Below are 72,089 nucleotides of genomic sequence, written 5' to 3'. Positions count from 1 at the left end.
TGCTGAGGAAAAGAACCTAGGGCTTCATGTATGCTAGTCAAGCACTCTACTACTAGGCCATATTCCCAGTCCCTCTCACTTTATTTTACATATCATTTTTTGAACTTAATGGGTATCCAAGATAGAAAATGGAAAACTAGATTCAGCTTCAGCAAAATGTTCCTAAGTAAGACAAAGATATATTGTAGATTTTGTGTCTTACAAAATCTTACATTCTAAGTTGAGTACAGATTTACTTCAGTTTGTCTATAGACTTGTTTATTTATTCATTTTACTGTGCCTAAATCAAACCCTGAGCCCTGTACCTGAGCCTCTCTACGCTCAAGGCTAGTATTCTAACACTTGAGCTACAGCACCACTTCTGGCTTTTTCTGCTTATATGGTCCTGAAAAAATCAAATCAAGGGCTTCGTGCATGCTAGGCAAGCAATCCACCACTGAGCCATATCCCAGTTCTTTTTCTAGGTTTTTGGATGTGAGGAAGAATTGGTCACATTGTTGAGTGAGTCAACTGAAGGTACTTGAAGTACTGTCCATATAGTTCTTGTTAGTGTACATTTCCAATAGAAATGCGGTAAACTTTAGAGTTGTGTGTTTTTCAAAAGAACATTAGTTAAATCCTATGACTGTTTCCTTGTGTTTGTTTTACTTGAAACAGGCTATATTTCATTCTGTCATCTTTCTACACATCAATCCTGTTTGGCTACATTAAACATTCTTAACTATACCATTTACCATACTATACCATAGTACATGTTGCTTTATTTTGGGGTCCCATGTCTGCCATCCATTTAGAACATTTCTCATCTTTCATATGAGAAGCAGTAGAGTCATTGAATATGCAGCTCTTGTTCCTCTTTATTCCAGTCTCCAGAACCATCATTCTTTTTGGCCTATGAGTTTGTTGATCCTGGAAAACTCAAGAATAGCCATTATGCCATGGCTCTTCCTTTCTAATTGCTATATTTTACTTAGGTGATTGTATTCAAGACTCATCCCCGCTGTAATGAGTAGTAATATTTTCTTTTCAATGCATTTATCTAATTTTTTATGTGTTCCTGTCTTTTCTTGGTGAGTGATTGTGAAGTGTTTCTCCAAATAGTTGTTATAGTCCTTGCTTTCCTTCTGTTGTATAGAAACCTAGAAAAAAAGGGCTGGGTCATATGTCAATGTGTTTCTATGTTTAATTCACTTTATGATTGTCTATACCATCTTTGATTGTTTTACATTCCTGGCAGATGCGCACCAAAGATCACACTATTTTCACATCCTTCCCAGAACTTACTAGATTTTAGGGGTTGTTGTGTTTTGTTTTTTTTAAGTATGAGCATATTGACATGTATAAAGTAGTTATTTCATTGTGATTTTGATAGTGAGAAGTTGTTGTGAAGTAATTTTCCAAGTACTTGCTTTATCCCCTGCTTTCACTGTTGTTGGGTACTAATCTTTTCTTTTTTTCATTTTCTGTCTTCTTTGTTGGCAGTCTTGGGGCTTGAACTGGTCGCCTGGCACTGTACCAGAACTGCTCTTGCTCAAGATGAGCACTGTACCATGGGGATCACAGTGCTACTCCAAGCCCATAGTCCTAGCCATGCAAAGTGTTTTAGTTTAGTATTCTTAGAAAAATGACAGTGTGTTCAAAGTTGTCTATTAATACAGGTGCATTCTTCTGCAAGTATCTTGATTCTATGTTTGTTACAATCTGTGGCATTCACAAATACACAAGGGTTCATGTATTACTTTCAATCACCTATTATGCATTAGCTCTTAACTCCGCTGGTAGTTTGACCATTATGTTAATAAAGAAGTATTTATGTATAGATATTTATGTATAGAAAAAAGGCCATCCTTACGCTGAAGCATGATGCTTCAGAAGAAGTGAAACCTGCAGAAAAATTGTTACGCTGATATGTAGTAAACTTTATCAAAATAACCTACACATACTATTCCAAGCGTCTACTTATACTTAATATTGTCATGTCAGATCAGTAGCACTTGAGAATTTTTATCCTGTTTCTTGTTCTAGCAAAGAGAAATGTTCTGATGTAATAGGGGCATTGTATATTTTTTTTTATTGCTTTCCTAGTTATCTAGTTAATATAGAGCCAATATTATTACCATGATAGTTCTTCTTTCTACTTTATAGATAATGGAGCAAGCTCCAAAATATTACTTAAGAAAAGCACACATATGGAAGAATAAAATTCCAGACTTGGTCTTCTCCTGACGCAGGACTAATTTCTTGATGAAAATGTGCCATTACAGAAGCCCGTGTCCTTTGAAGAAGTGGCTATGGATTTCAGCTGGTAGGAGTGGCAGGACCTGGACATTGCTCAGAGGACCCTGTATAGAGATGTAATGCTGGAGACCTATAGCAACTTGTTGTCCTTGGGCGAGTAAAAGACACATTAATTAATTTACAGGGTCAAGTGCTTTGTTTTTAGTAAATCTATGAGTATTTATCAAAGGTTCAATGCTCTTTAGGTATATAAGATTACAGAATATGGGAAGTAGTGCATCTTTCCAAGAAAATCCTTCCCTTGATTATATTACTCCAGAGGCAATTTTATTCCATTCTTCTCATAGTCAACTAGCACCAGTTAGGCAACAGTTCTGAGAAATGTTCTGTTACCAGGGGACTATCTTCTGAAACTTGTGGACATTGTGATAGAAGGATATATATTCTAGAGTAGAATGTATGGTAATACTCAGTTTAAGATCTAGAAATCAGTAATTGAAAGTGGGCATTTAAAATTCAAAGCTTTTACTGGGCACTCTACTTCACACTTGTCATCCTAGCTATGGAAATCTACGTCAGCCCAAGCAAAAGATTCCTCAGGAGACTCGTTTCTTCAATTAACCATAAACACCCAGTAGGCACACTGTCCTTGAATGGGGTAGAAGACTGGCCATTCCTTGAGTTCAAGGGGAAACACTGAGAAAAAAAATCCAAAGGTTGTATTTGTATACAAAGTCAACCATGGAGCTATTGAAAAATGAGAAACTAGAGTTTGGAGTAACCTGTATACCAGAATGTCTTGGATAATTGCAGCACCAATGTTCTAGCATAAACAATAGTTCTCCACTGTTTTTTTTTTTTTTTTTTTTTTTTTAACAGGGCACTGTGTTTCTAAGTCCAAGTTGATTATCAAGCTGGAGCAAGGTGCAGCACCATGGATGGGAGAAATCCCAGGCAAGAATTTCCCAGGTGAGTTAATGCATCCTACACAGTGCTGCTGGAGACAGAGCCCAGGTGGTAAGTTCTTGTTGAGCTGTACTGAGTAGTAATGTTCCCTGTTCCCCTGAGCTCTGTACTTCGCAGAAAACTAGGTTTCATTTCTGGGGTATCAGGTTATGCAGGTGTCAGGAAATAAGGAGGACAATAAGACTGCTGTCCTCTAAAGAGGAAAGTAGCTTATTCGTGGTTGTGGGACTTAGCTCCAAAGCTTTCAGTGTAGCAAGAAGGATTACCTGTGTGGTGATTAGGGATATCCTTTATCATAATTGGTTCTGAAGGTCAGGAGTGTCAGAAAAGGAATTTTGGTGAGACTTTCTTTAAGAAGTAGAGAAAGGGATTAAAAAATTCCCACATATGGCTATAGTAATTCTTAGAGAGAAGCTAGACCTGAAGAAATCTATGCATAAATCCTTACTCTTGGGAACTATTCTGCTTAGGTGAAAGGCATTGATTATATAAAACAGTTTTGTGATCTAAGAATTTAGAAAATATTGTTGTTCCTAACCTAATGGTTGAGGAGCCAGGCAGCCAAAATAGAAATTATTTCAAGAAACTAAGTGCAAACAGTGCAACTCTGATCCTGTAATAACACAAACATTTGTAAAAGTAACACAGGTAATGCTAAGGGTAGTTTGTATGTAATCACTTATATCTATTGCTGTGAAACAATAATTGTAAAAATTGAGTAAATATTTGTTCTAATACAAAGAGAAAAAGTGAAACAAGAAATACATTACTCTGAATTGTAACATATAAGGATGAGGTCCTAAATAAACCTTTGAGGACAAGTGCCTATATTACTTACGCATCAGTTCCTAGTATAGCTATTTTGAAATCTATAATAACTACATTGTCAAGAAATGTCATTATTTTTATATTTAGAAATGTTTGGATACCATTCATGTTTATTTATTTATTTTTTGATGAATCATTTTAGATGTCCTAGAAATGGATGACTTGATTATGAGTTGCCAGGAAATTCCAGAAGAAGGGCTGTGTGAAGTAGCAGTCACCAAAAGCAACCCTGTGCATGAGTGAGGTTAGTGAGAACTTTTCCTTTGAGCTCTAAACACTTGCCAGAGCTGAGTAGGAATAGTAGAGACTCCTTAGGAATGAGGACTGAGGCATCCATTACATGTCAGAATGTGATTCTCCATTGTGAGCCTGAAGAGATGCATGCTGGATCCAGGCCTGATGTCTCTCATGTATTTGAAAAATCCTGTAGCCATATGGAGCCTTTTAGTCCACATTCTGAGAGTCCCAATGAGGAGCAGTATTTCATGGATGGTGGAGAGAAGGGACAGTATTAAGTTCAGAGACCATAATCTTTAGAAATAATTGTGTTTGTATGGAAGCAAAAAGTTATGAATGCAACAAATATGGAAAGTCCTTCAAACACGAGTCAGCTCTGAAAACACATAATAGAATACACACAGGTGAAAACCTTATGAATGTAATAAATGTGGAAAATCCTTCAGGAAAATGTCATATCTTAGAAGCCATAATAGAATTCACTCAGGTGAGTGACCTAATGTATGTAACAAATGTGGAAAGTCATTCAAGTTGAGGACAAATTTAAATGTACATAATAGAATTCACACAGGTGAGAAACCATATGTATGTTACCAATGTGGGAAGTCCTTCAGCTGGAGAATGCAAGTAACCATCGATCAGATAAGTCATACGGGAGAGAAACCTTAAGAATGTAACACATAAGGGGGAATGAGGGACAAGGTAACAAACAGTACAAGAAATGTATCCAGTGCCTAATGTACGAAACTGTAACCTCTCTGTATTTAAGTTTGATTTTATATATATATATATATATATGAATGTAACACATGTGGGAAGTATTTTATAAAGAAATCACACGCTAGGGGTCATGAGAGAAGACACACAGGAGAGACACCTTATAAATGTAACACATGTGGAAACTCTTTTACCCAGAAGTAAAGTGTTAGTGCTCATGAGAGAACACATACAGGAGAGAAACCTTATAAATGTAACACATGTGGAAAGTCTTTCACCCGGAAAACAAACCTTAGTGTTCATGAGAGGACACATACAGGAGAGAAACCTTATAAATTTAACACATGTGGAAAGTCTTTTGCCGAGAAATCATCCCTTAGTGTTCATGAGATAACACATACAGGAGAGAAATCTTATGAATGTAACACATGTGGAAAGTCTTTTTCTGGGAAATCAATCATTAGTGCTCATGAGAGAACACATACAGGAGACAAACATTATAAATGTAACACATGTGGAAAGTCTTTTACCATGAAATCAATCATTAGTGCTCACAAGAGAAAGCATACAGGAGAGAAACCTTATAAATGTAGTACATGTGGAAAGTATTTTGCCCAGAAATCAAACGACATTGCTCATGAAAGAACACATACAGGAGAGAAACTTTCTAAATGTAACACATGTGGAAAGTCTTTTATCCAGAAATCAAGCGTTACTGTTACTGAGAGAACACATACAGGAGAGAATCATTAAAAATGTAACACATGTGGAAAGTCTTTTGCAAAGAAATTAAACCTAAGTGTTCATGAGTGAAACCGTACATGAGAGAATCCTTAAAAATATAACACAGTTGGAATGTCTTTCACCCAGAAGACATATCGTCATATTCATCAGTGAACACACAGAGAAGACAAACCTTATGAACATAACAAATGTAGAATGATTTTAACCCACAACTCATATCTAAGTATAGAGAAGAAAATTCAAACAAGTGAAAAACTTTATCAATGGAATCATTGTGGAAAATCACTCACCTGGAGGGCACAGCTTATTGTTCATGAGAAAACACACACATGAGAGGAACCTTATAGATGTAACACATGTGGACGGTTTTTCACGCAGAAAAACTATCTTCCTGTTCAGCAGCGAATAAACACATGAAAGAAACCTTATGAATGCAGTGAATTTGGAAAGTTCTTCAGAGACAGGTCATCCTTAAGGAAACATAACAGAAGTCACAAATGTGAGAAATCATATGAATTTAAACAATTGGGGAAGTCTTTCCCCTGGAAAGCACACTTATGCAAAAGAAGTTAGCAAGGAGTGTTAGAACTGTTTCAAGAAACACTTCATAATTACTCACCAACAAAAGAAAGGATCACATAAAGCAATAGATGAATGCATTGAAAGGACGAAAATATTACTACAGATTACAACAGAGATGAACCTTGAATACAACCAGCTACATAAAATATACCAATTAGAAAGGAACAGCCATGGCATGATGTGTCTTATTGAGTGTGCAATGATCAACAAACTCATACACATAAAGAATGATGGTTCTGGAGACTGGGGTAGAGGAGAGGCACAAGAGCTGCATGTTCAATGATTCTACTGCTTCACATATAGAAATGGAAGATGAGAAATGTTCTAGATTCATGGAAGAGATGGGAGCCCAAAATAAAGAAACATATACTATCAGTTTCTTCTGAATACAGAACATCTTTTGGTGGTGTATAATTTTTGAGACCCAATTTTTAAAATTGTAGCTTTTTTTTTTTGTGCCATCCTTGCGGTTTGAGCTCAGGGCCTCAGCACTGTGCCTGGCTTCTTTTTGCTCAAGGCTTGGACTCTACCACTTGAGCCACAGCACCACTTTTGCTTTTTCTATATATGTGTTGCTGAGGAATCAAACTCAGGACTTCATGCATCCTTGGCAAGCACTGTACAACTAGGCCACATTCCCTGCCCCTAAAACCACAGCTTTTACTGATTTGGACCACCTAAATTACCAATACAGTAGCCAGTGAAACTGGACTCTAACTCATACTGTCATTCTAGGTACTCTAGAGGCTGAGTTCTGAGGATTAAGGTTCAAAATCGGTCCATGCAGAAAGGTCAGACGTCGAGCTGTGGCCCAAGTCTTAAAGCACCAGATTTGCCTAGACAAAACAAAGAACAAGAGAAGAGCATGAGGATCTGAGTTCAAGTCCCAGTGCTGGAAATAAATTAATGAACAAATAACTAAAACCAAACCCAGAAGCCACTGTGTAAAGGGATCTGTAGCTTTGAGCACCCACACCACCTGCCATGTCCCCTTTTTACCGCCATCATGAAAATGGCAGTGTAGTTGATGTGCAGCATTCTGGTGCTGTTTTACAGAGGAGAGTGGGGACTCAGAGCAGTTCCCCCAAAAGGATGGAGGCAATGGAGAGTTTAGTGTACTGAAGGGCAGTCCTGTAAGTAGGCAAAAATTCAATAACTCACCAACTAAGTATTAATATATTTTAGTGTATAACATCAGAAAAGAATTTACCCCCAAGTGACAGTTGAAAATTTCCTTTCAGACAGATCAAGGAACTGATCCATGTTAGGGGCTGGTTAAGCCAGGGACTTTGCTTTACACTGCTATGAATGCAATAAGCTGCACTCCACAGGGTACCAAAATCCCTGTACCCTGTGCCCAGCTCTGGGTTTGTTACTCTGTTTTGTTTGGAGGAGGACAGGGAATGTTTTTCCTCACACCTTAAAGAACAAAATAGCAACCCCCACCGAATGGGTTTTTCCCCACTCATTTAAAAAATTACATATCTAATTCAAACTGGTGGCAACCCTCTATTGAGTTTATGAAGCAACTTTACAAGGACACCTGTATCTCCCTTTATGAAACAAAGCTCTGAAAGTTTACATGGACTGAATGTAAGTATAAGAAGCATCAAAGGATCCCCCAAATTCTGGGGTGTTCTCCAGATAGATGCCTTCAGTCCTGAATCTGACATGTGATCCCTGACTGAATCTGGCCCCTGCATCTCTTGCTGGTTCATCCACCTTGTGGAACAGACAGTGAAGTACTTGAGTGAACATCAGAGTAGACCTCAAAAGCCTGTTTGATGCACATGGGACCAAAGAGGAGTTGTCCTGGGTGGCATAGCTCATGTCTATTATCCTAGCTACACAGGGAGCTGAGATCTGAGAATCAAGGGTGTATGCCAGCCTGGACAGGAAAGTCTGTGAGACTCTCATCACCAATTAACCACCAATAAACTGGAAGTGGAGCTGTGGCTCTAGTACTAGAGCACTGAGCCTTGAGCACAAAAGCTCTGAGTTCAAGCCTCCAAGATTATTGAAGCTTCACCCCATAGGGGATGTTGAGAAATCTACAGTTATACTGACATTTGAATTTTTGTATTATGTGAATAAATGCAACTAGTTTAATCAGATATTACTCATTCTCTACAATGTAACCAGGGAACTTTAAAAAATCAGAAATGTTTGACTTTAAAGGGAGCTCTCCCTGCTCTGTTCAAACTCTCCAGCACACAGTGAGCCCACCGGTGCTAATTTACTCCACAGCTCTCTGCACCCAGTCAGTCCTTTGCTAGCTGTATACCAAGTAATCTGTTTCTATTGAGCATCATCATTATACATAAGTGTTGACACTTCATTTAAAATACTTCCAAATTTTCTCTGGCACTTAAAAGCATGGCCTGACAAATAGGAGCAAAAGTTAAAGCCTGCCCAGTCAAGTCAGTCCATGGTACTTGATAGGGGCTAGCAATAGTATATCAGCCCACCAACCTGTGCCCTTTCAGGAGGGAGCAGCCTTACCCCCACCTGTATCATTTAGGGACCTGCCAAATAAATGTGCCAATCCTAACTAAAATGATAGGTTGGTTCAAAGAGTTACTATGAGGCAGAGTGTAACTCCATTGGCCACCTGCCTGTGACCTGACATGACTATACAGTTTCTCCATAAGTGTTCCAACCTCATTGGCCACCTCCATGAGACCCGGCTAGACCATGTGGTATTTCCCTATATAACCCAACCTTGAGCCTGGCCCAGGTTGCTTCTCCCCAGCTCCTGAGTTTGGGCTGTGACCCTGGTTGGCTATTCTGCTTTATACTTCCCCAATAAACCCATCTTTGTACTTATGACTGTCTCTGAGTGTTGGATTGTTGGAGGGATGGATGATTCCCCCCATTTGGACCCCATTTCAATACCAAACACAAATTTGTCAAGGCTTAGCAATGGATACTACTGGAGTTGTATTTCTGTGTCAGGCACACTAATAAGATCATTGTTGGTGTTGAGAATATGGCCTACTTGCAGGGAACTTGAGGGAACCCTCATGGGTCCACTCCTCAGCCCCACATATAAAAAGCAGAAGTTGCCCGGTGGCTCAAGTGGTAGAGTGCCAGCCCTGAGCAAAAAGAAGCCAAGGGAAAAAAAGAGGCCAAGGACACTGCTCAGAGCCTGAGTTCAAGCCTCAGGACTGGAAATAAAATCACTGTTATGCCTTTTGAAATTTAGAAACAGAACATAATGAAACCCTGGTATACACTGCCTAGAATTACATGAAAAAGTCTATGGAACAATATTTTTGTTCCTTTCGAACTGCAGACCATCGTGTGTGTGTGTGTGTGTGTGTGTGTGTGTGTGTGTGTGTGTGTGTGTGTGTGATATTTGTATGCCCATTGGTTCTTTCTTTTTGTTACTATAAAGATGATATTCTGAAAATCTATGTAGAGATCCTGTGGCTCAATACAAGGAAATAATCACACTACAAATTACTAGGACAGGAAGGAGAGAAGAGGAGCCATAAAGAAAGCCATATCAAAAGGCAAAGAACTGAATTATGATGGGACCTGGCACTGTTCAACTTGGGAACTTGTCACCAGCTTCCAAGCCGCTGTCCCATAGAAAAGCAATGGAGGAAGAGAAGTCCTCAGCCTCCAGCAGTGTGACATTGGACAAAAAGGAACCTGAAGAGAGACAGCAGGCTTCCAAAAGCTGTGTAAGAAGTGGTATAAGACAGAGAAAAAGCAAGTCAGTTAAGATCCTGAAATCAATCGTCGTCTAGATCACACAGTGCCACAAGACATGACAATGGGTGGAATCGGTTGGGAACATGCACCTCGAAGTCCTGAACCTGTCCCACAGGCACAGTGAGCACCTTCAAAGACACCACCATCAAGCTTCCCCCAACATTGGGCCAGGCATGCCACAGATGCCTTGGAATATTCAAATAGATACAGCCATAAGAGAAAACTATGACACTTTCCACCTCAGAGCACATTTGGTGATCATTCCAATGCTGCAAAGAAGCACAGAAAGGAAAAGGTCCATCACAGGGATAGGTGGCAGCAATAATCTCCTTCCTGAGTTCCCATAAAGGCAAATTATGTGTGTGCATGCACGCATGAGTGCTAGGATAATTACCTAATTATTTTGAGCCATAATAAAATTCTACCATAATACCCAGTGTTCACCAGAATCAATTCCAGATAGGTTAAATAATCCGTTATGATAGTTGAAACAACAGTTGGGCCACTCATGGCTCATGCCTATCATCCAAGCCTCTCAGGAGACTGCAATCTGAGGATTCAAATTCAAAGCAAGCCCAGGGCAGGAAAGTCCAGGACACTTACTACCAATTAATCACACGCACAAAAAGCAGTGGGCTGGGAATGTGGCCTAGTGGTAGAGTGCTTTCTTAGCAAGCGTGAAGCCATGGGTTCTATTCGTCAGTACCACATAAACAGAAAAATCTGGATGGCTATGTAACTCAAATGGTAGCATGCTACACTTGAGCAAAAGAAGCTTAGGGACAGAGCCCAGACCCCGAGATCAAGCCCCAGGACTGGAACAAAAAAGCTTGCAGTGGAGCTGTGGCACAAGGGGTGGAGCACTAACCATGAATGACAAACGTAAGTGACAGCGTGCAGATCCTGAGTTTAAGCCCCAGATCTGATACAAAAATAAAAATAAAAGGTGAAAGTAGAAAAATGACAAATATCTAATGTTTAATGCCTTGATGAACTTGAAGACATGTTAGGGCTGAGGACTGTAGATCCATGGTAGAATATTTTGCCTAGCCATCGTGCCACTGTGGGTTTGATTTCCCGTACTGGAAAATAATAATAATAATAATAATAATAATAATAATAATAATAACTTGTCAAAAAAAGTCAATGAGGCCCCAACACTTCATGCTCTCGTCCCAGCTACTCAGGAGGCTGAGATCTGAAGGCCACGGTTCACAGCCAGCGCTGGCAGGAAACTGGGAGGCTCACCACCAAGTAACCACTGAAAAGTCAGAAGTGGAGCCACATCTGCTTGATAGCCAATAGGAAGTGACATCTGGGGATCGTAGCCAATCAGAAACGGAGAGCCTACATCAGCCAATCAGCACCGTCCATTCCTTGCTGTGTCTAGCATGCAGCCGTGGGCACGGAAGAGCCTGGGTCTGGGGAAGGTGGAGCTGAGTCTATTAGCTCCTCCCATCCATTCTTCCCGCCAATCAGTAGTGTGAATGCAGGTGGGGCATAGAAGCGGTCCTTCTTAGATAGTCACTTCCGGGCACCAGCCAATAGAAGCAGAAACTGATCAACCAATTAGCGCTGCTCATCTTCTCAAGTCTTTTTCAATACCTTGGAAAAGAATGGGGCAAACCCAAACGCAGAGGGGAGCGAGGCACGGGCGGAGACGAGGCGTGTAAGAATGGCTCCCACTTGCTTGTGCACTTCGACGCTGTGGGGACTGGTTTCTCCCCCTCCCTAGCCCAGACCTGTGGAACCGCCCACAGGAGGAGGCAGAGCCGCCCAAAGCCGGGTATCCTGAAGTGGACTTGCTGGAGTCTTTCCCACCGAGGATCTCGTGAGGGACTCTGGTCTTTCAACTGCTTGTTTCCAGCTTGGTGTCTCCCTCAGCCGCCTCATGTATTGGGCAACACCCTGGGTCGCTCTTTAGGCCTGGATCTTGGCCTTTATCCTCAAACTCTGCTCCGTGTGGCCTGGAGCCGAGGCCCACGGGTTCCCGGACCTGGGTGAACCGGGGTGCGGGGTGGGGATAAGAAACTCGGGGTGCTCCGGTGTGGACCCCGAGCCCTGGCCCGCTGTGTGACAGGGGTGGGATGAGATGGTAGGGTTTCTGGGGACTCCCAGCCCCCACCCCAGCTGTTCTCAGCCTCGGGAGGTTCACTCCAGCCTGCAAATGAGCCCCAGTGAAGACAGCCCCTGTTGGGTGCTGAGCAAAGTCCTTCCTTGGACAGGTCGGGTCGGCTTGGCCAAGATGGATGCATACCGCACCATCAGCCCCCAACCTCCCCTCGCTATTAAATAACAGGTTCGGGCCCTCTGGAAGGTTCCAGGAAGGGGGGAGTGATGTTTTTGTTTGTTTGTTTGTTTGTTTTGTTGCCAGTCCTGGTACTTGAACTCAGTGCCAGAGCACTGTCCCTGGCTTCTTTTTGCTCAAGGCTAGCACTCTAACACTTGAGCCACAACGCCACTTATGGATTTTTCTATCTATGTGGTGCTGAGGAATCGAACCCAGGGCTTCGTGTATACGAGGCAAACACTCCACCACTAGGCCACATTCCCAGCCCCGGGCTTCTAGTTAATTGCAGTCACCTGCTCTCTTACTGTTTTGCCTGTGAATGTGAAATTCATGTACTTGCCATTAGCTCTTACTTGGCTCCTGGGGTGGGTTTCAGATGCCTTTTTAAGTGAATTTAAAGAGACTCAACAGACAAAACAGAAAGAGAAACAGACAGCACTATTCTCTTAGAAAGCAAAGAAGACTATGCAGCCAGGAACAATATACATTGTTTAGAAAAGTTGCAAAGAAATGTAAGGAGGGGAAAAGAGAGGGCTAGGTGGGCTGGGAATTTGGCCTAGTGGTAGAGTGCTTGCCTAGCATGTATGAAGCCCTGGGTTCAATTCCTGAGTACCACACTTACAGGAAAAGCTGGAAGTGATGCTGTGGCTCAAAGTGATAAAGTGATATTCCTGGGAGAAAGAAGCTTAGGGACAGAGTTCAAGCTCCAGAAAATGGGAGAGCCAGCTGGGTGACTATTTTGGGGGAGCAGAAAGAGTTGTGGAGATAGACTATGGGAGGGTTCCTTGGATGGTGGGTGCTGACTGTAGAGTGTCCCTCTATAGATTCATTTTCTGTATTTGAGTTAATTTTACAGGTAAGAAGTTATAGTTGCTTTTTTGGTATGTGTGCACAGATGCCAGGACAGGGCTTGAACTTAGGGCATGGTGTGGGAGAATTAATTTCTCTGACCAAGTGGAAGACTTAGCCTCAGCACAGTTACTTCGATTCCTCGTTAGCATACTAATAGGCCCTTGGGGACATATTCCCAGTAAGAAGTTTCTTTGTGTCTGTGGGCCAAAGGGTGCCACTTCTTGTCAGGAGAATCTCCCCTTCCCCCATACAAAGTCTCCCTGAGGAGACTGGTTTGACCAGCTGCCTTTAGTGTTAGATTCTCAATATAGATAGGACAGCCTCTCCTTAGTAAATAGCAAAGTCCCTTTACTGTAATCAGGGCAGTCTCTTCTCAGTAAATAGCAAAGTCTCCTCCCAAGTAATCAGGGTAGTCTCTTCTCAGTAAATAGCAAAGTTTCCTCCCAAGTAATCAGGGAAGTCTCTTCATAGTAAACAGGAAGTCTCTTCTAGATGAATGGAGTCCTGGTCAAAGTCCTGAGCAAACAATAGCTAGGTAGGAAATGGCTCATCCTAGATAAGTAAACTCTATTTGAAGCAGCAAACTTTTGTAGTAGATAAACTTCTGTATTAGCTCACTACGCCTCACTTCTGGAATTTTGCTAGTTAATTGAACCTAAGAATCTTTCAGGAGCTTGGCGCTGGTGCCACTTGCCTACAATCCTAGCTACTCAGGAGAATGAAACCTGAGGATCATGGTTCAGAGCCAGTGAACCACTGAAAAGCAGAAGTAGAGGTGTGGCTCAAGTGGTAGAACGCTAGCCTTGAACACAAAAGCTCAGGGACAGCACACAGGACCTTAAGTTCAAGTCCAGACCAAAAGAAAAAATCTCCGGACTTTCTTGTGCAGGGTGGCTTGAAACTAGGAGCTTCAGATCTCAGCCTCCTGATTAGTTAAGAGTCACAGTTGTGAGACACTGGCACCTGGTTAGAAGTTTTTTTCCCTCTTTCTTCTTGCCTTGGGGAATAGAATTGAGCCCATAACCTTACACCTTTCTAGGCAAGCACTCTACTACTGAGCTACATCTGAAGCCCAAGGTCATATCGAAAGAAAATTGAATTATTTATGACTTGCCATTTCATTAGTCTTGTTTATTATATCATTACATATGGGCGGTATTAGCCATAATTATGTTCATTATTATCTATAATTATGAATGGGATTTATATGTGACTTATTTGCATATTGAGCTATTCACACATTTATTTGCATATTTGCATATACATCCACACATCATTCATCCAGGTTGTATCTCTCAGCGTCATTTCTGTTTTCTTTTTAGGAGCTAAAGATGCTTTCTTACTCTCTGTGAGGAGTTAACCCAGCAATGGAAAACTTCATTTTCTATGAGGAGATTGGCAGGGGAAATAAGACAATTGTCTATAAAGGGCGGCATGAGGGAACAATCTACGTTGTGGCCATCTTTTGTATGGAAAAGTGCAAAAGACCAGAAATTACCAACTGGGTAAGTCTGCTGTGTTTCCATCTGCCTTGTGAGAGGCAGAGCTCCGATCAGAAGAGTAACTAGAAAAATACTGAGTATGCTAGTGGTCACTTGTAATTGCAGCAGCAAGTTCAACAATATCTAGTTAGACCCCATCTCAATAAGCCAAAGACTAGGAATGTAGCTCAGTGGGAGAGCCCTTGGGCCATCATGCACACCATGGGTTTGGTACCCAAAAACACAAAACAAAATGAGAGAGAGAGAGAGAGCGAGAGAGAGAGAGAGAGAAACAAGTTAATAAATGAGGCCATTGGGACGTGCACTGTGGCTCACCTGTATAATCCTAGCTACTCAAGAGGCTGAGATCTGAGGATCACGGTTCAAAGCCCGCCAGGGCAAGAAAACCCTGGAGATTTTGTTATTGTTGTTGGTCATTGTTGGGATCCGGCCCTTAGGCCTGATGTCCCTCCCCCAAGCCCTGGGGAAATGCGGAAGCAGGCTGCCCTCGCTGGGTCCGCCCTTGCACCCAGCCCCCAACTCTCCAGCCAGCCCAGGCGTCTCCCAGCCTAGCCAGCCCGGCGCCTACCAACACCGCCCTGGCTCGGCGCTCTCCAGTAACAATAGCTCACAGGGATCAGGTGATACCTCTCAGCCTATCGGCATCCTGGCCAACCCCCTTCCCTCGAAATCATCTCCTGTTATCCTTGTCTCAATAAAGTTAGTTCCCTCTAAGAAGCTGATCCCGAGACATGCGTATGCCTGACTTTGTCTATTGGTAAGGAGGCGGGCACACATTCTCAGCCAGGCCACGCACGTGGCAGGCGGTGCTGGCTTCCCCACTCCACCCTAGCTTCATCTGTGGGCCGGGGGACTAGGGGAGAGGGCGTGAAAGGGAGTGTGGAAAGAAGAGTACCCGAGCCCAACAGGTCATGGGTCTTGAACTCAGGGTTTTGGGCTTTTCTTTCACTTTTTCACTCAAGGCTGGTGCTCATCACTTGAGCCCCACCTTCACTTCCAGATTTGTGCTGGTTAATGGGAGAGGAGATTCTCTTTCCATTTGTGTGCACAGGCTTCAAACTGGGATCATCCGAGCTCAGCCTCCTGAGTAGCCATAACTAACAGGTGTGATGTTTGTAAACATCATGCATTGTTAGCCTGTTTTCCTATGGCCAGCGTTCTCCACCCTGCTTTCTAATGTCTGGAAATCATTAAGAAATTCTCCTGATTACACAGTCAAGTAGGTTTTATTATCAAGAGTTCAAGAACTTTATTTCTTTTCTCTTCTCGGTAGGTCCATCTCACATATGAAATTAAGCACAAGAATATTGCGATATTATGAATGGTACGAGACCAGCAATAACCTGTGGCTCGTGGTAGAACTCTGCACAGGTGAGAGTGGGCGCCAGGTGTTGCGAAAATTGCTGAAATCGTATTCATATCACAATCTAGTGTATTCCTTGAACAGATCAGTGACTCTTGTGGTGTTCTTCATGTGTGAACAGATTAGGAAGAATGGGAGCCCAGCACAGGCCTGTAATCCCAGCTACTCAGGAGGCTGAGAGCTGAAGATTCTGGTTCAAAGCCTGCCTGGGCAGATAAATCTGAGAGACTCTTCCAATTAACTTACCAAAAGCTGGAAAGGGAGATGTGATGCAAGTGGTAGAGCTCCAGCCTTGAGAGAAAAAGCTAAGGGATTGCTCCCAGGTCCTAAGCTCAGTCCCAGTACAGGCACACGCACAGTCAGAAATCCATCTCATCTTTGATTAAGATCTTCACTGTTTTTGTAAGGAAACAATCATAATGACAGCTAATACTTAAATATTCATTGAAACTGTAATTAATTAAAGGACTATTGAGCCAGATGCCAGTGCTCACACCTCTAATCCCAGCATCTCAGGAGTCTGAGATCTGAGGATCGTGGTTTAAAGCCAGCCTGGGCAGAAAAGTCCATGAGACTCTTGATCACCAATAAAATACTCAGAAAAAGCCAAAAGTGGTGCTGTGGCTCACATGATAATGTGCTAGCCTTGAGCACAAAGAGGCCCAGGGACAGCGCCCAGGCCCTGGGTTCAAGCCCCAGGCCTGGCAAAAATAAAAAGGTCTGTTGATTCTAAGAACTTTAATATTAGTGAGGGAATAAGAGAGATTCAAACCCCACGTACCAGACTCAGAGTAGACTTATCAATAATTTCCATCTCACATCTTCAGTGTCTACCAAGATAGAGGATGGTTCCTACTTTCAAGTTCTTAGTTTTAACAAGTCCTTTCAAACTGGATTCTGGTTGGCTCACACTTGTAAATCCTAGCTACTCAGGAGGACATGTGAGGTTCGCAGTTCAGAGCTAACCTAGGGTAGAAAAGTCCAGTCAGTAAGACCTGCCATGAACCAGCCAAGAGCCGGAAGCATGTCTCAATGGGTAGAGCACCAGCCTTGAGCAGAACAGCTAAGCAAAGGTGTGAGGTCCTAAGCCAAATCTCAGTGCTGGGACATATTGCCCCCCGCCAAAAAAAATTATAAGACAGAGCGTCATCCACCCTAAATTTTTTTTCACCAATCTTGGGACTTGAACTCAGGGCCTGGGCACTGTCCTTATGCTGCTTTTGTTCAAGGCTAGCATTCTACCACTTGAGCCACAGCACCAATTCTGGCTTTTTCTGTGTATGTGATACTGAGCAATGGAACCCTGGGCTTCATACATGCTAGGCAAGCACTCTACCACTAAGCCACATTCCCAGCCCATACCCTTCATGTTTATAGTTTGTTACTATTATTATTATTGTGGAAAAGAGAATTGCACTTGAGAAAAGCTTGAAGACATTTGAGCTAGTAAATGTCACCACCTAGTGACCAGTGGCCAGTTCATGTCACAGTAGTTTCTTTGCACAGTTTGCTGGGAATCCAGTGGAGAAGATGGGTGTGTCAGTTGCCTCCTTGGCTTTTAGCTTGAAAGTTTTTATATTTTATCAGTAATACAGCGGTGGGGAGGGGAGCAGGGGCAAATGGGACTAGACACCAGTAGCTCATACCTGTGATCCTAGCTACTCAGGAGGTAGAGATCTGAGGATCATGGTTCAAAACCAGCCCTGGCAGGAAAGTCTTTAAGACTCTTTTCTCCAATAAACTTTGCCCCCCCCCCAAAAAAAAAGAAAGAAAGAAAATGAAAAAGGAAAGAAAAAGCTGGAAGCCGTGCACTGTGGCTCAAGTGGCAGAGGACCAGCCTTGAGGAAAATAAGAAGCACAGGGACAGCGCCCAGGTCCTGAGTTCAAACCCTAGAACCAGCAATAGTCAAAGCAGTAAGTTTACATACTTCTATGTATACACTGAATAATAATCAAGGACCATCAAATGTTGAGATAGTTTAACTTCTCAGGGGGCTTGAGAACTGAGAATTGAGAATCAAAGCCAGTCCAGGCAGATAAATCAGAGAGGCTCTCTCCCCTCACCCCCCACTGTGTCAGTCCTGGGGCTTGAACTCAGGGCCTGAGCGCTGCCCCTTAATTAGTTAATTTATTTTTTTCTGGCCAGGGTGCCTTTGAACTATGATCTTCAGATCTCAGCTTCCTTGAGTAGTTGGGATTACAGGTGTAAGCCATGGTACCCAGCTTCACTCTTTCATTAATATGGTTGTGGGTTATGGAGATGACTTTTACTCAACTCCTTGCAGGTGGCTCCTGAGAGACAGTTATTGCTTAGGATGAAAACCTTCTGGAAGATGTAGTCTGAGAATTTGGTGCTGACATGATTGCTGGATTACACCGTCTTCACACCCTGGGCTTTGTGTTTTGTGACATTTCTCCAGGCAAGGTAAGCCACTAATTTTCGTTTCCTAACTGCTTACCTCTCAGCTTACAGATTTTTTTCCCCTGCTCTGTTCTGGAGTGAACACAGGGTCTGGGCTCTGTCCCTGAGCTTTTGTGCTCAGTGCTGGTGCTCTACCACTTGAGCTATAGTGCCACTTTGAGCTAGTTCTTTGGAAAGAATAGTCTCATGGACTTTTCTGCCCAGGTTGGCTTTGAACCGTGATCCTCTATATCTCAGCCTCCTGAGTTGCTAGGATGATAGGTATGAGCCACCAGTGCCCGACTCTTTCTTATTTTTACTTTTTGTGTGTGTTCAGCTTTGTGATTTGCATCTATAACTAGAGAGGGAGTTTCAGTATTATGTGTGATTACCTTGGCTTCATCCTGTTTAGTAGCAGAACCATCATGACATGTTCTGAGATCCAAGATTTCAATTTTGGAAGAGCCTTCAGTTGACAAGCAACAGGTTCAAGGAGTGGCCAGCAAATGTTCCACTCTTTCAGTATACGTTAGCTTTTTAAAAATCATTTAAAATTTGTATTTTTTTCAGTTGTAGGCTTGAACTCAGGGCCTGGGTGCTGTCTTGAGCTCTTTTGCTGAAGGCTAGCCCTCAACCACTTGAGTCACAGCACCACTTCTGGTTTTCTGGTGGTTCATTGGACATAAGAGTCTCACAGACTTTCCTGCCCGGGCTGGCTTTGAACTATTATCTATAGATCTCAGCCTCCTGAGAAGCTAGGATGGCAGGAATGAGGCACTGGTGCCTGGCTTTCAATCTTTATTTTATAATGTTTATATTCTGCTCATGAAAATTGTTATTTTCCTTGTAAAGAAAATCCCATTGAATTGTGCCCTAAGTGTATCAGTGGGGGCCAATTAAATGAATCCATGTTTCTCCTCAGCTATGTCAAATGGAAAATCTGTAAGGGAGTCTATGATGGATGAAAGTCTCATCTTTGTTTCTTTGACAGTGCAGTATTTTGAATTCGGGGCCTGCATGTGCTAGGCAGGTGCTCTATCACTTGATCTAGGTCCCCACTCCTTTGTCTTTGATGTTTATTTTTCCTCTTGGCAGTAATTGGATTTGAACTCAAGTCCTGGTGCTTGCTCACCTGAGCCACACCTGTAGCCCTGTTGACTCTGATTTTAAGATTAGGGTGTGTCACCTTTTGCTTAGAAGTGGCCTGGGATCCTCCTGATGTTTTCTTCCTACCGTAACAGGCTTAGAATCCCATACTCAGCTTCTTCTGTTACCATGGAGTCTTGTAGACTTCTCTTCCTGGGTTGTCCTAGATTGTAATCCTTTTGTTTACATTCCTGTGTGCCTGAGATGATAAGCACCCGCCACAACACTCAGCTTTTCTTGGTTGAGATGGGATCCTGACAACCTTCTTTATCCCCAGCTGGCCTTGAACCAAAAGTCCTTTCAACCTCTCAGGACAGCTAAGATTAGAGGAGTGAGCCACTGTGCCCAGCTTGGATGTATTTCTGAGATGTGGAAAACTGGAAACTGTACTATAGAAGCCCATGGGATCATGAATGTATTCCCTTATTCCTTATTCTCACCAAGCGCAAATATGAAAGTTCCCTTTCAAGTGTTTTCTGAAGTAAAGCTGTACATATTTTTCATCTCTTATGAAGTACTTGATCTATTTTATTATGTTCCCCCTCCCTATGCAAACCTACTTGTAAAAAATAATAAAACTAGTATTTTAAGGTGTCTAGTTAAAATAGACATAGAAAATAAACTGAAATTTGTAAATAAAAGTTACAATAAAGGGGTGGGAATATGGCCTAGGGGCAAGAGTGCTTACCTGTGTACATGAAGCCCTGGGTTCGATTCCCCAGCACCACATACATAGAAAATGGCCAGAAATGACTCTGTGGCTCAAGTGGCCGAGTGCTAACCTTGGGCAAAAGAGAAGCCCGGTACAGTGCTCAGGCCCTGAGTCCAAGGCTCAGGACTGGCAAAAAATGAAGCAATCGTCTAAGAAAGTACGTGAGAAGAGAGAGATGGAAAAGAATGATACAGAAAAAGAAGGCCATGTAAAAGGAAGGAAAGCCCCAGCTGAGCATACTGACATGTACTCATATAGGGTAAAGTAAGAGGTAAATGCCCAAGCTTCAGAAAGAAATTGACAAAGAAAGGAAAGCCAAATTCTAGGGCAACAGATGAGTTTTTGGACCCACCAAGATCTAACAAAATATAAACCGTGGTTAAGAAAAAAAAAAAAAAAAGAGGAAGAAAGAAACCAAGAGAAACCCTCTAGTTCTGGGATGACATTAGGAACTAAGCACAAACTCACAGAGGAAAGGCCAGAAAAGAAGATGGAACAAGAAAGAATACAAAAGGCTGTGAGCAAGTTTGCAAGTGAAACTATAAGAACATTCTAATGGCAGCTACAGACAGATACTTGCCAGGCAGATAGCACAGATTAATGCAAAGTCTTACCTTGAGAAAGAAGATGATTAATACCTAACAATAGACACCCATGTGTGCTATCACAGAATACTGCCACACCTGCAACTTGCTTTGTAAAAACTACAGAGGAGCATATTAGCAGGTGTTAACAGTGCTTAGGAAGTCACTCATGTTTCTGTGTAGGTTTAAATCGAAAGTCAGTCCTTTCATCTTGAAGAATGATGTATATATCTCTCTATAACTATGATATCCATGGTGGTAAGGAAAAACATATGAATGTGCCAAACCGACAAGTACATGGGGACATTGGCTTGGCAAGAGAAAATAACTTTTCTAATGCTAATATATATATATATATATATATATACAATAAATTAGCCAGGGAAACCCTTAAAGTGACCCCAAAATCATAGTGTTATGTAAACAGAAATGAGCTAAAAGCATTTTTATTTTGATGAGAATCTAGATGCTTATTATGCCCTAATATTTTCTTGAATGTAATAATAATATTTGTGTTGGTCCTGGTACTTGAGCTCAGGGGCTAGGCACTGCCCCTAAGATTTTTTTGCACAAGACTGGTACTGGGCTTAGGCTAGAACTTTGGAAATCTGAATACCACTAAAACAACTCTTGTATATTTTCAAGTTCTCATCTGACCCCAAGAACCAGCAGTGGGGCTGTAAATCCTGAAGACCTTGCTCTGAACTCCCCTCAGAAGAGCCCTCCTTTAAACAAGGTGAGCAAGCACTCAGGAGTACTTGTCTAAGAAATAGGCAGCTGGGCGCTGTGGCTCACACCTGTAGTCCCAGCTATTCAGAAGACTTGACACCTCAGGATTAGGATTTGACCTGAGGCAGGAAACCCTGAGAGACTCTTATCTCAGGTGAACTACCAGGAAATTGGAAGTGGGACTGTGGCTCACGTGATAGAGCACTAGATCCAAAGAAGGTCAGGAACAGCCCCCAGGCCACGAGTTCAAGCCCCAGGACCAGCACAAATAAAAAATATGCACTGAGAAAAGAGTAATGGCCAGTCAATGAATGAAATAATGTTCATAGTTACAAAACTGAAAGTTGTTCTATGATCTTCATTGTTTTTCTTATTAGGATTGATAATTGTTATTATGTACTCATAGTTGATTTTAGTTTTGGTAAAATTTAACATTTTTTTCCTGGGTTTGTAAAGGTCATACAAGAAGGTTACCATGTAATATGTCTACCTCTGTCCAGTGTTTGTTGTTGTTTTTTTAATTGGCTGTGGGGCTCGAACTCAGAGTCTGGGTGCTGTCCCTGAGCTTGTTCTTCTTTGTTGTTTGTTTGTTTTTTTGATGTTAATAAAAATGTAAATGAGAAAAACAAAACAAAGAACAAAACACAAGGAAACTAGTTTTCCATATATGGGAACTGGGAGGAAGGTTAGCCTCTGAGGAAGCATTCCCTTGCTATTCTACAATGTCCCAGTCTCAGAAATACTCCCACCAAGGGAGGGAATGCCTTAATCTAAAAGGATAGGGAGATACAGGCAACACTTTGGCATTTGTAAACGTTTATTTTTGTTTGCTTTTTTGACAGTTATGGAGCTTGAACACAGGGCATGAGCACTGTCCCTGGCTTCTTTGCTCAAGGCTTTTGCTCTACCACTTGAGCCACAGCACTACTTCTGGCTTTTTCTATATATGTGGTGCTGAGGAATCAAACCCAAGGCTTCATGCATGCTAGGCAAGCACTCCCCCACTCATCCCCATTCCCAGCCCCCTGAGCTTCTTTTGCTCAAAGCTAGCTCTCTACCACTTGAACCCCAGTGCCACTTCTGGCTTGTTTTGCATGGTTTATGGGAGATAAAGAGTCTCACAGACTTTTCCTGCTCTGGCTGGCCTCAAGGTACACTCTAGATTTCAGTCTCCTGGGTGGCTAGGATGACAGGTGTGAGCACTGGTGGCTTAGATTGTGGTTGTGATGATAAAGAGTAGAGGAATCATGGGCTTTTTGCCCCTCTTTAAACCCTTTTCCTCTGCTTCCTTACTGTCCTATCCAAGAAGTTGCTGTGTCTGAAAGAGCAGGACAGGAATGAGTTTGTGCAGCAAGGCTGCTTGTAGATAGATTCCACCTAGAGGATCATGGTGGCCTCCCACACCAAGCTCAACCTCCTGTGCTGTTTGTGCGTGGTGGTGACTCAACAGGACATGGTCACACGCCTCCTCTACTCCCCCTTGGTAGGTCCTCAGCAGAACATTCTAGTGCCTTTTTTTGGTGCCAGTACTAGGGCTTGACCTCAGAGCCTCATGTCCTCCCTTGGCTTTCTTGGTCCTGGACTACTACCCGTTGAGCCTCATTTATGCTTCCAGCTTTTTTGTGGCTTAATGTGGGACAAGAGTCCCACATTGGATATATCTCCTTGAGCTGGCTTTGAACCAGGATCTTCTGATCTCAGCTTCTGGAGTAGCTGGGATTACAGGCGTGAGCCACTGGATTCTGCATTGATTTTTCTCCACATCCTGTGTGTGCTTTTTGTCTATTTTTAAATCCTTAGCTCCTTCCTGTGGGCAACAATTTACCGCTTGGATTGAGTTATTCACTTAGCTGTTCCTTTTTAGCTGGTGGTTCATGGACTGAATGTACAATGTTTAATTTTTATTCTAGTTCCACCTCCTCACCCAGCATTTAAGGATGGCTCCAAACTGGGATGTTTATGTACATTTAAAGTGTGGCTCACCATTTTAGGAAGTTACTGCAGCCTGTGTGATGCCACAAGTGCAGTCCTAAATGAGCACATACTGTGGAGCAATGATAACTCTGACTTGGGCCATTTCTAGAGACTGCTTGACTTCAAAAGTTAAGAGAGTCATTATCATGAATGTTCTAAATACAAGTCTGAGATTATGGGGAGTTGTAGAAACTTGAAGTATGCTTGTGCATTTGATGTGAAAAAGATCAGTCAGTCTATGTGCCAAAAGTGGGATTTGAACTTGGGACCTCTTGTCCACTCAAGTCTGGTACTGGACCATGTGAGCCACACCTCTACTTCTGGCTTTTTGCTGGTAATTTGGAGATGAGTCTCTCAGATGTGTCTTCCCTGGGGCTGGCTTCGAACCTTGGTCCTCACATCTCAGCCTCTTGAGGATGACAGACTCAGGAGGTTGAGATCTGAGCATCACAGATCTTAGCAAGCCTGTGCAGGAATTGGAGACTTGTCACCCCCCAAAAGCTAGAAATGCAGCTGTGGCTTAAGCAATCAAATGTTTAGCAAATGAAGTTCAAGGACAGTACCATACCCTGAATTCTAATTTCAGAACTAGCACACACACACACACACTAAGATGAATATATAAATTAGCTGTCAATGCTGACTTTAAATTACTATTTTATCATCAGTTTTATAATAAAAACTTAAAAAAAATAAATTACTATTTCATATTTATTGGAATATAATTCCATATCTGTTATCCAGCTATGGCCATGTCTACATTTGTACATGTTTATATACATTTTTATTCCAAAAATGTTACTTGTCAGATTTAATGGTATTCATCTGGGCAGGTTGCCTAAATTATTCAAGTACTTTTTTTAGAAAAGACAGTTTCTCATGATTTTAATCCTAGCTACTTGGTAGGCTGAGATCTGAGGATCATAGTTCAAAATCAGCCCAGGCTGAAAAGTGCCAGAGACACTAAGTAGTCCCAAAACCAAAAGTGACAGTGTAGGGATGGGAATATGGCCTAGTGGGAAGAGTGCTTGTCTCCTATACATGAAGCCTGGGTTCAATTCCACAGCACCACATATACAGCAAACAGCCAGAAGTGGAACTAGGGCTCAAGAAACAGAGTACTAGACTTGAACAAAAAGAAACCAGGGACAGTACTCTGGCCCTCAGTCCAAGCCACAGGACTGCCCCCCCCAAAAAAGTGACAGTGGGGGCCAAGGGGTAAAATAATAGCGTTGAGCATAAGAAAATAAGGGACAATACGCAGGCCCAGAGTTCAAACCTCAGGATTAGCAATACCTAAAACAAAACAATACAGAGTCTCCCTCCCTGATTCTCTCTCTCTCTTTCTCTCTCTCTCTCTCTTCCTCTTCCCTCCCTCTTTCTGTTTTCTTTTACATGTCTCCCCACAGACCCACATGAGAATAAACTCAGGAATGCTCACATCTCCAGGCAAGGTTCCCAAGCATCTCTCTTCATGTCACTACCCATGTATTCAGAAATATGGAAAACAGGAAGGAAATCAATTCCAGGAACCTCCTCCAGCAAGTAGGACAATAGGTGTTCACCAGGTGACCATCCAGGCCAAATCCATGCCCACCTTCTATATTCAGAGACTTACATTGCTGGCATTCACTGTGAAACCATCTTCTTTCCACATTCCCATCAACTAGAACTCTGTTCTTCCTTCCACATCCCAGCAAGTAGCTCCATAGTTCACCTGGAAATTTAAAAAAAAATCTTTGTTTCTTTTTCTCCCAAGCCCTACTCACCTCATCTATTTATTGGATTTAATTAGTGAGAGTAAGTTTCGAGTATCATGCAAACACACCCAAACCATTCCTGGGAATTAGGGAGAATGAAACCGTATCATTTGCAGTAAGGAGGCCAGCAGTAGAGCACAGTATGTGAAGGGACATGCACCACACAAAATGACAAACAGCATTCTCTTATATGTGGAACCTGAAATACTGGCTTTGGTATTAAAGTATGGGGAAAAGTGGGTGTCAACAAAGGAAGGTGATATTTGGTCCATGGGAGGCTCTATGCATTTGTGAAAATATCCCAGTAATTTCTGTTCAGTTGTACAATAAGCCTACAATGAAACAAAGGTGAAAACAGAGAAGCTTCTGGGAATTACAGTCCCAGTGTGGCTCAGTGTTGGATTGGTTTTGAAAGGCTTTAATGAAATCTAAAACACGAACCTACTTGGATTTCTGGCTTCTCCTAACTTCTCCAGCTAGGTTGTGCTGTGTGTTTCTTTTTTTGTCTTGAGACCTGGTGACTGAATCCATGACTCTGTGGTCCAGAGAGCTTCTCCAGCACTGAGACCCTTCAAGAACCATAAGCGCCAGGGATGCTGAGCACCAAGGCCTGTAGCATGGGGATTACAGTGGCCACCTGTGTGGAGGAAGATGGTGAGAGCAGCTTCATTTGCAAGAAGCCAAAGTAGAGGCAACACCAAAGTCCTACAATGGGCACGATGACAAACATACTGTCATGGGTCCTTGAAGAAAATTGTCTGTATGTAAGAAAATGGGATAAGGGAACACAGCCAGATGAGGGGAAGGGGGCTTAGAATAACAGAGAAAATATATGAACAAAGTGCATTATATGAATATATGAATGAACCCAGAATGAGGTCACTTTCTGAAAAAGCTAATGAAAAAATTAGCTGGGTGACAATATCTTATCTACGTAATCTTAGCTACACAAATGTAAGATTTTAAGGATCATGGTTTGAAGTTCAGGACACTCTGAACTCCACTAAAGTACCAAAAAGATAGAAGTAGATTTTGCTCAGGTGGTGAGATTGCTAGCCTTGAGCAAAAAAAAGGTCATGAAAATCATCCTGGCCATGAGTTCTAATTAAAGGATTTGTAAACAATAGAGAAAGCAAGCAAGGAAAGAAGAAAAATACAACCCACCCCCACACCCCTACATACAGAGATACATAAACAGAGAGAGAGAAAATTAAGAAAATAGGAAGACAGGCACGGAGGAAGAAAGAAAGGAAGGAAAAAAGGAAGGAAGGAAGGAAGGAAGAAAATGTACTAAAGGTTATTACTAAAGTGATTTAAAGAAGTGAAGTTATAAATGCCTGCAATAATAAGGATTAATATGCACTGATGAAAATGAAAGGAAAAAGTAAAAATGAGTTCTCTTGGATGGTCCAGGTCATGCAACAGTTTCTGGAGACAGGACCACAGAGGTGGAGACCAGATGAGCACTAGCTAGGCCTGGGGTGGTGGGAGGCTTGGGTAGGCAGTGGGTGTGGCTACGGGGGGCATATACCCCAGGTGTCTGCAGTACAGTCACCCTGGGGGCTGCTGGGGCTGCATGAATGTTCCCCTATTTTGCTTTGGCTTGGTTTACCACAAGCTGATTACGAATGAAAGCCGTGCACAAATGCATATGGAGATACATTGGGGTCTGAATGAACAGGAAGCCCTGGGAAGATCCTTATGAGTGGGGAGATGCTCTCTGAATGAGGAAATCTCTGGAGATCCCCTTAGTTCTCCTGAGAGGACTGTACTAAAAGCAGAGACTCTGTCTTGGTCACTGTCCCCATCCTCCTGCCTCAGCGTAGGCTCTCTCCACAGTGCTCTATCACTTCACCTCACTTACCAGATGCTTCTCCTTTCCTCTAAAAGGTGCCTCAGTTTCTAGCCTTGGTCTGTCCGCATCTCTTAGAGAAGAAAAGATCCAGGACTCTGTTCCTATATGTGACCTCCTCATGTCTTCAAAAGTGATAAAGATTTTCTGTTTGTGTTAAAAAGTCAAATAACCAAGCCCCCTGGGTGTGAGTGATAGAGTCAGGCTGGGATTGGGAGGGCCATGTGTGGAACTGTGTCCCCATTACACTTGGCACAAAGCTCTACACCATAGTGGAGCCTGACTGTGTGTGGTGTTGTGTGCAGCAAGAGAGCCTTCTTCCTGAGGAAGATGGTCAGCTTCACAGACCTGTGTGCCCAGAGGTCAGCAGCAGAGCCTTGCTCATCCACAGCATGGTGCACATGAGAACAGGCTGGAGGAAGAGGAAGCAGCACCTCTTCCTGTTCACTGATGTGATCCTCATGTCTAATACCAAGTACGTGTGGTTCACACACTCTCCTGCCCTCCACAATATGCCTTCCATTTGTTTCCGCAGGATTTTAGATCCCCTGTTTTGTTTTGTTTTGTTTTGTTTCTAAGTACACATGCAGCACCTGTATTGGCTCCTGCAGAGAGCATTGTCACGAGTGAATAATACCATGTGGTCTGCTGGCCCATCACTGTAATCCAAGCACAGAGTGTCTGAAGCACGTGTAGTCCCAGCACAGAGGGTCTGAGGCAGGATGATCCAGAGTTTGTGTCTCAGCTAGATTACATGCAAAGGCCCTGTCTACAAAAGCAAATAAAACAAGCAAAGTAATTACAATGATTGGTTTCATCTGAATTAAATATGACAAACTAGAGTGATTAGAGAGTAATGTGCTCATTTAACCTGAGCCAAAATTCCCAATCAGTAAGTAACAACCTAAGAAGCCTAAGGCAGTATTCTCACCCCCATAATACCAGCTACTCAGGAGGCTGAGACCTGAGGAATGTCAAAGACAGATTGTGCAGGAAGTCCATAAAACTTACCTTTAACTCCCATCCAAAAAGCTGGCAGTAGAGCTCTGAAACAAAGTACGAGTGATGGAGTTTAATTCTCTTTGAAGATATAAGAAATTCTTTAGGATAAAGCATATGCTCCCACTGCATATCCTGTCTGTGATCAAATGTGGGGAGAAAGTAGGAAATGGGAATGGGAATTCCAGAAAGTCCTTTGTTTTGATCTGGCCCCAGGAGAAATTCAAAGTCACTTTCTGGTTAAGACTAACAGATATCAGGTAGTTGTGAATCCACAAAGCTACATGCAAAATTTCCAGAAAAGATGGAAAGTATGAAGCAATTTCATCTAGAATTTACTATAAGACAAAAATGTTGTGATATGATTGCTTTCTTGGCTCCTCCCTCACCTTTGACCTTCATAATGACCTTCTATGTACACACTCCACCATGTCCAAATGGGTCAGTATTGCACTGACTGTTCCAGTGATTTTCAGTAGGTTTAGAGAAACTTCTTGGGGGAGGGTGGATGCTCAGACTGGGGAGGCCAGGTGTTACCTATGTACTGCATCCAGTAATTGAAATTAGTCAGCGAGTATTAGTGAACCCTGCAAGTATGCTTGACAATTTTGTTTTACACTCCCAATAATTCCCTGTGGAGATAGATTTTAATTCCATAAATATAATTAGGTCAGCAAACAGCAAAGGGCTTGAATTGCTCTGAAATGGGTTTTACTGATAAAGTACAGGTTAATTTTCTAGCACACATCTCTAAGCCTGCATGAAGATGGAGAATGGCCCCAGACAGGTTGAAACACATGGAAAGTGGTGTAATGTGTATAATCCATGGTCTCAAAATCACATCCCTCACTTTCACCTGTGTATACATTGGGTACATGTCAAGCATGCAGTTCATCTTTCCTCTCTTCAGAGACTGCACATGTCCTCAGAAGATTGAGACAAACAAGAAAAATAGTTCTCACATTGTCTCTATTTATTAATTCTCTGATGAATTCATCTTGGAAAAAATTATCAAAAATGATTGGGAAAGTGGACATGTGTGTCTGTCTCTGTAGGTCTTCTCTGTGGCAGATTTCATGGAATGTCCTGGGTTCTTATTGCTCTGTGGATACTCAGGATGCAAATTAAAGAAAGCTGATGCAACTCAGAGAGAAGAGTGTAGACATTCCCCCAAAACTCCTCTTTAAGGAAAACTTAAAATGTGGCTATTAGATCATTTTAAGCTCCATTATTTCTAAAGCTATTGCACTGTCCAGACTCCTTGTTGTGTGGTACATGGCTGTTATTACGTTTCTGCCACATGGCCTCAGTAAACAGGCATCGTGTGTATATGTATAAGGAGCTTAGGGGAGGTCTAAGGTGGGCTTCACTATCCTGGTGAAACACTTTTCAGGCCAGCACAGCATTGGAAAGGAGAAGAGCTGTTATTGATGGAAATAAAAACAAGCAGACATAGAATAAAGTGTGGTGTTTCATAAGATGATAAATATTGGATAGCTAAGTGCCCGCTGATTCCACTCATGGTGTTTTCACACACACACACACACACACACACACACACACACACACACACACACACGTCTCCACACTAAAATTCAAATATTAGTGCTTAAAGTGATCTAGTTTACAATACCCAGGTAATAGTTGTAAAAGCCTAATGCATGACTAAAGAAAATATATGCCAAATTGTGAGGAGTAATATGTACATGCTTTGATTTCCAATCTTTTTCGAGAAGGAGAATATAACAATACAAGGTGATGATGACAAACACAAATATCACAAACATTCAAATAGGATAAATATACTCTTATTCATGGTAATTTTATGTATGTATAAATTACCAGATTTTTAAAACTTGCAAGGTAGAAAATCTTATGTATGATATGTAAACGTTGGAGAAATTAATCATACAGTGAACTAGCAAAAGAGATACTGATTGGGAGTAACTTTGCTGTCTTAGCATTCATCATTAAAGACTTGGTGTGGTGTTGACTATTGATTGTAACAATGAAGAGGATGTTTCCCAGGAAATAACACAACACATTACAGTTCTGAAATTTCTATAAGGAAATGAAACAGCAATTTTCCCATGTTTTCATTTTTATTGCCAATTTTTATCCTTGCTTACTGAATTGAAAATATTCCATCCAAGTTTCCTCGTATGATTTAGTGTATATAATGCTATTTTTGTATTTGAACAGCACACCTTGCTCTGTCTGGTGTGATCACTGTGGACACTGAAGGCAGTGCAGGTGTGAGCTTGCCTATGCTGAGGTGGCTTGCTGCACACAGTAGAACATAAGTTTCTCCACGTCAATCCAATTTCTCTTCCATACTAAAGTCTAATTCACATCACAGTAAGATCACTGGTCAGAGCCAGAGTCCATCAAACCCCAGTTATGAGCAGGTTCTAATTCCACCCATACTCACATTGACACTAATGGACCGCCTATCTTTTTTTTTTTTTTTTTTACTTTATTGTCAAAGTGAAGTACAGATGGGTTACAGTTTCATATGTAAGGCAGTGAGTACATTTCTTATCCAACTTGTTACCTCCTCCCTCATTTTTCCCCGCTTCCCCCTCCTTCTTTCCCTCTCACCGCCCCCCATGAGTTGTACAGTTGTTTACATCTAATGGTTTTGTAAGTATTGCTTTTGGAATGGTTTGTCTTTTTATCCTTTGTTTCTCAATTTGGGTATTTCCTTTTCCTTCCCTAGTTCTACACGTATATATATCCAGGGTACTAAGATCTGATGCAGTGATAGTGGGGGTGAAACCACTGGAAGGGAATACAAAAGAAAAATAAGGGTACGGTTTCACATGGCATGTTAAAAATAATTACAACAATGATATAACACTTGTTTCCATAGTGTGGAGTTCATTTCATTTAGCATCATTTTATGTGTTCATACGAGTAGAGCTATTGGGCTATTGTGATCTTCTGCTATGACTAGCCTAAACATGTACTAATTATTCCCTATGAGGGAAACCACAGTTTCCATGTTTCTAGTCTTTAATCACCTCTTTATTTTTTTAACCCTCTTGTGCTTTATACCATGAAAGCAAACCTCTTTTGGTGCTTTAATATTATATAGATTTATTATATAAAACTATTTCCCTGGCAATAAAATGTTGGAAATGGGTTGTGCCAGATTAGATGGTGTTTTACTCCAAGAAGAAAGTTGTTTTTCAAGTCTAGGCCAATGGGCAATGAGAGCAAGTACCATACCAGGTCTCATCTCCCTCCTGAGGCCATGTAAAAAGAAGCTACAACTGTTGGAGCTATGGTATGGTCTTGCTTGGCACTGGCTTACACCTGACATTTTTTCAAGCATGGGAATCCTATCACCTTGATGAATAACCAATTATATCCCTGAAGAACAACTTTCCAAGGGACCTGTGTCAACCATGGATTTTACTTAGGAAGACAATGTCCATAGACTAAAAGGGGTTCTCTGTGATGTTCAAAAAAGTAGGGCTGCAACATTGCCAGAAGAGGCTTCCAAAAAAGGACAACACCTGAGTCACATGAAAACACCTTTGAGTCCCCCACAATCAGGTGGGTGATTGGACCTGGCATATGCTTATAGCCCATCTTCTGTATTATTGCTCCAAAGGTGCCTGCTTTATGATTCGAAAATTTCCCTGGAAGAAAGTTTGTGAAAACTTAATTTCATTTGCACTGAGATCTTTGCATGAAGATTTTGTCTGTTGAAATTTTGAAATTCCATGAAAACTGCAATACATGTGAAACTCCAGACCTAAAATTACTTAAAGAATTCTTTTTTTAAAAAAGTAAAATCAACAGTCCAGACAGAACTTCATGGCAGTGTTGAAGAAAGGTCAAAGATGGTTGACTAGGAGTTGAGGTGTGGCTCAGTTGATAGAATGCTAGCCAGTGAGTGAAAGTGTCGGGTACTGAATCTGATTCCCAGTCTCAGATCTAAAAGAGAAAAGAAACATGGTTGGCTGTTTCTTTTAGGTATTAATCTGTAATCTGTACCTCTGGGTCCTTGTCTGACTCTATCTTCCAATGCTTTTGCAAATAATCTTTATTTAAAAATACTTCATGTGGTTTATAACTTCCTCCCTGACTCATATTTTATATTATTTCCTGAAGCTATCTAAGACCCATTTACAAACACAAGGCAGGCTACAATTAGATGAAAAAGTACAAAAGGAAGGGGCAGAACTTGGAGGCTCAATTATTGCCATCATACTGGGCAGAACCGGGAAGAAAACCATCATGATCTTTTTTTTTTTTTTTTTCCAGTCCTGGGGCTTGAACTTCTCCCATCCTGCATTGGTCAGGGTTCTCCAGAAAACAGAACCAACAGTCTGTGTATCTGTAGGTACAGAAAGATTGTGTGCTCTCCTTACTTTTCCTGGGTTTTGTTCCTGCTGTTGGGTGAAAACTTGTTCGACCATTAAGGATTTGGCGAGGTCTTTCTTCAACAGCTTCCTTGTTAGGACTTCAGGTTCTGAGGAACTAAGACGAGGAGGTGGCTGGCTGTTGTTACAACTCTACGAGAGTGGCTCCTTGAACAGGGAGAAGGTCAATGCAAGAAACTCGTGGGGGAGAGGGCAGGAAGTTATTATTAAAATTCTCTCGCTCCACATCACATCTCTTGGCTCACGGCAAGCTGCAGATGTGTTCCACTCCTTGCAAACATTTATCCTTTTCATGGGAGGTCAGAGTACTAAGTAAATTGTCACTTAGAAATTATTATTTTTGGTGGCCTAAAATAAATTCAGTATATAAAGTCATCTTTCAGATAATACTTTCTCACCAAATTATATTATTTACAAGTTTTGCTTCTTTGAACTTCTTTTTATTTTTTCAAATTTTTATTATCAAACTGATGTACAGAGAGGTTAGAGTTTCATACATTAGGCATTGGATACATTTCTTGTACTGTTTGTTACCTTATCCCTCATAGCCCTCTCCCTGCTCCCTCTTTCCCTTTCCCCGCCTGAGGTGTTCAGTTCACTTACACCAAACAGTTTTGCAAGTATTGCTTTTGTAGTTGCGTGTCTTTTTTTACCCTGTTCTCTCAAGTTTGGTATTCCCTTTCAATTTCCTACTTCTAATACCAGTATTCACGGTTTCCAATATACTCAGATAAGATTACAGAGATAGTGTAGGTACAACCACAGGAAGGTGATACAAGAATATCATCAATAATAGAAGCTACAGATACAGATGTGACGTTGAAAGTAGTTACAACTGTGATATAACAATCGTTTCTATAACATAAAGTTCATTTCATTTAGCATCATCTTATGTGTTCATAAGGGTATAGCTATTGGGCTCTTGTGATGCTCTGCTATGACTTGCCTAAACCTGTACTAATTATTTCCAATAAGGGAGACCATAGAGTCCATGTTTCTTTGGGTCTGGCTCACTTCACTTAGTATAACTTTTTCCAAGTCCTTCCATTTCCTTACAAATGGAGCAATGTCATTCTTTCTGATAGAGGCATAAAATTCCATTGGGTACATGTAACACTTTCCTGATCCATTCGTCTACTGAGGGGCATCTGGGTTGGTTCCAGATTCTAGCTATGACAAATTGTGCTGCGATGAACATTGTTGTGCTGGTGGCATTACTGTGATTTTGTTTGTGGTCTTTTGGATAGATACCCAAAAGTGGGGCTGCTGGGTCACAGGGGAGTTCTACATTTAGCCTTCTGAGGAATCCCCATACTGCTTGCCAGAGTGGCTGAAACAGTTTACATTCCCACCAACAATGAAGTAGGGTTCCCTTTTGGCCACATCTCCTCCAACAATTGTTATTGTTAGTTTTCTTGATATATGATATTCTTCCTGGGGTGAGATGGAATTCAATGTTGTTTTGATTTGCATTTCTTTTATGGCCAGTGATGTAGAGCATTTTTTCTTATGTCTTTGGCCATCCTCATTTCCTCATCAAAGAAGTCTCTTTGTAAGTCTTTAGCCCACTTGTTGAGGGGGCTATTGGTTCTTTGTGGTTTTGTTTTGGAAGAAGGTAATTTTTTTACTTCTGCATATATTTTAGAGGTGAGGCCTTTGTCCGTTGAATGGCCGGTAAAAATCTTCTCCCAGTCTGTGGGCTTTCTGTTTATCTTGCGAGCTATGTCCTTTCCTGTGCAGAAGCTCTGCAGTTTGATGCAGCCCCATTTGTGCAACCTTTCTTTGATTTGTAGCCTTTCTGGGTCATTGTTAAGAAAGTTCCTTCCTATGCCAAGGAGCCCAAGTGTTTCTCCTACTCCTTCCTTTAGTGTTTTCAGGATGTCTGTTTTGATTTCAAGGTCTTTAATCCATTTGGAATTGATTTTGTTGCAGGGTGATATATAAGGATCTAGTTTTAGTTTGTTGCATGTGTTGAGCCAGTTTTGCCAGCACCATTTGTTAAAGAGGCTATCTTTCTTCCAAACTATTGTTTTAGCTCCTTTATCAAAGATTAAGTAGTCGTAGTTCTGTGGGTTTATTTCTGGGTCTTCAATTCTGTTCCATTGGTCTTCAGGCCTTTTCCGGTGCCAATACCAAGCTGTTTTTAGTATGATAGCTTTATAATACAGCTTGAAGTTGGGTATTGTAATTCCTCCAGCACTGTTCTTTCTGCTTAGGATTGTTTTTGCTATTCTAGGTCTTTTATTGTTCGATATGAATTTCTGGATTGCTTCCTCTATTTCATTAAAAAATTGTGTTGGGATATTAATGGGTATTGCATTGAATTTGTAGATAGCTTTTCGCAATATCGCCATTTTGATTATATTAATCCTCCCAATCCAGGAGCATGGGAGGTTTTTCCATTTTCTTAGCTCTGACGTAATTTCATTTTTCAAGCTTTTAAAATTATCCTCAATGAGGTCTTTCACTTCTTTGGTTAAGGTTGTTCCTAGGTATTTTATGTTTTGGGGGCTATTGCAAAAGGAGTTGCTTTCCTGATTTCAGCCTCAGTCTTTGGGTCGTTAGCATAGAGAAAGGCCGTTGAGTTTTAAGGGTTTATTTTATATCCTCTAACTTTGCCATAGTTTTGGATCAGTTCTAGTAGCTTGGGGGTAGAGTCTATGGGATTCTTTAGGTATAGGATCATGTTGTCTGCGAAGAGAGAAAGTTTAACTTCATCTTTTCCTATTTTTTATATTTTCTTCTTGCCTAATTGCTCTGGCTAGGAATTCTAGTACTATGTTGAAGAGCAGGGGAGAGAGTGGACATCCCTGTCTTGTTCCTGATTTTAAAGGGAATGGCTTTAGTTATTCCCCATTTAGAGTTATGCTTGCTGTTGGTTTGTCATAAACTGCCTTGATTATATTCAGGAATGTTCCCTGAATCCCAGTTTTTCCAGGGCTTTTAGCATAAATGGGTGCTAGATTTTATCGAACGCTTTTTCCACATCCAGAGATAAAACCATGTGGTTCTTTACCTTGCTCCGGTTGATGTGGTAGATTACATTAATTGACTTGCGTATATTAAACCAACTTTGCATCCCTGGGATGAATCCAGTTTGATCATGGTGTATGATTTTTTTTATGACCTGTTGAAGTCAATTGGCCAGAATTTTGTTGAGAATTTTTCCGTCTATGTTCATCAGGGAAATCGGTCTATAGTCCTCTTTCCGTGATGAGTCCCTGCCTGGTTTTGGGATGAGGGTTATACTGGCTTCATAGCATGAGTCTGGTAGTGAACATTCTCTTTCAATTTCATTGAAGAATTTGATAAATATTGGTGTGAGTTCTGTTTTGAAGGCCTTGTAGAATTCTGCAGTGAATCCGTCTGGACCTGGGCTTTTCTTGGATGGAGGATCATTTATTGCCGTTTCTATTTCAATACTGGATATACATCTGTTTAGAAGGTTTAAATCTTCATGGTTAAGTTTGGGGATATCAGTTTTTTCTAGGAAATCATCCATTTCTTCCAAGTTCTCGAATTTGTTGGCATAAAGGTTTGCAAAATAGTCCCCTATTATTTTCTGAATTTCGGTTATTTCTGTGGTGATGTTACCTGTTTATTGTCATATTTTGTTTATTTGAGTGTGCTGCCTTCATTTTTTGGTCAGGTTTGCCAGGGGTCTGTCTATCTTGTTGATTTTTTCAAAGAACCAAATCTTTGTTTTGTTGATTCTTTCGATTTTTTTTCGTCTCTAATTGATTTAATTCTGATTTGATTTTAATTATTTGGTTCCATCCATTGACTTGAGGTTTAACTTGTTCTCTCTTAAGGAAATTAAGGTGCTTCTTTAAATTATTGAGTTGCTGTTTCTCCAGTTTGTTGATGTATGCACTCATTGATGTAAATTTTCCTCTGAGTACTGCCTTTGCTGTGTCCCAAAGGAGCTGGTAATTTGTGTCCTCAACTTGGTTTAATTCCATAAACATTTGAATTTCCGTTTTACTTTCTTCAATGACCCACTGATGGTTCAGCAGTGTGTTGTTTAGTCTCCTTGAATTGTAGGATTTTCTGTGGTGGCTGTTTGAGTTGAGCTCTAATTTTATTCCATTGTGGTCTGAGAGAATGCAGGGAATGGTTTTGTTTTTTTTAACTTAATTTATTTAATAATTGACCACAATTTTTTTGACAAGGTGTTATGCAAAAAGGGTGCAGTTACATAGTAGGGCAGTGTGTACATTTCTTGTGATATCTTACGCCCCGTTTTTCTATCCCTTCTCTAGGTCAGGTAGATATATATACAATATACAATGTATCAAGAACATATACAGTAGCCACGTGGCCACCCCAAGAAAGTTCGCCTAGGGCTTTAAATGCAATGTCAATATTAGACCATATGTCGACAGTAGTCTTATATGGCAGGGAATGGTTTTGATACTTCTGAATTTGTACAACTTTTCTTTGTGCCCTAAGATGTGATCTATTTTGGAGAATTTTCCATGTGCTGTGGAGAAGAATTTGTATTGTGTTGTTGCTGGGTGGAATATTCTGTAGATGTCGGTTAAATCTAGTTGGTCTATGCAATTTTTTAGTTCTGTGGTTTCTTTGTTCAGTTTTTGGCGTGTTGATCTGTCCAGAGGTGATAGTGGAGTGTTAAAGTCCCCAACTATCAATGTGTTTGGGTCTATGAGTGTTTTTAAAGTCAGTAGTGTTTGTTTGATGAAGTTGGGTGCTCCTGCATTTGGTGTGTAGATATTTAGAATGGTTATTTCTTCCTGTAGGAGAGATCCTTTTACTAGTATGTAGTAACCTTCTTTGTCTCTTCTTACCTTTTTTAATTTGAAGTCAATTTTGTCTGATACTAGGATTGCAACTCCAGCCTGCTTATGGGGGCCATTTGCTTGATAGATTTGATTCCAGCCTTTCACTTTTAGAAGATGTTTACTTTTGCTGGATAGATGTGTCTCTTGGAGGCAGCAGAAAGATGAATCTTGATTTTTGATCCAGCTTATGAGCCTATGTCGTTTGATTGGAGAATTAAGTCCATTAATGTTGAGAGTTAGGATTGAGAGATGATCATTTGTTCCTTTCATTATCACTATCTTGTTTAAAGCTGTGTCTTCCCACTTCTTGATCTGATGTTTACTCTTTAGGGTTCATTTCTTTGTCTGTATTGGGATCTTGATTATTTTCCCTGTATAATACATCTTTGAGGATTTTCTGTAAAACTGATTTGGTGGAGATATATTGTTTCAGTTTTTCCTTACTGTGGAAGATTTTTATTTGACCTTCAGCTATGAAGGAGAGTTTGGCTGGGTACAGAATTCTTGGTTGGTAGTTATTTTTATTTAGTGTTTGGTATACTTCATTCCAGGCTCTCCTTTCTTTCATGGTCTCTGCTGAGAAGTCTGGGGTAATTCTGATTGCTTTTCCTTTATATGTGATTGTTTTCTTCTCCCTCCAGCTTTAAGGATTCTTTCCTTGTACTCTACTGATCCTGTTTTGATCACAATGTGTCGGTGGGATGTCCTATTCTGGTCTGGTCGGTTTTGGGTTCTAAATGCTTCTTGTATCTGTATAGGCCTTTCCTTCTGGATATTTGGGAAGTTATCAGCTAATATTCTATTAAATAGGTTGCCTATCCCATTAACCTCTTTCTCCAAGTTTTCCTCAATACCTATTATCCTTAAATTGGGCTTCCTGATCATGTCTTGAATCTCCTGTAGCGATCTGTTTTGTTGATTGGACTGGATTTGTATTGATTTTTTTATCTTTCTCCATAGAATCTAAGGAATCTTCAGCTCCTGAAATTCGATTCTCTGCTTCAGTTAGTCGGGACTGTAGGCTAGCTACTTGATTTCGAATCTCTTTTCCTTCTGACTGGTATTTCCTGATGATTCCCATGTCATTTCTTAGGTCTTGTATGTACTTCTTTACTTCATTAACTTCATTACTTTGTTTTTGAGTGTTGTCTCTCAAATCTTTAAGCTGGTTAGCTATCTTTTCATTTGACTCTTGAAGTTCATTTATTTTTCTATTTGTGGATGCCATGAAATTCTCCATTAATTTTTGCTTTGCCTCCTCACACTCTAGAATATTTGACTGAAGAGTTCAGACTTTTCATTTATCATATTTATCAGTAGACTTTTAGCACATTTTGGGGATTCTCTTCTATTTATTTGATTGACTGCTCTGCTTCCTGCTTGTTTCGAGTGGGGGATAAGATTTCATTGTTTTCCATCTTTCTTGTGTTCCTTCTGCCCATTTGGATTGGGAATGCCTGTCTACCAGCACCTGTGAGCACCGTTTAAGACCCAAAGCAGCCCTTACCAAGCACTGTTGTGTAAATCTTACAGGTTCATAATAGAAACAACAAGGTTAAAATGATAGACAATGGAGAGTTAGCAAAAAACAGTGGAGGTGTTATTCATAGGAAAGTAATATTTAAAGAAAGAGAGTACATACAGAGAAACAAAGAAAGAATACTGGAAGACAGATGCACATAACTGAAAACAATTATTAAAAAAATAAAAAAGAAAAGAAAAAAACAGAAAAAGAAAAAAGAAAACAAAATGAGCAACAACAATAACAAAAAAAAAAACTTGATAGAACCAACAGGTGAAAATAGAAAAAAAAACAAACCAATGATGTTTCAGAAATGAAAATATAAGGAAAAAATATAAATGAAAGCTTAAAAAACTTTTGAGACAAAACAAACAAACAAAAAAAGTCTTCTTGTTTGGGTGGGCTTTCTACAGTCTCTGATTTCCTTGGGATGGTTTGCAGTCTAATCTGCCACTTGGCTGGTTTGACTTACTTTCAGTTCGCAGGGGGTGGATCTGCTCTGATCCTCCACCCCTGTTACTGAAATCCTGGGGTTCTGTCGTTCACACAGCTAGCAGGTAGGCCTTGAGCATCCACTGTAGATGGGGACATGAACAGTCTTGGGAACCATGGCTCCTCACTTCTGCTGTAGGGCTGCTGCCTTTAACGCCTGGCTTTGAATAGGCTGTGGACTCAGCAGGGCAGGTGCCTCTGGCCTGGTTTACTGGGCTGAGAGTTGCCTGCCTGGGGGGGTTCCTCCCTCTTGGGCAGGGCGGCCTTCTGGGCAGAGCGGGTATGGAATTCAGCTCTGTTTGGGGCTGGGAATTGGACTTCTAAATGGGACCCTTTATATGTCTCAGGAAGTTTGTTCTCCCCTGTGGCTGTTCTGGGCTGCCAAGAGCTGCTCCCCACTTTCACCTTTAATTTAGGAATTCTGGCGGGCAGGGTGGGCACCTCTGGTGGAGCCGAGGCCCAGCACAAGCCTCCCACCTGGGCAGGGGGCGTTCTCCTGGGCAGAGCTGGCTCTCACTGGTTGGTCCCTCTTGCCCTTCTCAATGATGGCCGATTTGTCCTTGCTTTCCCCAGGCGGGCTTTAGCTTCAGTCTGGTCTGACCCTTTGCCAGTGTCAAAGATGGTGCTTTGCTCTCCTGGTTGGGGAAGGAGCTGCTCTGTGGGTGCGAGTGAGACTGTCTTTCGTGGGAATACTCACACTATCTCTGCGATTTCAGCTCTTCTGTGCTCAGCCTACAATCTGTCTGTACGCTGCCATCTGGAGAATTTCTCCCTGGTCTCTGTTGAGCTGATCGGGGTGCACTGGTGTGGCAGCAAGATGCTGCCCAGAGCTCAAATCTGTGTTTTCATACCAGCAAAGTTGATTTTTCCTTCCTGGCCAGAATCCCTGTACTGTTAGAACTTATTTAGGCAGTCTATCTAGGGGTAAAGTTTCTCTGGGGTGGGAAAACTGCGATGTTGGAGGGAGCTCAGCTAGGGCTCTGCTGCTCCTCTGCCGTCTTCTCTCATCTTCCCTCATGTATATGTTTCTAATTATTATAGTTATGATTATCATTATTATTTTGGTGCTTGTCCTAGGCCTTTGAACTCAGGGCCTAGAGGCCATCCCTGAGATTTTTTTGCTCAAGGATAGTGCTACACCACTTGAGCCACAGCTCCACTTCCAGCATTTTGGTGTTTCATTGGAGATAAAAGATGTCATGGGCTTTCCTGCTTTGGCTGGTTTTGAACCACAATCCTCAGAGTTCTGGCTCCTGAGTATCTAGGATTGCATGTGTGAGCTACCAATGCCCAGCTACTAGTTGTTGATGTTATTTTAAACAACTATGAAGAGTCAAATTCAGATCTGGGTCTAAAATACAGAACCTCTTGAGTTTCTGTTAAGCTATCTTTCCAGTAGTCTAATACTTTAGGCCCCATCACAAGTTCGCAAAGGCCACCTCACTGGCTGGCAAAGCAGTATACTTGAAGATGCAGCAATTTCCACTCTTAGCAATGGGTTGTGTTGAGGTGTCCAAACCATGGGGCTGTTACAAGTAGAAACCACAGCGAGCCACAGGAGGAAGATGCTGGGGTGTTGCTCTGGGCCTTATGATTTTAAAATGCCTCAATCCATATCTCCTAGCTCTTCCATCAACTGCTATTCTAATGTTATATGGAATTAATTCATGAGATGCAGAGAAGCCCCATTCTGAGAGGTCCAATTGCAAGTCTTTATTAGAAAGCTAGGAGGCTCCTATCCCAAAGACCCTGCACCCCAGGAAGTTGCTTGCACAGAGCTTTGGAAGGCAAACACCACATGTTTGGGGTGAGGGCCCAAGCCCCCAAAAGGCCAACTCTCTAGGGGAACAATCGGGGTGAGCAAAGCCAACCATCACAGGGAATTATTAGCAGGGAGTATTCTCTGTAGCAAAACTTTCCTGGGGCTAAACACCATGATGCATCCTCATTTTAACAAATGGCCTATCTCACCTCTTGGCTTTTCAGAGCTCAGTGAAAAGCCCCTGCCACGCATCAGGCCCAAGAATGGTGGTGACAATGTTTCTTAGAACCAGGATCCTTATTGCACTAACATGGCTAAATTGGGAATGCAACTTAGTGCTCTGAATTCTTTCTTCTCCAGCTTCCAGAACAGTCAGTCATTTCTCACCAGGGACAGGATCTGGGTCAAGATCACACACGTGCACTCATGTGTGTGTGTGTGCGCACACACACACACACACACACACACACACAGTGTGGGTCACTTCCTGAATTGCATTCCGACTTGAATTTTCTTCCTCCCTCCCTCCCCCTCTCCCTTCCTTTCTTCCTCCCTCCCTCCTTCCCTCCCTCCCTCCCTCCCTCCCTCTCTTTCTTCATCTCTCTTCTTTATTTCTTTGCTTTGATCTTCATATTCTTTCATTTAGATAGGGGCTTGCCTGTAACCCAGAGGGGAGATGACCCCAAAGGCTTCTGCTTTAGCCTCCCACGTGCTGGGATTACTGATATGCACCACCACACCCAGCTAATGGCTGGCTTCTCATTTGAAAATATGACCTATGGCCTTTACCATCTTCACATCTTGGCATGTACATTTCTTCCAATTTCTATGTCTTTATATAGTTATATATAACTTTATATATGTAAACTATATATGTGTGTATATATGTATATGTATATATGTACTTTGATGTTCAAATTAATATGGGATTGTCCCCAGAGAGCCTGCTTGGCTTTCTCAAACCACTGCTGTATCTAACCTCTCCATTTGTGCATCTCTCTTATGTTCTTATTTTACTTTGCTTTCTGCCTGTGGCTTTGATTCTTGATTTTCCAGAATGTACATTTGTCTAATGAATGAAGTTTTGTGTTTACTTTTATTGTCCATGACTGGAACTCTGCAAATGTACCTGCTTCAATGGGAATGTTCAATAAATAAATGGGGAGTGACCTGGCTTCTTATTCTGTTGCACTGAGCCAAATAATGGTTCCAAATGGAGCCATACTAAGCGCTAAAGTGAATAGTATTATTATTCTATTAGGGATTTCTGATCGTCAGCTGCTCTTCTGAGTCATCTGAGTTATGTCTTCTGTGTCTAAGGTTCCAGAATTGCATTTACTAGGGCTGAAACATGTGGAGTCTGGCGTTGGTCTCATATTATTCCCCCCTGAATTGAATGAGACATTCCATTGATAACTTGCAGTCTGGGGTTCCAAAATCATCATTTATGAACTTACTGTGGCTTTTCATAGTCATGGTATTCCATGGCTAATGACAACCAACCTTTCATGAACCAGAATTCTCCTGTGATATGGTGGTTGATGTGGATGAACTCAGTTCTGTGGTTTGTCTGCAGAGGTAGCTGAAAAGCCTCAATACACAAGAGAAATCTCAGGAATGAGTTTCCTTTGTAAATTTGCTGTGGTTTTGGAAACACAATGAATGGAGAATCTGCCATTTTCCTTATCAGTGCCAGGAATAAAGTAACCACCAACGTCAGCAACTGCAGGGAAAAAGTGTTGCTAAAACTTGGGTTTCTTGGTTTCACTCACTCATCTTGGTCTCTTAAAATGTATGTCAGAGGCGGAGCACAGTGGCTTCTGCCTGTAATCCTAGCTATTAGAGAGGTAATCCAGAAACCCATAGTTCCAGGCCAGCCTAGGCTGAAATATTAAAGAGACTCTCATCGCAAATGAGTCAGATGCAGTGGATTAATGCCTGTGATCCCAGTCACACCACAGGCTGAACATAGGAGAATGGGAATCTGAGGCCAACCCTGGGTAAAAACATGAGCACCTGTCTGAAAAAAAAAAAATAATAATCAGAAAGTTACCATTCATTCGTTGATGACTCCTCTTCCTCCTCCCAGTCATCCCCCTCCTTCCTTTTACTCCTCCCTCTTATTTATCTTCTCCTTCTCTTTCTCATTCTCTGCCTCCTTCCTCCTCTTCCTTTCTTCTTCACCTTCTTGCTCCTCCTCTTCCTCCTTCCTTTGTGTGCTTGTCCTGAGGCTTGAACTCAGGGCCAGGGCCGTGTCCCTGAGTTTCTTTGGCTCATGGCTAATGCTCTGCCACTTGAACCACAGCTCCATTTCCAGCATTTTTTAGTAGTTTATTGGACATAAGAGTCTTTCCTGCTGGTGCTGATTTTGAATTGCAATCATCAAACTTCAGTCTCCTGAGTAGCTAGAATGACAGCCATGAGCCTACCAGAGCTTTGTATAAAGCTTGTCTCTTAATGGCTGAGGTATAATCAAATGAAAGCATTTCAAAGTGACGAAACAGTCATGAAGCCAGGATGTATATAGCTAGGAGCTATTTGGTGGTGCATTTGCTAGCGATCTCAGATTGGTTTGCAAAAAGCTTACTATTAAACTGTTCAGGAACTTGGCAAGCTTGTTAAAAGATAGTTTGCAATCAGTCTCACTGGAAATATTTATACTATGGAAAGTAGAAAACACTCTAAATCAGGGCTTTTGTAGGCCTGTGAGTCCGTTTATCAACACAACACTAGCTAGTCATAAGCTGGCATCTTGCCATCTTTCTGTAATGCATGTGATTTGTTTTGAGAATCAATTCTAAGTAGCACTGTCATAATGAGAGATTACTTGAAGTTCTGGGCAATGCATGGAAACTATAAAATAGTCGACAAGCCCTCTTTTTGACCTAGAGTTATTAGATTAAATAGTCTGAAGCATGCTAATTATGTCCTGAAAGCCTCATAAACATTTTGTAACAAAGTGGAAGAAAGATACTTGGATGCTATTCATTAATATCAGGACAGAAAACCTGCAGATCTACTTATCTTCTCTATACAGCTGTTTTTACATATCTCATAGGATCCTGGTTTTTAAAAAGATGCTCATTTTCTTCATCTTTGTCTGGTTTGCTGAAGACTTCTTTATTTTTTAATATATGCAACGGTGTTATTAAACATTGTGGGGATGTTTAAGATGACAGAAACTAGCTGGGCACTGATGGCTCATGCCTACAATTCCAGCTACACAGGAAGCTGAGATCTGAGGCTCTAGGTTTGAGGTCACCCCAGGTAAAAAAATGTTTGAGCGACTCCATCTGCAATTAATCAGCAAAAAGCAAACATAGAGGTGTGACTCAAATGGGAGAACTTCAGCTAAGCAGATGCAAAGCCCTGAGTTCAAATCCTGGTATGGCCAAATAAGAAAAGATGATCAACCCTTTGCCAAGAAAACATCAAAAGTCATCCAATTTTCCCCCTTTTAGATCACATTATGGGACACAGACTTTTTCTTTTTAATTTATAATGAAATTGTTATTATAATGAAGTAGTTGTGCAGAGGGATGTTAATTCAACATATTGTGTGAGTGTGATGCATCTTGATCCGTGTCACCCCTCCATCACCATCCCCCTTCTCTCCCACCCCACCCCCCACAAGTGGCCTGGCTCCATTTTCACATATGTAACATGATCACGCCTATATTTTCCCCAGACTCTACTCTAGAAACACACACATAGGTGACATACTTTGAAAACAGATTTTCTAAATAATGTGAAAGCTTGGGAACTTTAACCTTCAGATAGGGTAGCAATCATTGTTTAGGCCTATATCATATCTCTGACATGGAAATTAATTCATTGTAGCCTCTGTGTGTGTGTGTGTGTGTCCTGGAGTTTGAATGAAAGATCAAACCAGTAAAATAAATAAGAGAACTATTTGAGAAAAAATAAAGCATATCAACTTTTTTCAAGAGCAAGAAATAACTGCAGGCTAAAAAGCCATGCCATGAATTGATAAGAATGACTTTTAAGTAAATATTTTTATATCTACCATCTCCATGGAGCTCAGATAAATCCTTAGCTCTATATTTTCTCAACAGTCAGACTGTCTTAGGGGAATTCCACTTCTTTTTTTTTCCCTTCCTTTGTTAAATTCAGAAGATCTAGCTTCCAGCCTGATGTTCTATCAATCCTTTAATAATTGAGCTCAGTGTCTCAGCTTAGCAAGAGAGAGATGGGGGCAGGAGGGAGGGGAGAGAGACAGAAACAAAGATGGAGAGAGACAGTGGAAGGAAGAGACACAGAAGGAGGAGGAGAAGTGAAGAGGACGAGGAGCAGGAGGAGCAAGAGAAGGAGGAGGAGGAAAAGGAGGAGGAGGAAAAGGAGGAGGAGGAGGAGAAAAAGAAGAAGAAGAAGAAGAAGAAGAAGAAGAAGAAGAAGAAGAAGAAGAAGAAGAAGAAGAAGAAGAAGACTATTGCTACTTGAAGAGGAAGAGGCCACCTGAGCTATGTGATAGGCAAGTGCCATGGCCAATCCCAAGCTAGAGGGCAGGGCTGGAAATGCAACCACCTCCTCACCATAGAAACAGAAGCAAACAGAGGCGGGACTGATTAGGACTCTGAGGGCAGAGCCAATCAGAACTCACGATGCCCGGAACTGGTTACACTGTGATGAAGCTGGAATTCCAGGAGATCCAGCATGGAGGAATGGTTCTGGAACACTCTGCACTGACTGAGACTGCCCTACTAAGCCTGAGGCAGACTTTTTCTACACAATGCCCACCTGGGAGCTGATCTGATGAACATGCCTGATGCACTCCTCCAGCTCCAAGTCATCCTGAAGGATTCTTCATGTGCAGATCCGGGGGCAGATGGGGACTTAGGCCCAGATGCCTTGGTTCAAATCCTGGCTGGGACACTGGTTTGTTACGTGCCCTCGGGAAGATTCCCACATCTCTCTGAGGCCCAGATTCCATGTCTGTAAAATGAAGAACATGAGCACTATAATGCTATAGATGTGAATTTTAAACAGGTCAACCTATTAATCTAAGGTGTCGGACACTTAGAAATTTCCTGAATAAGTTCTAAACAGAAACAGTATTAATCATGATGATACATCTTTAATACTTTTTTTGGTTGTTTTTGGTCATGCATCTTGAACTCGGGGCCTGGGCTCTGTCTAGGAGCTCTTTCACTCAAGGCTAGTGCTCGACCACTTTTGAACCACAGCTTCCCACTTGGGTTTCTGGTAGGTAATTGGAGATATGAGTCTCCTGGTCTTTCCTGCTTGGGCAGGCTTTGAAACATGATCTTCACCATCTCAGCTAGGATTATAGATGTGAGCCACCAGTGCCCGGTGGTCAGTTATTCTTCTGGGTGGCACCAAATGCAAAATATCCACATTCGATTTGCCAGGCATTTAAAATTATTATTATTCATATCTACCAAATAAGCCAGCTGACTATGATTCTGTCATCCGTGCCTTGGGATTTCATTACTAACTGATGGCAGGAATGTGTATTCAAGATTGCTTCTGTTACATGAAAGATTAATCAATAATATGATAGTTATGATGTCAACCAAAAAATTGAGCTTGGGCTATGAAGCACAGCTAGGCCTACTAATTAACCTCAAGTCCTTCAGCCTCAGTCATCTGGGGAACTAAGTGTCTGAGATTGGTTTGTTAGTATTAGAAGTCAGAAGCCAAGAATCCTACGCAAGGGGATGTCCCCTTGCCCAGGTAAAAGGTCTTGGTACAGGATCAAACGATGACTGGCACGTTGAGTTAGATTTGGTCATCTCCTGGGAGCTCACATCTGCCCTTGACCTCCCTGCCTCAGCATGAATGAACCTCACTCGCACAGGAGTTATTCAGAAAATGAAACTTAAGCAAATTCTTTAAAGGGTTTTCCCTTAATAGGGTTTTTTGTTTTTTCAAATTTCATTTACTGTAGAATTATTTTGTATTCCTTACATGCGTACCCACACTTTACAAGGAAAGCAGTAGAGGTGACAATGAATTCACATAGACATTAAAAAGCAAAATGGCGTGAATACAAACAGACTCTGGCACAGAATGAAAGAATATCTTAGAATTTAGTCTTAAGTGCTTCCCTGTCCTTTTTTTAAATCTATTGAAACTGTTGTTTCAGAATGGTGTAAAAGAAGAACAAAATCTTGCACTGGCTGCTTGTTAAAAATGATGTGGTAGACTTTACTTATTATAATAAACAAGACAGATTGAACTCAACCCTAAATACAATCAAGACAAAGATTTCTACCTGGCAGGCAAGGGGAAAGAAAGGATTTAAAAAAAAAAACTACTAAAAAGAACTTGATATTTCATCTCAGCCTCGTTGGAATAGCCATCTCCAAAAATACAAACAATAAATGCTGACCAGAATGTGGGGAAAATGAATCAAATGACACTATTGTTAGGAGTGTAAACTAGTGCAACCACTGTGGAAGGAAGGATGTATTCTTCCAAAAGCTTAAGATAGAACCACCCTCTCATCCAGTGATAACACAACATTTCAAGTCAGAATACAATAAATACACTTGCACACCCATGTTCACCACTGCACGATGCACCACAGCCAAGTGAAGGAAACAGCCTAGATGCCATATAACAGAAGAATGGATCAAGAAAATACAAATGTAGACATGAGTCTGTGTCATTGATCTACGAAAGAACCATGTTCCTTTCCTATTTGTGGAAGTTAGATCTACATTATAAACATCTATGAAAACATATAACACAGGGATCTATGCATATATACACAAACAGACTAAAGTATGGTACCCTCAGGGAAATTTTTCCATGATGAACCTGCTTTGAATGACTCAACACTTTAACAGATAAAGATTTATCTCAGAGCCAGTAAAGGTACCTCATGTCTATAATCTCAGCTAGTCCACTATGTATACACATGCTCACATAATGTACATATAGACCTCCTGCATGTGCCTCATCTCCTGTCTGCTGCTACTTGTTCTCATTACTGGCTAGAGAGAGAGGAAGCATCTGCCCTCACTCAGTCATTTAATGAGTTCCCAGGTGCATTCAATTAAGGTAGTGAAGAGAAGATTTGGGTCTATCCTCCTCACTCTACTTCCCCTGTAAGGAAGCCATTGGTCTCATTGGGGAACCTCTTTGGCTCTGAGAAATGTTCCAAGGTATTTCTTGCCTTCTCTGTTTCCTCAGAGGCCTTACAATGAGAGTACCTTGTTAAGTGTCTAGTCCTCAGAACTCCAGCTTTCAATACCGAGTGATTTGTTCCCCAATCTTTCCTTGAGGTTTATTCCAATTTCTAAGCCAATTCTAAGACCAATTTCTAGTCCCAGGTCTGCCGCTCCCTCTTGGTATCTCTGCCACTCCCTTAACTGTAGAAGAGCAAAGGGTGAATAAGTGATTTCTAAAGTAATATCTTGGAGCCAGATGCTGGTGGATTAGGGTCGTAATCCTAGCTACTAAGAAAGCTGAGATCTGAGGATTGTGGTTAAAAGACAGCCTGGGCAGAAAAGACCCCAATGAGACTCTTCTCCAATTTACCACCAAAAAGCAGGAAGTGGCCCTGTGGCTCAAGAGGTAGAGTGCTAGCCCTGAGCAATAAAAAAGCTCAGGGCCAGCACCCATGACTGAGTTCAAGCCCCAGGATCCATTCACACACACACACAATGACTGTTCTTAGTAACAAACGTGATTAATGATACATCATCAAGAGCCAAAGAAAATTATATTCTTACATATTAGACATCATCCCAAACCCCCAGAACTTGGCTTTTCAAGTTGGGAGCAAGAAAGCCAACAAAATAATTGCCTACAAAGGATTTCCTTAAATGGTAAACATTGGTCCTTTTCTAGCCTAAAGCTACCACAGATGGAGGACAAGTTTTATTAGGACATCCAGATGGTTCTTTCGCAGGACTGGGACAAACACAAAACAATCTCTACCTTCCAAATGGCTGTGGAAAATTCTATTTTGATTAGGTACCACTTTTTTTTGATCCACTCATCTATTGTGAGGCCTCTAGGCTGTTTCAGTATATTAGCTATTGTGAATAATGTGGCCATAAACATGGGTGTGCAGGTGTCTTTTGGAACTAGACAAATCACTAAGTAAGGTAAGCCAAGCTCTGAGAGTAACACAGTGCATATTCTCTGTGAAATGCAGAAGTTGGATCTAAAATGCACTGGGATCTGATAACATTTTACAGGATTCTATAGACTCACAGTGAGACAAAAGAGGCTACTCTTAGGAGAGCAACTCAAATGTACAATGCCTAAGTGCCCCTTCATATATAGAAAAAATAATGTACATATGGAAGCAAACTCCAATATATGGAAAAAGTAACAGTGCTCATTTGACACTGATGAAAATGAACTATGCAACATAGAGATGAGAGGGAGGGGCTGGGAGAGAACGAGCAAACAGAAGACACTCTACAAAAGGAAATGTACTCATTACCAGACTCAAGTCATGGCAACGTCTCTGCACATCACCTCTACAATAACACTAAAGCAAATTAATAATTTTAAAAATCTCTATTCCACGTAGCTGAGACCATCCAAATTTTAAGAATCTTTCAGAAAGCTTATTTGCTTATCTTTACTCTCTCCTCCATCATGTAGATTTAAATGGAAAAATAAATGGCAAAAATAAAATAGCCTTATTGGTCTTATTTAAACAGAACAAAATCAACTTACTACCATCTATTTGGCTGATGATTAAATAGATGAGTGAATAGCCTGTTCACATGTACCCCTCCGCCATCCTAACTGAGACATTTCTCATGGGCTTTCTTCTAAAACCAGATGTTCCCTGAATGGAGGAATTTATTTATAATAAGAATTACTAAGGAATTCACTTATAACTGGAAAAAAAACACATTGCAATGGTCAATAATTTGTGAGAGTCTGTTTGGTGTTCCAAAGCAACTCTTCCTATGAATAGCACTCATGCCTCCTCTACAGAGAGTAATTTATTTAGGGGGAAAAATCTGTTGAGAAAACACTGAGTAAGGAAGAAGGGAAATATGGTATACAGGGCCTCATGGAGAATCATGAGAGGTGATCACAAGTGATGATATGTTTATTATTTCTAACTCAGGTCACTAACTAGTGACAGTAAGACAGTAAGAGTCAGATCACGTGATTTGAAACTCATTCCAACACACTCAACAGAAACCTCAGGATGTGATGTTCCTGCACTCCTGTTGACAGCCATGTCTCCTTGTGATCTGGGTATGCTCAAGCTTCCTTGAGCCATGGCACCAAAACTTTGATCCCAGAGTCTTTATCATCTCTATACTTACTGCATCAGTTCTTTTTCCTCAAGTGCAGCTTGTATGGCCCAAGAACCTGTCTACTAGGTTCACTTATTTTTTGTGATATACTCTTCACACCCCGTAGCTGGACTTTGAAGCCAGCCTAGGCAGGAAAGTCTGTGAGACTCTTCTCTTCAAGGAGTCACCAAGAAACTGTAAGTGGAGCTGTGGCTGAAGTGGTAGGGTACTAGCATTGAACAACACAAAACAAGACCAAAGTACCCTCAGAGACAGCATCACTGGTGGTTTGTTTCTGTCATCCTAGCTACTGAGAAGTCTGAGATCTAAGGACTGAGGTTCAAAGCCAGCCTGGGTAAGAAAATCTGCGAGACTCTTTTCTGCAATGAACCACCAGAAAACAACAGTGAAATAGATTCTCCATATGGACGGTAGGAGGGAACTCTAAATATGGGTGGTCCCCGTTCTCCCTAGTACCTAATCCTGATGGTTTGCCAGTTTTGTAGAGTGGGAACTGTGCTCCCACTAGGGTGCTCACTGAGGGCACACAATAAGGCCCGGGAGCCTCTGGGGACAACTTAACCTCAAAGGAGGTGAAGTCAGATGATCTGATTGGCCCACAACCATAGCCTCGACCTGGGACTGGGAGGGCCTGGGCATCCATGGACTGAAAGCTATCCTGAAGTCAGGGCTCCGGAGATGACCTGGGTCTCTCGTCAAACCGAAGTGATGATTCCATTTGTGTCCTCTCAATCCAAACAATCTTCTTTTAATTTCCCCGGGACCACAGAGAGAATTAACTTGCATGGTCAATTCATTCACAGACATGATGTTATTTGATCTTAGTGAAGCCAGCCTGCACCTAATGATCTCAGCAGTAAGGGAGTCACCACCTCTGTGTAGAGACCCAAGCTACCATGCTCAGGGTTGCAGAGAATGTGAGCTCCTGGGACAAGACAGACCATACATCATTCAGGCACGTGGCAGGCCATTCTCCCTCAGGAAAAGTCCAGTGAATATGTCCAGCCTGGTCTGTCACAGGAACCATGGCTTGAGGCCTCCGGTCTCCTTCCCTTTCTACAGCCTTCCAATCCCCTCTGCTAAATTGCCCAGAACAACAGGCAGATGATCTTTATCAATATGCATCTACATTCCATTGGAGTATGTTATCAGTGTGGAAACACTGGAAAGACAGAAGAAACACACACACACAGACATACACATGAACACACAGACAAGCTTGCAAGTAAAAATAAGCTGGAGCCCATGGTGGCTCACACCTGTCATCCTAACTACTCAGGAAGCTGAGATCTGAGGATCATGGATTGAAGCTAGCATAGGCAGGAAAGCCTGTGATACTCTTCTTGCCAGTCAACCAGCAAAAACCCAGAAGTAGAGCTGTGGCTTAAGTGGTGGAGCACCAGCCTTAAGTGTTGAAGCTAAGTGACAACACCCAGTCCCTGAGGTCAAGCCCCAGCAACAGCACAAAAATAAACAAATACGTGCTATGTGATCACTCAGTGGAATAAATAATACCAATCTGTCTACTATCACACACTTAAATATACACATATACATTGTGTTATATGAAATGTTGTTAGGCAACTTGCTTTTTTCTATTTACTGCCTAAATGGGATATTTTTCTCATATGATTAAGCACTTCATTATTTTATGGATTTGAATCACTCTTTTAGACAAAATTATCCTAAAACCATGAAATGAATTCCTTTTTGTTGGAAAAGGGATTCATTCCACCATGTCTGTTTTTCTATTTTTAAACAACACACAAAACACCACAATCAATGTTCTTGAGCTATCATCATCTTTCTCTAGGGATTTCCTGAAGTGAAATATGTACAGGCATTTCAAACTCCTGGATGAAAAGAAGTGTCTGTACACATTTTGGAATGGATGTCTAAAGTTCTTCGAGGTATTCTCAGAGGCATATATCTTGGGGAGAGCAGAAATAGTTTGGAGGAACCCATGGGGGGCCTTGGAATGGAGCTGAGCTAGCAACTGGGCCATATTTATTTTACAAATCTCATAGGCTTTGTGACCACCTGACCCTGGAATATACGAATTAGTGTCTTCCTGGTCAGAGTTGTAGACATTGTCACTTTTTTTTTTTTGAGGGGTGGGTGTGCGGGACTCAATATTGCTAAATGCATTGACAGGGCTGAAAGCCTATGAAATAGCTCTGAAGAAACCAAAGCTCCATTCATTTGGAGCCAGCGGTCTCTAGGGGGCAGTGGAGAGCCATAGACAGGTTCAGGATGCTTACAACAAGGTTGATAGACTTAAAACAATTTTCTTCTTCCTTTCTTGTTTCTTTCCCTCTTTTTAATACTTATATTATCTTTAAATAGTTGCCCAAAGGCTTTGCAATTCCACAAAGCAGTTTATGAATACCATGAACTTTGATCCATGTCACCCTTATCAACCTTCCCACCCACCCCTCCTACACCACCCCCTTCCCTCCCTTTTCTTAATTTTGTAGGATACATATTAGATTTTTCTTTTTTGGCCATCTGACAAGGATGTTTGTGTACACAGTGCTTCTTGATATGTGTCATCTCCAGAATATTTGCAAACCTCCCCCCTCTTCAACCTACCCCTCTTTTCTTCCCTTCATGTTGTAGTATATGCAATGAATTCTGACTACACAAAGTCTGCATGGTTTCCTTGGTTTGTGGTAGCTAAACTTGTGCCTATAAATCTATAAGTGAACACACGGGGTGGTAAGCAAATAGTTACAAATGAATTACAATAGACTATGGAAAGCTCAAAAAATATAACTCATTAGAAAGACAAAGTCAAAGCACAACAAAATAAGTACCAGGAAATGAGTATCTACAGGAGATGAGGTGTGGTTAAGGGAGGAGGGTAGACTAGTGAAGAGAGAAAGTGGGGGTGAATGCATTTTTTATTGAATGGGTTTTAGTTCTTAGAAATCCATCTCAGGGGTGTTGTTTGGGAAGACTAACTTCATTTTTCTTTCTGTCAGTCCTGGGGCTTGAACTTGCCGCCTGGACACTGTCCCTGAGCTTTTTGCTTAAGGTTAGCCCTCTACTACTAGGAGCCACAGTTGCACTTTTCTGGTGGTTCATTGGAGACAAGAGTCTCATGCACTTTACTTTTTGGGAGGACTGAACTGTGATCCTCAGATGTTAGCCTCCTGTGTAGATGACAGTTGTGAGCCTCCAGCAACCAGCACCCAGCTTCATCAGGGGCAAAGGTATGACCTTGCTCTCTCATGGTATCTATGCATGTTGTAAGAGAGACCTTAGCTACTCCTTCTGAACCTCTCTTTAGCCACACTATTTCCTGAATATTGGCTTGAGTATCTATGATGTTGTCTATTGAGCAGGCAAATAGCAAACTTTCATGGAATGTTTGTAACTTAGACTGGTAACTACTTACAACAAAACATAGCTACTATTATGACATTATAGACAATATTTGCACAAATAATCTGGCTTCCCTTAAGCACAATGTATACATCATTAAAAATGCCTGCCTGCTTGTCTGCCTACCTGCCTTCCTGCCTGCCTAGCTAACACCTAGTGCCGGAATATTGACTTGAGTTTCTGTGATTATTTCTATTGAGCAAGCAAGTAGCAAAATTTTCATAGAATTTTTATAACTTAGACCTGAAAAATGTACAATAAAACATAGCTACTATTATGTTATTATAGAAATTATTTGCTCCACCAATCTGGCTTCCCTAAAGCACAATGTGTAAAGGATTTAGGGGCATATTGAATACATTATTAAAAATGCCTGCCTGCCAGCCTGCCTGCTGCCCTGCCGACATGCCGGCCTGGTTAACCACTAGTGCCTTAATATTGACTTGAGTTCCTTTTTTTTTTTTTTTTGGCCAGTCCTGGGCCTTGGGCTCAGGGCCTGAGCACTGTCCCTGGCTTCCTTTTGCTCAAGGCTAGCACTCTGCCACTTGAGCCACAGCGCCACTTCTGGCCATTTTCTGTATATGTGGTGCTGGGGAATCGAACCCAGGGCTTCATGTATACGAGGCAAGCTCTCTTTCCACTAGGCCATATCCCCAGCCCCTGACTTGAGTTCCTATGTTGTTTACTGAGCAGGGAAATAGCAAAACTTTTATAGAATTTTTATAACAAGACTTGAGTAAATATATAACAAAACAGCTACTATTATGTCATTATGGACATTATTCACTCAACCTTTATGGCTGTCCTTAAGAATAATGTTTAAAGGATTTGGGGGCATGTTCTATACATTATTAAAAATGTGTCTCTTTCTGCTGCCTCCTGTTTGCCTGCCTACCTGCCTTCCTAACTCCAGTGCCTGAATATTGACTTGAGTTTCTATGGTGTTGTCTATTGAGCAGGCAAATAGCAAAATTTTCATGGAATTTTTATAATTTAGAGTTGAAAAATTTTACAGCAAAACATAGCTACTATTATTTCATTGTGGACATCATTTGCACAACCAATCTGGCTGCCTTTAAGCACAATATATAAAGTTTTGGGGGCATCTTGTATGTATTATTAAAAATAACTGCCCCACTACCTGCCTACCTGCCTGCCATACCTCTATTGCCTGAATATTTACTTGAGTTTCTATGATGTTTTCTATTGAGCAGGAAAATAGGAAAACTTCCATAGAATTTTTAACTTAGACTTGAACAGAATTTACAACAAAATATAGCTGCTATAATGTCTTTATGGACATTATTTGCTCAACCAATGTGGCTGCCATTTAGCCTAATGTATAAAAATTGGGGGCATCTTTTATACATTATTAAAAATGCCTGCCTGCGTGCCTGCCCGCTTGCCTGCCTCCATGCATTCCTAACCCCCAATGCCTGACTGTTGACTTGAGTTTCTACAATCTAGTATATTGAGCAAGGAAATAAATTTTCATGGAGTTTGTATCAATTAGTCTTGAAAAAATTTACAACAAAACATAGCTACTATTATGTCATTATGGACATTATTTGCTCAAGCAATATGGCTGCCCGTAAGCACAATTTATAAAGAATTTGGGGCATGTTGTATACATTATTAAAAAAGCCTGTGGGCTTGCCTGCATTACTGCCTGCCTCCCTGCCTACCTTCCTGACCCCTAGTGTCTGAATATTGACATGAGTTTCATTGATGTTGTCTCAAGAGCAGGCAAATAGCAAAGCTTTCATAGATGTTTATGTCTTAGACTTGATAAAATTTACAACAAAACCTAGCTACTATTATGTCATTATGGAAATATTTTGCTCAACCAATCTAGATGCCATTAAGCAGAATGTATAAAGGATGTGGGGGCATGTTGCTACATTATTAAAAATGTCTGCCTGCCTTTCTGCCTGCCTGCCATCCTACATGCCTGCCTTCCTAAACCTTAGTGCCTGAATATAGAGTTCAGTATGTATGATGTTGTCTATTGAGCAGGCAGATAGCAAAACTTTCATAGACTTTTTATAACTTAGACTTGATAGAACAAAACATAGCTACTTTTATGTTATTTTGGATATTATTTGCTCAGCCAATCTGGGTGCAGCTAATCACAATGTATAAAGGATTAGGGGCCTTGTTGTATACAGTATTAAAAATGCATGAGGGCCTGCCTTCCTGCCTGCCAACCTGCCTAAACCCTAGAACAGGAATATTGACTTGCATTTTTATGGTGCTTTCTATTGAGCAGGCAAATAGCAAATCTTTCATTAAATTTTTATAACACCTGAAAAAATGTACAACAAACATAGCTACTATTGTGTCATTATGGACTTTATTGGCTCAACCAATCCAGATGCCCTTAAGAACAACATATAAAGGATTTGTCACATGTTGTATTCCTTATTAAAGATGCCTACCTGCCTGCCTAACCCCTAGTGCTTGAATATTGACTTGAGTTTTTGCGATGTTGTCTATTCATCAGGGAAATAGCAAAACATTCCTGGAATTTTTATAACTTAGAGTTGAAAAAAATTACAACAAAACATAGTTAATATTATTTTATTATGGATTTTATTTGCTCAACCAATTTGGCTGCCCTTAAGCACAATATATAAAGGATTTGGGGGCATCAATTATATATATATTATTAAAAATGCCTGCCTGCTGGCCTACCTGTTCTATTTCCTGCCTGGCTGCGTAACCATTGGTGCCTGAATAATGACTTGAATTTCCATGATTTTTTTCTGTTGAACTTGAAAATAGCAAAACTTCAAGAGAATTTTTATAACTTAGACTTGATAAAATTTACAACAAAACATAGCTAATATTACGTCATTATGGACATTATTTGTTGAACAAATCTGGCTGCCCATAAGCACAATGTATAAAGGATTTGGGGGCATGTTGTATACATTATTTAAAATGCCTGCCTCTGGCCTGTATGCCTGACTTCCTGCCTGCCTGTCTTCTTAACCACCAATGCCTGAATATTGGCATGACTTTCTACGATGTTGTCTATTGAACAGGCAAATTGCAATACTTTCATGGAATTTTTAAAACTTAGACATGAAAAAATTTACAACAAAACATAGCTAGGATTATGTCATTATGGACAGTATTTGTTCAACCAATCTGGCTGCCCTTAAGCAAAATGTATAAACAATTTGGGGCATGTTGTATACATTACTAGAAACGCCTCCCAGCCTGTGTGCTTGTCTGCCTGGCTCGCTGCCTGCATTCCTTAGCCCTAGTGTCTGAATATTGACTTTAGTTTCTTCGATGTTGTCTAAAGTACAGGCAAATAGCAAAATGATTGCCGTACCAAATGTGCTGAGACAGTTCAGGAAGTTCTGCTTACTGTAGTCTCGGATTTCTGAGATAAGAGTTATCATGACAAGATGTTGACTGTACCACCTAATGCTTACCTGCCTACCTACCTGTCTGACTGCTTGCCTGCCTGCCTTCCTGCCATGATCACCCTACTCTCAGAAATCCAATGATACAATCAACAGAGAAAATTTACAAAAATACATAGCTACTCTTATGTCATGATTGACCTTATTTGCTCAACCGATTTGTCTATCCTTAAGCAAAATGTATAAAGAAATTTGTTGACATGATGTATACATTATTAAAAATGCTTGCCTTCCAGATGTGTGCAGACAGTTTACCAAGTCCTATTTATTGTAGCCAGTGATTTCTGTGAGAAGGGTGATCATGACAGTATATTGATTGTACCACCTAATGCCTTTCTGCCTGCCTAAGATCCTGCCAGCATGCCTGCCTGCGTGCCATACATGCTCAAACTTCTGTCAGAAATCCTAGGCTAAAATAAAACGAAATAATTTACAAAAAACAGAGCTACTATTATGTCAACATGTCCATTATTTGCTCAACCAATCTGGTTGCCATTAAGCACAATGTATAAAGGACTTAGGGGCATATTGTATACACCATTTAAAAGGCTTGCTTTCCCAGATATGCAGAAACAGTGCACAAAGTTTTGTTTATTGTAGGCTGGAATTTCTGAGAGAAGGGTGATAATGACCGGATGTTTACTGTACCTCATAATGACTGCTTGCCTGCAGTCTTAGACTTGATAAAACTTACAACAAAACATAGCTAATATTATGTCATTATGGACATTATTTTCTCAACAAGTCTGGATGCCCATAAACACAATGTATAAAGGATTTGGGGGCATGTTGTATACATTATTTAAAATGCCTGCCATTGGCCTGCATGCGTGACTTCCTGCCTGCCTGCCTTCCTAATCTCTAATGCCTAAAGATTGACATGAGTTCCTACGATGTTGTCTATTGAACAGGCAAATTCAATACTTTCATGGAATTTTTAAAACTTAGACATGAAAAAATTCATAACAAAACATTATTGACAGTATTTGTTCAACCAATCTGTCTGCTCTTAAGCAAAATGTATAAACAATTTGGGGCATTTTGTATACATTATTAGAAATGCCTCCCAGCCTGCGTGCCTGTCTGCCTGCCTCCCTGCTTGCCTTCCTAACCCCTAGTGTCTGAATATTGACCTTATTTTCTTCGATGTTGTCTAAAGTGCAGGCAAATAGAAAAACTTTCATGGAATTTTGAAATTGTATAATTGAAAAAATTCACAACAAACATAGGTACTATTATGTTATTATGGACAATATTTGCTCAACCAATCTGGATGCCCTTAAGCACACTGTATAAAAGATTTTGGGACATGATATACACATTATTAAAAATGCCTGCCCGCCTGCCTACCTGCCTTTCTCACCCCTAGTGCCTGAATATTGGCTTCAGTTTATACCATGTTTTCTATTGAGCAGGCAAATAGAAAAACTTAGATGGAATTTTTAAACATAAAATGCAAAAAAATTAAAACAAAACATAGTTACTATTATGTCACTATGGACAATATTTGCTCAACCAATCTGTCTGCCCTTATGTACAATGTATAAAGGATTGGGGGCATGTTTTATTCCTATTAAATATGCCTGCTTGATGCCCTCTTGCCTGTTTGCCTACCTGCCTGACTAACTCTCAATATTGCCTTGAGTTTCTACGATGTTGTCTATTGAGCAGGCAAATAGCAAAACTTTCATGGAATTTTCCAACTTATACTTGAAAAAATTTACAAAAAAACTTAGCTCCTATTATATCTTTATGGACAATATTTGTTCAATAAATTGGCTACCTTATGCACAAGGCCTGATGATTTGGTGGCATGTTGTATATATTATTAAAAATACCTGCCAGCATGCCTGCCTGCCTGCCTAATACCTCGTGTCTGAGTATTGACGTGTGTTTCTTTGATGTTGTCTAAAGTACAGGCAAAGAGCAAACCTTTCATAGAATTTTTTTTTTTTTTTGGCCAGTCCTGGGCCTTGGACTCAGGGCCTGAGCACTGTCCCTGGCTTCTTCCCGCTCAAGGCTAGCACTCTGCCACTTGAGCCACAGCGCCGCTTCTGGCCGTTTTCTGTATATGTGGTGCTGGGGAATCGAACCTAGGGCCTCGTGTATCCGAGGCAGGCACTCTTGCCACTAGGCTATATCCCCAGCCCCCCTTTCATAGAATTTTTGTAACTTAGACTTGATAAAAATTACAACAAAACATAGTTACTCATGTCATTATAGACATTAATTGCTCAACCAATTGTTCTGCCCTTAAGCACACTTTATGAAGAATTTGGGGGCATGTTGAAAATATTAGTAAAAATGACTCGCTGCCACCTGCCTGCCTGACTTCTGGCCTTCCCGCCTGCCTGCCTGCCTATCCCCTAGTGCCTGACGTGTTTCTACAAGTTGTCGATTGAGAAGGCAAATAGCAAAACTTTCATGGAATTTTTATTACCTAAACTTGAAAAAATTTACAAAACACATAGCTACTATTATGTCATATGGACATTATTTTCTCAACCACACTGGCTGCCCTTAAGCACAATGTATAAAGGATTTAGGGTATGTTGTATACATTAGTAAAAATGCCTCCTTGCCTGCCTGCTTGCCTGCTTGTCTGCCTGCCTGCCTGCCTTCCTAAACCCTGTGCCTCAGTATTGACTTGAATTTCTATTATGTCCATTGAGAAGACAAATAGCAAAACTTTCATGGAAATTTTATAACTTAGACTTGAAAACATTTACAAAATTGTTAGATACCTTCTATTATGTCATATGGACATTATTTATCAAGCAATCTGGCTACCCTTAAGCACAATGTTTAATGATTTGGGGCCATATTGTATAAATTATTAAAAATGCTTTCCTGCCTGCCTGCCTTCCTACCTGCATAACCCCTAGGGCCTGAATGTTGACTTGAGTTTCTATGCTGTTGTCTATTGAGCAGGAAAATTGTGAAACCTTCATGGAATTTTTATAACTTAGACTTGAAACAAAGTACAACAAAACATAGCTACTATTATGTCATAATGGAAATTATTTGCCCAACGAATCTGGCTGCCCATAAGCACAATTTATAAAGGATTTGGGGACATTTTGTATACATTATTTAAAATGCCTGCCTGACTCTTCTTCCTTCCTGCCTTCCCTATCCCTAGTCCCTGAATATTGATGAGTTTCTACAATGCTGTCTATTCAGCAGGCAAATAGCAAAACTTTAATGGAATTTTTATAACTTAGAATTGAAAAACCTTACAACAAAACATAGCTACTTTGATGTCCCTATGGACATCATTTGCTCAACCCATGTGGCTGCTCATAAGCCCAATGTATAAAAGATTTGGGGGCATGTTAAATACATTATTAAAAATGGTTGCCTGCTTGCCTTTCTTCCTACATGCCTGCCTACCTGCCTAACCCGTAGTGCCGGAATATTGATTAGAGTTTCTACGATGTTGTCTATTAAGCAGGCAAATAGGAAAACATTCCTGGAATTTTTATAACTCAGATTTGAGAAACATACAAACAAAACAAAACTACTATTATGTCATTATGAACATTATTTGCTCAACCAATTTGGGTGACCTTAAGCACAATGTCTAAAGGATTTGTGGGCTTGTATCCATTATTAAAAATGCCTGCTTATCTGCCTGCTTGCCTTCCTTCCTGCCTGCCTTCCTAACCCCAAGTACCTGAATATTTTTTTTGTCTTGTTGTTTTTATTGCTCTGCATCTAGCAAAATACAAGCAGTATTTCCTTGCCCTGGCAGGTCACTTGGGGGAGCTTTAAAAAATAATTTTGTGAGGTAGACACTGGTGGCTCTTGCCTGTAATCCCAGTTACTCAGGAGGCTGAGATCTGAGGGCTGTGGTTCAAAGCCAGCTGGGGCAGGAAACTCCCTGAGAATCTTACCTTCAATTAACCACCAGAAAACCGGAAGTGGCACTGTGGCTCAAAGTGGTAGGGTGCTTTAGCTTTGAACTGAAGAGCTTAGGGACACTAGTGCCTGAATATTGACTTGAGTTTCTATAATGTTGTCTACTGAGCAGGAATTTAGCAAAACTTTCACGGAATATTTATAACTTATACTTGAAAAACCTTGCAAAAAAGCAGAGCCACAGTTATGAAATTATGGACATTATTTGAACAACCAATCTGGCTGGGTCATAGTATATATATTATTATAAATGCCTGCCTAACTGCCTGCCTTCCTGCCTGCCTGCCTGCCTTGCCCCTAGTGCATGAATATTGACTTGAGTTTCTATTAAGTTGTCTATTGAGCAGGCTAATAGCAAAACTTTCATGGAATTTTTATCACTTAGACTTAAAAAAAACTTACAACAAAACACAGCTACTATTCTTTCATTGTGGAAATTATTTGCTCACCCAATCTGGCTGCCCTTAAGCACAATATACAGAGGATTTGGGGGCATTTTGTATGCATTATTGTATTTATTGGCCCGCCTGTCTGCCTGCCTTCTTACCTGCCTGCCTGCCTAACCCTTAGAGTCTGAATATTGACTTGAGTTTCTACGAAGTTGTCTATTGATCAGGCAAATAGCAAAACTTTCATGGAATGTTTGTAACTTAGACTTCTAACTACTTACAACAAAACATAGCTACTATTATGTCATTATGGGCATTATTTGCTCAACCAATCTGTCTGTGCTTAAGCACAATGTATAAAGGATTTGGGGGCATGTTGTATACTTTATTTAAATCCCTGACTGCCTGCTTGCGTGCGTGCCTGCCTTTCTATCAGCCTGCCCTCCTTAAAACTAGTGCCTGAATATTGACTTGAGTTTCGATGATGCTGTCTAATAAGCAAGTGAATAGCAAAACTTACATAGAATTTTCATAACTTTGACTGGAAAAATGTTATAACAAAACATAGCTATTATTATTTCCTTATGAACATTATTTGCTCAATCTATTTGTCTTCCCTTAAGCACAATGTATATAGGATTTGGGGCATGGTGTATACATTATTATAAATGCCTGCCTAATTGCCCCCCTACCTGCCTTATTCCTTGTGCATGAATATTGACTTAAGCTTCTAAGATATTGTCTTTCGAGCAGGCAAATAGCAAAGCTTTCATGTAATTATTATTACTTAGACTTGAAAAAACTTCCAACAAATCACAGGTATTATTCTGTTGTAATGGACATTATTTGCTCAACCAATCTGACTGCCCTTAAGAATATTGTGTAAATGATTTGGGGGCATGTTGTATACATTATCCAAATGCCTGCCTACTTGCCTACCTAACCCCTAGTTCCTGAATATTGGCTTGAGTTTCTAAGAAGTTGTCTATTCAGCAGGCAAACAGCAAAACTTTCATGGAATTTTCATAACTTTGACTTGCAAACACAACACAACTAAGCTACTATTATGTCATTATGTATATTATTTTCTCAATCAATCGGGCTACCCTTAAGCACAATGTATAAAGGATTTGGGCAGTGTTGTATACATTATTAAAAATTCCTGCCTGCCTATCTGCCTGCCTGCATGCTTGTCTGCTGGTTTTCTTTCCTAACCCATAGTGCATGAATATAGACTTGAGTTTCCATGATGTTATATGCTGAGCAGTCAAATAGCAAAATTTTCATGGATTTTTATAACTTAGATCTGAAAAACTTACAAAACATAGCTACTATTCTGTCATGGATATTATTTGCTCAGCCAAACTGGCCACCCTTAAGAAAAATGTGTAAAGGATTTGAGGGCATGCTGTATACATTATTAAAAATGCCTGCCTCCTGCCTGGCTGCATGCTTGCCTAACCCCTAGGGCATGAATATTGACTTGAGTTTCTACGATGTTGTCCATTGAGGAGACAAACAGCAAAACTTTCATCGAAATTTTATAACTTATACTTAAAAAAACATACAACAAAACATTGCTACTATTATATCATTATGAACATTATTTGCTCACCCAATCTGGCTGCTCTTAAGCACAATGTATAGTGAATTTGGGGACATGTTGTATACATTATTAAATCTATCTTCCTGCCTGTCTGCCTGCCTTTCTGTTTGCCTGCCAGCCTAACCTCTAGGGCCTGAATATTGACTTGAGTTTCTACAATGTTGTCTATTGAGCAGGAAAACAACAAAGCTTTCATGGAATGTTTGTAATTTAGACTTGTAACAAGTTACAACAAAACATAGGTACTATTATATCATTATGGACTTTATTTGCTCAACCAATTTGGCTGCGCTTAAGCATCGTGTTTAAAGGATTTGGGGGCATGTTGTATACATTATTAAATGCATGCTTGCCTGCCTGACTGCCTACCTTCTTGCCCTCCTTAAAACTAGTACCTGAATATGGACTTGAGTTTCTGTGATTTTTGTCTATTGAGCCGGCAGATAGCAAAACTTACCTGTAATTTTCCTAACTTTCACTTGCCAAAACTTACAACAAAACAAAGCTACTATTATTTCAGTATGGGCATTATTTTCTCAATCAATCTGGCTTCCCTTAAGCACCATGTATAAAGGATTTGGGCAGTGTTGTGTATATTATTAAAAATGCCTGCCTGCCTATCTGCTTGCCCACATGCTTGTCTGCAGGCCTGCCTTCCTAACCACTAGTGGGTGAATATCGACTTGAATTTACAGGATGTTGTCTACTGAGCAGTCAAATAGCAAAACTTTCATGGAATTTTTATAACTTAGACCTGAAAAACTTACAAAAAATCATAGCTACTATTCTGTCATTGTAGACATTATTTGCTCAGCCAAACTGGCTACCCTTAAGGCTACCTTACTGGCTACCCTTTAGGGCAGGTTCTATACACTATTAAAAATGCCTGCCTACCTGCATTCCTGCTTGCCTGCCTAATCCCTAGTGCCTGAATATTGACGAGAGTTTCTTCAGTGTTGTCTATTGAGGAGGCAAATACCAAAACATTCATGGAATTTTTGTAACTTATACTTGATTAACTTACAAAAAAAAAGACAGCTACTATTATGTCATTATGGACATTATTTCCTCAGCCAATCTGGATGCCCTTTAGAACAATATATAAAGGCTTAAGGGGCAGGTTGTATACATTATTAAAATGCCTGCCTGCCCGAGTGCCTGCCAGGCTCCTTGCCTGCCTGCCTAATCCCTAGTGCTTGAATATATTTTTGATTTTATACAATGTGGTGTATTGAGCCGGCAAATAGCAAAGCTTTCCTGGAATTTTTATAATTCGAATTGAAAATTCTAACAACAAAGCAAAGCTACTCTTATGTAATTATGGACATTATTTGAGCAACCAATCTGGCTGCCCTAAAGCACAATGTTTAATATTTTGGGAGCATGTTTGATACTTATTTAAAATGTCTGCCTGCCTGTCTGCCTGCCAGCCTGCATGCCTGCCTGTCTGTCTATTGTCTAGTGCCTGAATATTGGGTTGAGTTTCTACAGTGTTGTCTGTTGAGCATCTAAATAGCAAACCTTTCATAGAAGTTTTTTTTATAACTTAGACTTGAAAAAACTTACAACAAAACATAGATACTATTATGTCATTATGGACATTAATTGCTCAACCAACTTGGCTGCCCTAAAGAAAAATGTATAGTGGATTTTGGGGCATGTTTAATACATTATTAAAAATGCCTGTCTGCCTGCCTGCCTGTGCGACTGCCTGCCTGCTTGCCTATCTTCTAGTGCCTGAATATAGACTTGCGTTTCTACAATGTTGTCTATTGAGCAGACAAATAGCAATACTTTCATGGAAATTTTCTATAACTTATAATTGAAGAAACTTACAACAAAACGTAGATACTATTAAGTCATTAGGGACATTATTTGCATAAAAAATCTTGTTGGCCTTAAGCACAATACAGAAAGGAATTGGGGGCATGTTTTCTTCAATATTAAACATGCATTCCTTCTTTCCTGCCTGCCTGCCTAAACCATAGTACCTGACTCGTTTCTAATATGTTGTCTATTGAGCAGACAAATAGCCAAACTTTCAATGAATTTTTATAACTTTGACTTGTAAAACTTACAAAAATACATAGCTAATATTATGTCATTATGGACATTATTTGCTCAACCAAACTGGCTGCCCTTAAGCACACTGTATAAGGAATTTGGGGGCATGTTGTATACATTATTAAAAATGCCTCCCTGCATGCTTACCTGCTGTGTGATTCTTTACATTGCTGTGGTTGATGTGGTGGGTTACATTAATTGAGTTGCATATATGGAACCAACTTTGCATCCCTAGGATGAATCCAGTGTGATCATGGTGTATGATATTTTGAAGACCTGATAAGTTGATTGGACAGAATTTTGTTGAGAATTTTGCACCAATGTTCATCAGGGAAATCAGTCTATAGTTCTCTTTCCTTGATGAGTCCCTGCCTGGTTTGGGGATGAGTGTTATACTGGCATCACAGAATGTGTTTGGTAGTGAATGTTCTCTTTCAATTTCATTGAAGAGTTTGAGAAATATTGGTGTCAGTTCTATTTTGAAGGCCTTGTAGAATTCTGCTGTGAATCCGTCTGGACCTGGGCTTTTCTTGGATGGGAGATCTCTTATTGTCGTTTGTATTACAATGCTGGATATGGGTCTGTTAGGAAGATTTAAATCTTCATGGTTGAGTTTACGGATATCAGTTTTTGCTAGGAAATCATTCATTTCTTCCAGGTTTTCAAATTTGTTGGTGTAAAGGTTTGCAAAGTAGTCACTTACTGTTTTCTGAATTTTGGTTGTTTTTGTGGTGATGTTACCTGTTTCATCTCTGATCTTGTCTATGTGGGTGTGCTGCCTTTTTTTAAAATCAGATTTGTTAGGGGTCTGTCTATCTTGTTAATTTTTTCAAAGAACCAAATCTTAGTGTTGTTGATTCTTTCGATTTTTTTTTACTCTAAGTCATTTAATAGTGATTTGTTTTTAATTATTTGCTTCCATCTATTGCCTTGGGGTTTGGCTTGTTGTTCTCTTTCAAGGAGGTTAAGGTGCTTCTTTAAGTTGCTGAATTGCTGTTTCTCCAGTTTGTTGATGTAGGCAATCAGAGATATAAATTTTCCTCTGAGTACTGCCTTTGCTGTGTCCCTTATAGCTAGTATTTTGTGTGCTCAGCTTGGTTTATTTTCATAAACATTTGAATTTCATTCCAATTTCTTCAATGACCCACTAATGGTTCAACAATGTGATGTTTAGTGTCCATGAATTGTAGGATTTTCTGTAGTGGTTGTTTGAGTTGAGCTCTAATTATTTTCCACTGTGGTCTGAGAGAGTGCATGGAATGATTTCAATACTTCTGAATTTGTATAAATTTTCTTTGTGCCCTAAGATATGATCTATTTTGGAGAATGTTCCATGTGCTGCTGAAAAGAATGTGTATTCTGGTGTTGCTGGATGGAATGTTCTGTAGATGTCGGTTAAGTCTAGTTGGTCTATGAAGTTGTTTAGTTCTGTGTTTTCTTTGTTCAGTTTTTGGTGTGTTGATCTCTCTAAAGGTGACAGTGGAGTGTTAAAGTCTCCAACTATCAATGTGTTTGGGTCTATGAGTGTATTTAGAGTCAGTAGTGTTTGTTTGGTGAAGTTGGGTGCTCCTGTATTTTGGGGGTAGATTTTTGGGATGGTTACATCCTCCTGTAGGGGAGATCCATTTATTAGTATGTATTAACCTTCTTTGTCTCTTCTTACTGTTTTCAATTTGAAGTCAATTTTATCTGATTCTTAGAATTGCAACACCAGCCTGCTTATGGGGGCCATTTGCTTGGTAGATTTTATTCCAGCTTTTCTCTTTTAGAAGATCTTTGCTTTTGCTGGATAGATGTGTCTCTTGGAGGCAGCAGAAAGATGGATCTTGATTTTTGGTCCAACTTATGAGCATATATCATTTAATTGGAGAATTAACTACATTAATATTGAGAGTTAGGATTGAGAGATGATTGTTTGATCCTTTCATTATAAATATTTTGTTAAAAGCTGTATCTTCCCAATTCTTGACCTAGTATTCTGGTTTTCTATTTAGGATTCATTTCTCTGTCTGTATTGTGATCCTGATTATTGTCCCTGTGGAATACATCTTTGAGGATTTTTCTCTAAAGCTGGTTTGGTGAATATATATTGTTTTGTCGGGAGCCGAGCTAGCTGCTAAGCTCATCCTGACCTCTGGCTGTGCTGTTACCGCCAGGATATGCTAAAGGCAAGGACAGTTGTTCACAGCCACTATCGGGAATTGCTTTGCTATGTCCCCACCTTGCTATGTCCGCTGGAGTAGATTCCTATGTTAATCAACCTTGTCCTGTGTTTACTGTGATGCTAAAGGCAAGGACAATTGTTCACAGCCACTATCCGGAATTGCTTTGCTATGTCCCCACCTTGCTATGTCCGCTGGAGTAGATTCCTACGTTAATCAACCTTGTCCTGTGTCTACTGTAATCAAATGTTGCAAACTTCAAAGCCTCTTTATGTTCTGGAATTTTAACAATCCTATGCTATTCCCTGGTTCCAAAACTGCATATAAGCTGGGAGTGAGAATGTTGCTGTAGTCTTGAGGTTCAACCTTACGGCTGCAGACCTCCCGTACCCCATCTTTGTCTCTTGTCTTTTTTCTCTTGCCTTATTTTTCCTTTTCCTTATCCCTGCCGCCCCTCAGTCAGGATTCCTGTTTCCCTGCTGGCTGGCCCGGCAGGTTTGGCTCCTGGAACAGGAACTTGAAGGCCTAGGATCGATGGCAGAGGACCCCCGCTCAAGTAAGGACATCCGATTACTTGGGAAGGAGAGCGGGAGGAGACAGTATTGTCGGGAGTAATAAATTATGGGATAAAGTATAGGCTGCATGCTATACGTGCAGGCCCCCAAAGGCATGCTTAATGCCCGGGCAGTGAAAGTTGGCCAATGTAACTTAGAACATTTCTTTTACTTTATTGAGGAAGCATGCCCCCAGTTCCTGGAGGAAGGAACCAATAACTTAGAAACTTGCTAAAAAAAAAAAAAAAGGGAACATTATGATGCAACTGGCCCTGAGAAAACCTCAGTGGATGCTATTATTCTTTGGTATATGGTCCAAGATTGCTTAGATCTTAGACATGAATAGATTAAATTCGATCAGTCGACTGGAGAAACTGAACAGGGACCTGATGAGTGTTGCCCAGCCCCAGGAGCATATGCTACTTCCCAGGAAGAGCTGAGAAAATTAACAAAGACATGAACCCACTAGGCTAGATAGTAAGGAAGACTCAGATGGCTCAGACACTGAGGAGAAATTATGCAATGAACCTACTAAAGATAGATTGACCTATATTGAAAACATGTTAAAATCAGTTATAGCTCTATTATCACAGCTTCATCCAGAACAACAAACTCCTTTAAAGGGAGTCCTGGCAGACTTACAGCACTCCTAGGTACAGGCTGATAGCAGGGGGAAGGGACCTGAAGCTAGGGAAATGCTAACACTACTGAAGCAACTTCTCCTGACCAAACGCTCTATCTCCATCCACCAGGACAGATGAGAAACCCCTACCAGGGTGAGTGACCATTAGCCTGGAGCTTACATTTTCCATAAAGCCACTGGGCTAGGTCAAGGAGATCAGCAATTGTGGGTGTTTGGAGACAACTGATCTCTAGTTCAGCTCAGCTGGTTGCTCCTCAAGTCTAAATTGTTTCAGGAAAGCTGCTCAAGTTTGAGCCCAATCTTAAATATTTGGAATATTTTGCAGGACTTACCTAAGTTCTATGAGTGCTCAGGCAGATGAAGTTCTCTCTATCTCTTTTTCTGCCTCCCTCTAAACTTTGCCTGTGACATAGGATGGGTATGGATATTTGTTTAACATCTGCTTTAAAAGACTCAAAGAAAGGTTTTCTATTCTTGTTATTGATGTTTAAGTTTGGAGACTCAGTTAAATTCTGCTTGTTTGGCTAAATCATAAGCTTTCTCTAGCATTGAGCACATGGTAGACAATAGGATTGGATGGAGTGAAAGCCTGCTCATCCCCCAGGTAACAAGCATGCCAAATTCCTGGAGGCTGGGCAGAGTCCTGTGGCCTTGCATTTCAAAGGTGCCTTACAATTCAAATGCTGAAAAATGAAGGGGTCTTACTGTGAGCTCACTGTCTATGTTCATACCCTGTCTCCCATATGCTCCCTTTGTGAGCTAAACTGGTTTCTCAAAATTTGGCTCCTCGGATGATCTGAAAGTTTTGGTTTGCTGAAAAGGTTTTTTTTTTTTTTTGTTTACTATCTAACCACGTGGTTCTAGAATATAGGCAAAATAATATCATTTGCCACTGGAATTCCAGAAAAACTTACATGGCCAATTAAAGAACAATTCTAAGCGCGCCCCAAAATGTGTGCACATTGTCTGTATGTGAATGTATGTCTATGTCTATGTGTTGGTAAAACTTAAAAACAAAACAAAAACAGGTTTTTAAACCCAAACTGATCATGTTTGGGAGCAAACAAATGTGTCTAAGAAAAACTCCAAAAGGTTCTAATATACAGCACGTGATATAGGAACAATAATGTACAACGAGTGTGTTATTCTTTATGTCTATCTATGCTAAGAGTCAAGTGTACATCTAATCTTGACAATTCTTTGGTATACACTAAGATTATGCTTCTCCATTTTTTTCTCTCTTTTTTCCCTGTGCTCTCATAAACTCTTTAAGATCAAGGGACCAGAGTCATTTTGAAATAACTGCACAGGTGTGACTATTAACCTAAATTTTCTGGACCCCAAATTAACATTTTGCTTTATAGGATACAGGTTGACATGTGTGCTAGCTGAGTGGACCGTGGCAGTCTATGGATACAGAAAGCTGCCTCCACAGTCGGCTCCCAAACTGGGAGTTGTTTGTGACTCAGGAACTGCGCTGGCTGCTACAGAGAGCAGACTTGGTTGGCCTTCAATCTGTGTGGATTTTGACTAGAAGGATGGTTAAAGGCCCAAGCCTTCTAAAATCTGTTTAAAAATGCCCTTAACCAGTCTGTGTAGAAATTTACAGGCAACAAGCAGGAAATGTGACAGCCTATCCAGGGAACTCTACTACAGAATTATCCAGATGCAAACCATCTCTCCTGCTGGCCTGCTAATTTGGGATGGAAGACACAGCCACTTCAGATCCACTGAAGCTGAGACTTTTATTGTTATTCATTTGTTTTCTCTTTCACGTGTCAGTAAGGTAAGGTTAAATAATATGACTAGATTTAATGACACTTGGACGCCATTCAGTCTGCCGTTCTTTAAGTGTTACAGCAAAACTCTGGCAACTACTTGGTGGTCAATTCTTAGCAACTTACAGGTAAACTCTACTCCTTTTGTTCTCCTATTGGTTTAATTGGAAATAAAAAGGGCTTTTATGGCTAAGACTCTTTGGATAGTTCAAAGCCAGCCCAGGCAGAGAAAAATAAAAATCCCTCTTGGTCATATTTTGGGTCCTTATTATTTTACTAGTCAGAAATTACAGGTTAAGACTTCTCATTTGCGTACTTTGCATGATTTTCAAAAATTTCTGTGAGATATTAATTGGCTTCGCCCTTATCTTAAATTGTCCACAGCTGAATTAAAACCCTTATTTGATCTATTAAAAGGGGAGAAAGGAGTTTTGGGTCCTCAGACATATTTTGGTTTCAAAACATAAAACGGGAAAGGCCCGAACTTACAATTTATATACAAGGAAAGCCCTTCTGAGGTCTGTTAGATATAGGAGCAGATGTGTCTGTGATAGCCAAGAGACATTGGCCTTCCACCTGTCCTCTTACCGCGTCTCTTACATCCTTACAGGGGATTGGCCATGTCACAGACACCCAACGAAGCAGTGCCATCCTTACCTGGAGAGATGGTGAGGGGCATTCTGGGACTTTCCAGATCATTTGCCCATAAATTTGTGGGGCAGAGATATTATGGAAAAGATGGGAGTTTATTTGTTTAGCCCTTGTGACGCAGTCACTCGTCAACTCCTAAGTCAAGGGCTAATGCCTTCAGGAGGATTGGGAAGTCATCAACAAAGAATTAGAGAACCCATTCAACCTCAGCCCCGACCTCGTAGACAAGGCTGGGATATTTTTAACAGGGGCTGCTGCTCATCCTGTCCCTCATGCCGATCCTATCACATGGTTATCAGACACACCGGTGTGGATGGATCAGCGGCCCCTATCAATTGAAAAGATTGTTGTTGCCCAACAGCTGGTGCAGGAACAGCTGGACTTGGGCCACATTGCTACTACTACTTCCCCATGGAATTCGCCTATTTTTGTTGTTAAAAAGAAATCTGTTAAATGGAGACTCCTACAGGATCTCCAACGAGTAAATGCCACCATGGAACTTATGGGGGCATTACAACCAGGTTTGCCTTTGCCTATGGCAATTCCTCAAAATACTTACAAAATTATAATTGACTTAAAAGATTGTTTTTATACCATACCCCTTGCTCCTCAAGATTGCAAACGCTTTGCACTTAGTGTCCCCTCTACTAATTTTAAAGAACCCATGAAACGTTACCCTTGGCTAGTGTTGCCCCAAGGCATGGCGAACAGCCCCACCTTGTGTCAAAGCTTTGTAACATGGGCTCTCTCTTCTACTCGCCAAAATTTTCCTTCTGTTTGGTCTGTTGAAGGGGGACCCTGACCCTACATCTCCCAGAGAAATGACAACTGAAGCAGTCGAAGCCTTGAGCATAGAAAATTCTGCCATTTCTTCCCAATATGTAAATTATATATTTTACTCAGCCCATTGGGAAGCTTATATTTTAATTATACCTCATTCTCCAACAGCGGTCCTTTGGCAGAAGGGACCCCCTTTTGTGGTTTTCCTTGCCTGCTACTCCTTCAAAAGTATTAATTCCTTATTATGAATTGGTAGCCACCTTAGTCC

Source organism: Perognathus longimembris, chromosome 18 (assembly GCF_023159225.1).
Source record: "Perognathus longimembris pacificus isolate PPM17 chromosome 18, ASM2315922v1, whole genome shotgun sequence".
Taxonomy (NCBI): Eukaryota; Metazoa; Chordata; class Mammalia; order Rodentia; family Heteromyidae; genus Perognathus; species Perognathus longimembris.
The sequence above is the reverse complement of the archived record's forward strand: the minus strand, read 5'-3'. Positions refer to the sequence as shown.